This window comes from Oryza sativa, chromosome 12 (assembly GCF_034140825.1).
Source record: "Oryza sativa Japonica Group chromosome 12, ASM3414082v1".
NCBI classification, from domain to species: Eukaryota; Viridiplantae; Streptophyta; class Magnoliopsida; order Poales; family Poaceae; genus Oryza; species Oryza sativa.
In genome coordinates, this window is record NC_089046.1 from 26,910,323 (window position 1) to 26,982,411 (window position 72,089).

Consider the following 72,089-nt stretch of genomic DNA (forward strand, 5'->3'; position numbering starts at 1 on the left):
ATATACCTTCAAGGAGCGCATTGAAATTTCTTCGTACTTGTGCGTAAGATCACGAGGACAAGATCTTGTCGTCGTCATAACTCATAAGTACTGCAGATCGATCGAATAAGAAGCTGTACACTGTTCTGATGGCAAAATCGTTCGAGCAGTGCATCTTCAGTTAATAAGTTAATACAAAAAAAGATCAGTCTCTGAATTCTTGATTTGAGCTTTAATTTATGTTTCTCTAGAGGAAACCAGTTGTACGTGTGAATTTAGTTTTGTTTTACAAGACTCCACATGGATGATACACCCTCATTTTTCATGTCAAAAATCAGACTTGCGTTTTAGAAATACAGGGAGAAAAATGTTGCAACTCTGAATTTTTCGAGACATCTTATATGTTTATTTCGACATGTTTAACCTAACTATATTTGTTACAGTTTTCCTATGAGGTGGGTCCCACTCCCAAAACATTTCTACAGTGAAAAATCTTGGTGCCAGAAGTACAGTAGAGAGGACACTTGTATCATGGCAGCCATAATTAATTAAACAAGCCATATATACACTTCATCTCTCTTGCCATAGAGATCTCTGTTATTATTAGTTATTACTATATCCCCATGCATGCAAAATCTAATCCTCATCAGTAGTACAACAACTACTACTAGTGCTATAATATATTACTCCATCTCTTGGATTGTTCTGATCTGATCTCTTGATGATGTACACAAATACAAAATACAAATTATATGATCCCTCATGAGAATATAGCTCCTCTCATCTCACTCTCCTGCATCTATGGATGCAGAAGACTACCAAGAGGAACCAAGCAAGAAGAAGCTACTAGCTAACTACTTAGCTATAGCTACTGCTGGCTCTTTGAAACGTAGGAATTTTACAAAATTTTCACAGAAAATAGCTTGGTTTCTTAAAAACTCCTGCAAAATTCCTCCGATCTGAATAGGCCTAGAGGAATTTTGTGGGAGTTTTTAAAAAACCGACCTATTTTCTGTGACATGGAGCTTATGCCTAGCTAGCTAGCTCCATGTCCAAAAGCTCAACCTAATTAACAAACTCGCATCAACATCTACATGGACATGGACATGACATGGAGCTAGCTAGAGCCTTTGAGCTTTGAGCTTGAACTTGATCGATTTTGTACATGGCCATGGCGGATTCTTGCATATGTCAAGCAGCTGCAGCTTGTTCTTGTTCCTTCTCGAGCTGCAGCCTGATCTCCATGTTGAACCTGGCGATGAACTCCTCCACGCGCCGGTTCAGCTCCTCGTCGGAGAGCCGCGAGTACTCGCTGCTGCTCGTCGTTGTCATCTCCTCCTCCGGCTCCGGCGGCCGCTCCGTTGCAGTTCGCCGGAGCTTCTCCTCCCTCACGACAACGATGCTCTTCTCCTGCACCACCGGCGGCGTCATCATCAGCGCGTGGTGCGACGAGTGCGACCTGCTTCGACGACGGCGACGCGCCATCGTCGTCGTCCTCTCCGCCTCACTGCTCGCCGTCAGCCTTGTCGGCCTTGCTGCTGCCTGCACCACCTCGCCGCCGTAGTACGGCACCAACATCATCGTCGACTCCTCCTCCGCCGGCTCGCCGGCGACGACAACACCGTCATCGTCTTCTTGGCCACCTCTCGGCGGCGCCACCACCAATGCATGGCTGAGGCTGACATCGGTGACAACCATGGCTTGAAGCTCGCCGGAGCTTGAGGCGGGCCTAGCGGCGAAGAAGAGCATGCCGGAGTCGGCGGCGATGACGATGATGATGGAGTTGGACATGAGGAACCAGAAGGTGGTGTCCCGGAAGAGCGTCGCCGGCGGGATGCGGAGGAAGGAGACGTAGAGCACCGGCAGCGACATCACCAGAATGGAGATGGACACCTTCGCCGCCACCATCATCTGCTTGTTGTTGCCACTCTTCTTCTCTGCATCACCACCATCGCCACCAGCAGCTTCAGCTTGCATGTTCAGCAGAGGCAGCATCTATGATCTATCTAGCTATAGATTTCTGAAATTATTTCTGCTGGATTATCTTGGCTTCTTCTCTCTTCTTGATCTAGTTCTTGCTTTGGCTTTGGTGAATTGGGTTTTGTGATTTCTATGGAGTTGTGGTGTGAGATGTCCCTTTTATAGGAGGGATATGTGTGTGTGTGTGTGGTTGCATTGCATGCTACTAAATGCTAATTGTTGTGTAGGTGTAGGCTTGTGGTTGTACACAAATGTGAGAGAGGGAATGAATGATTGGTGTGTGTTGTGTGTGTGTTTGTGAGTGTCTAGAGAGTGCAAGTGAATGGAGGGAGTGTGGCATCACAAGTAGCTCTCCTCCTAATTAATACTAATGTTTTTTTAATGAATGGGTGAATAATTTAATAGTTAATAGTAATGTTGTGGCTGGATGGCAATGGCATGGTGGTTTTTGCATGCCTGAATGGAGAGGGCATGTAAAGCAAAGGGAGCTGCTGGATTTGGTGTTGAATTTAGCCATGTAATGCAGTGCAATTTGCAGAGGTGAGACCAGATTGGGTCTCTATAGTACAAGTTGGCCGGCAGGCCAGGACAAGCAATATGGCCTCTCTCTTTGGGATATATATGCATGAGAAAAACAACCATGCTTTTGGTTTGAAAAGTAAGTTAGGAGCATACTCCCTCCTCTCATATCCACACAACCTAACATCCATGAAAGGATTGATCATACTTTGGCCCTCAACCATATTAATCTCAAATATATATTTTTTGGTTGAACCATTATATTTATGTGTTAGTTTTGTTTCAAAATAAGACCTTTTTATATGTATTTTTCCTTAAATATAAGTATATAACATAGCGCAATCGAATTTTGCAACGTAACGTACATATCTTTCTCTATCATGTGATTTATTTTTACACTCAGGATATATATTATGGCAGGAAAACAGATTAAAGATTTTCTAGAAAGTAGATCATATTGGTCCGGCTTTTTAGAAAAAGCAAAAAGAAAAGACCATGATTAAATATTTAATAAGTACTCCTTTCGTCTATCCTATAATATAGTAATTTCTAGGTAGTGACATGAGTATTAAGGAGAAGAGAGTAAAAATACATGTTTGCCTCTCAGGGTCGGTGGGTGTGAGTCCAGGGCAGGGGTGATTTTTAGATAATGGAATGAAACATCCCGACCTTTACTCAAAGAGCTACATCCAATTATTACAGAACTCACACAAAAAGTTCACGATAGTAGAAACAAAGCTAAGCAAACACAAACCATCATGAAGCCAAGGATACTATGAATAGTTAGGGGTAAAAAAGTTGTTATATTTGGGATAAAATATTAATTCTAAAGGTCACTATATTTTTGTTTTGGGATAGAGAGACTAGAAACCATGATGGCCACCTCACATAATTCAGAGCAACTAACTAGCTAGCTATACCACCTATGGACAGTGAACACAGAGGGGTAACTCCAATACATCCAATCTGAATGAGATGGTTCAAAAGGCCATTAGCACACTCCTGGCAAATTAAAACTAGATTAAATTGGTTAGTAGCTAGCTAGTGCTTAACAACTCGTTTCTGAACATATATAGGAGTACATATCTGCAGTAACATGGTGATGGTTGAAATGACTTAGCCGCTGGACTCTTGTGAATGAATGATTGCAAAGCAGCTGGGTCCAATTCAAGAAGACACACAACCAAATCATTATAGCCGAAAGACTTGGCACAAATTCCATGCAAATATGCAGTTGATATCACATCAAATCGATCGCCCTTTGATTTGTTCTCTTGTGTGCCCTGGCTGCCTGATATGATGGAACGTACATACGCATCTGGTGATCATCATTCTAGAATGCTAGCTATCCATCGATGATCAATAATTGGGGAAAAGGGAGAAATATCAAGAACTACTAGTTATTAATGTGTTTCCTCCATGGCCACGTACATATGTGTGCCAATCGTGTCCTAGGTGCTACCAAACCCTATTCGATCTCTCATGCAACTCATGTCGATTACACAGTTTCGATCAAAGTTTGTCTGAATTGTGATCCATCCATACGCATCTGTATATAAGTATATAAGTTGGTTGGAAATTTTCGAACTTCAGTTTGTTTTTGCTTCTTCATCTCAACCAATTTCAGCATCGACTTAGGACTTAATTAATAATTAGGCGTAGTTTAGATTCAGAATTTTTTTTCAGAAATATTGCTGCAGAAACTGAATTCTATATCTGTATATAAGTTGGTTGAAGTTTTTGGAACATTGGTTTATATTTGTTTCTTCATGTCAATCAAGTTTTCAGCATCATATAGATCGACTTAATTAAGGACTTTTGGGTCATTGAGATTCAGAAATATTTTCTGAACATTGTTGCAGAAACTGAACTGTTCACTAATTTAGAACTGTATTTGGTGCTAAGCACAATTGTGGCATAAGAAAAGGGACTATGACAAAACATGTAGCTGATCAATTGGAATCAATGAACTAATTCATGTTCCATATATAGATGCAAAATGGCATATGCTTGCTGAACCAAAAGGACACATATTTTTTGTTGGAATGTCCAGGACATATTGGAACAAATTAAATTATGCAGATGTGAAGTAGCAGCTGCAGCTATCAAGCCCTTTGGTACTAAGATATATTACTAAGCTAGCTATGAGCTGATGAACCTGAGACCACATATGAGACTAGGACGTGTCCTGGTACGTACTGCAAGGGCCATATTAATTGATTGGTTTTTCGCTAATCATGGAGTACAGGTGGCACTAAGTTGGTACAGATATTTAGGTCAAATCCAACCCTTGCAATTAGCATGTATAGATAGATTCATGCATGCAATCAATCAATTGGTACTAAATTTCTTGGCTAGGGATCACTAAATTTGCAGGGTCCTACGTACGTGTATTATGTGACCAATTAACCAACCAACAGACAATACTACACAACGTCAAATAGGTACTGGTATAAAGGTGTTGGTTATTCGGAACAAACCTGCACCTATTATCAATTATAAGTACCGGTTATGCGTAAAAACCAACAACAATACTTTAGGGTAGCGGTTATTAATGAAAATCTGACACCTATAGTTAATCCGGTCACCATGAAACGCAGTAACACATCTAAGTCTTGTTCAGATTGATGCCATTTCAAATCATATTATTTTTTTTAGAGTTGTCAAATATGTGCATCCGTTTAGTTTCTTACCAAACTTCCAAACTTTGGTAATTACATAATAAATCTTGCCAAAATTTTGGCAATATTACCAAATTGCCAAAATTTTGGTATTGGTAATTTTTATTTTGACTATAATCTGAACAGCCCCATTTATGTACGGTATGTGATCAATTAATTAACACCATTAGAGGTTTCTACTTTCTAGAATCTTCTTATATTCTCCTTTCATACTCATCACTATGTACACGGCCAGGGATTATATGAAACAAGAGAGAAGAAACTAGAAGTAAGCTAACTTTTGATGAACTCTAGTAAGTGTCAGGACCCACCTGCTGGTTTGTTTGGAACTGTATGAGTAAGATATGAACAGTGTATAATTTAGCTCAGAATCTTAATTTACTACTTAAAAATAACATAGTAGTGACAGTGAAACTGAGTCTATATATTGCTAAAATAATACACTTTTGCCTGCCCCTAATTAAGCCATACATTGGCGGAAAAATCGTCCTACTTCTCAACGGGTAGTTCGATCGGATTTTTGTTTAAGGGCTCCATGATAAATTGATAAGAGCTAAAAAAATTAATGAGATGTGTGTTTATCCTTGTAAAGCATGGGCATATTAGCTAGTAAGTGAAAAAGAAACTGGGGTAGATATAAAATGAGCATTAATCAATCGGTGATAGGTCTGGATGTACACCTCTAATTACCTGATTTAAATCTTCTTTACTACAATTTGCATTGGATGACTATTTCTTCTCCATTAAATGGCTCTTCTTGTTGCACATTTGTGTTCTTCATAACTCTATTTATGTCACATATGACTATCATCTCAAAAGAAGTATTTCTCTCTAAAGAAAGAAATCAGAATAAAGCCCATATATATAATGGTCGTAGAAGCAAAGGAAGGCCTTGTTAATTGGGCCTTAATGGATCGGCCCAAAGAAAGCAAACCAGGTCCATCAAAAACCAGCAAAGCCCGTCGATGCAACCGAGGCTCCCACTCTCCCTGCACCCGGTCCATGCACCCATCCCCCGTGAACCGGCACCCTCCATGTGGGCCCCACCTCTCCTCGGTCCATAGACCGGGTCCACGACAAAAAACTCCCTCCTCCTCCTCGCCTCGTGCTCTCCGCCGCCTCGTTTCCATCTCCGCCGCGCTCGCCGCGTTCACACTATAAAACACCCCCTCCCCGCGCCGCCGCCGCCGCAGCAGCCGCCACCGCCGCCGGAATCCGAGACCTCTCGCCGTCCCGCCACGCGCGCGCGCGAGCGAGCAAAGAGAGAGAGAGAAATGGCCACCGCTGCCGCCGCCTCGCTGCAGTACGCGCTGCACGGCGCCGCCTCCGCCTCCGCCAAGCCCAGATCCGCCGCGCCAGGCAGGAGCGTGCGCGTGGTCGCGGCGAGGAGGTCGGTGCGGGCGCGCGGAGGGGCGGTGGTAGCGCGCGCCGCGGTTACAGTTACGTGCCGGGTTCTTTGTTCTTGTTCTTTGTTCTTCGTCCTCTGCTCAGAATTCCTTAACTGAATTCTGAATTCTTTGTGTGTTTGCAGGCGAGTGCGGATGCGACGGCGGAATCCAAGTCCGGCGGGTAAGTTGTTTCTCTCCTTTTTTCCATTTTATTTTCAAAATGGTTGTGTTGCTCTTCACGAAGAGAAGAGATCAGGAGAACGCCTGGAATTCTGGATTGATTCAGACTGGGGAAACGATTCGGTTTGTTCTAGATGCAATCGTATAAGTGGAGTAGCTTTCCTGCCATTTTTGACGATTACTACTGTCTTGTGTGTGGATTGTATAGCTCATATGAACAGAATTACTGGCTTTTTGTGGCTTGTAAAGTTGTAATCCGAAGCTTTATTGCTTTGCTGTGCACCTATGCTTTTAACTTTGGTGGAAATGAGATTTATTGATTTAGTTTCTCTAATTAGTGGTGTTAACTGGGAGGCATGAACAAAGCAGCCTGAGTTTTTTTTCCCCTAGTTAATTTATACACACATGTTTTCAATTATCTCCAGACTTGGAGGAAAAGAACAGTAGCAGTTTAATTATCTCCAAACTTGGTGACCAGTTTAATGTTTGAACAATGTAGCCAAGTGTAGCACATGTCCTGAATGATATGGTCTTCGAAATAGAGAACTAGTCCCTGGGATCCCAGTAATGGAACAATTATGGCAATGGCATTGCATCATTTGCCATTTTATGTTAATAGCCAGTTGTGTTACATTTAGCTTGAATCACATCACACAAGACATATTTACGCTGCCCTGTGTATGGTAGATAAACTACTTGATCTTGAACTAGTTTGCAGAGGACATAAAATGCTTGGGTAGCTGGTTCCTTGGACAATTCTGTTCATTCTCGTATTTTAGTACTTTAGTTGAATATGTATCCTGCATCAGCAGGTCTGGCACTTGCACTTAGGGGGTCCTGTTTTTGCTTGGACTTGGTTTGGTTTACAACATTTGCTTAGCTTGTGCAAATTGGATATATGTGATTGTGAAGAACAACAGCTACTCATTGAAATTAAAACTTATGTGCATAAAGTTATAGGTGTGAATGTGGCAATAATAAGATATCTCGTTGAAGTAGTCTATAAGGAGTCACTTCCATGCAACTGGACTTGTTCTTGCCTTCTTCATTTACCAGTCAGGATCCATTTTGACAGACAGGAGACTATTTGTTGGTTTCACACTACAGTAAGGCCTCATTTGCAGCTGTCTAAAATCCTGGACCACTCACATGGATGGGCTAGGGATTTAGCCCATCCAAATGAGGCCAGGGAAGTGCAAATTAGTGACAGCCAGAACTTGTCCAGGAACGTTTGGGTACTGCTAAAAAAAAGATGACTGTTTCGAGCTTGTAACTAGCAAAAAACAATCCAAAGTACCCTTTATTTTCTCCATATACATTATTTGTTAATTTACGAGTAAAGCACTGTTGTAGATGAAATCATATAAATATTACATGATCATTGGTTTCTTTTAGATATGCTGAACACAATCTAATCTTGCCAGGATAATCCAATCAGTAATGCCAACGACGAACACTGACCAACTGTAGTTTGTTTAAATTTTGTTACAATAATTACAGCTGATATACTGCTTGAAGAGTTGAGTGAATAATGTATATTCTTCTTGAATGCCATTATGCTACCTTCAAAGTATAAAGAAATCTTCAGAATGATTTGCGACAAATATCATTTGCATGTAGTTGATCTGAAAAGTCGCCTGACTGCATTAACATTTTGTTCCGCAGTCATGAGGTCCTGTTGTTTGAGGCCCTTCGAGAAGCATTGATAGAAGAGATGAAAGAAGATCCTACAGTTTGTGTATTTGGTGAAGATGTTGGTCACTATGGAGGTTCATATAAGGTGACCAAGGGCTTGGCTGAGATGTTTGGAGACCTTCGGGTTCTTGATACCCCTATTGCTGAGAATTCTTTCGCTGGCATGGGAGTTGGAGCAGCAATGAAGGGGCTAAGGCCAATTGTTGAAGGCATGAACATGGGTTTCCTTCTCCTTGCTTACAATCAGATCTCAAACAATTGTGGTATGCTTCATTATACCTCAGGTGGCCAGTTCAAGATCCCGATTGTGATTCGAGGCCCTGGTGGTGTTGGTCGCCAGCTTGGTGCTGAGCATTCACAACGTCTCGAATCGTACTTCCAGTCCATTCCTGGACTTCAAATGGTTGCTTGCTCTACTCCTTACAATGCTAAGGGCCTGATGAAGGCTGCCATAAGGAGTGAGAACCCTGTGGTGCTGTTCGAGCATGTCCTTCTGTACAACCTGAAGGAGAAGATCCCTGATGAGGAATACATTTGCTGCTTGGAGGAGGCCGAGATGGTACGTCCAGGTGAGCATGTGACCATCCTCACGTACTCTCGCATGAGGTACCATGTGATGCAGGCAGCCAAGACACTGGTGAACAAAGGGTACGATCCGGAGGTCATTGATATCAGGTCGCTGAAACCATTCGATCTGCACACGATAGGGAACTCCATTAAGAAGACCCACCGCGTTCTGATTGTGGAGGAGTGCATGCGAACGGGTGGTATCGGCGCCAGCCTGAGGTCGGCCATCATTGATAACTTCTGGGACTACCTTGATGCCCCCATCATGTGCTTGTCATCACAGGATGTACCGACGCCATATGCTGCAACTCTGGAGGACGCAACCGTCGTGCAGCCTGCCCAAATTGTGGCCGCTGTCGAGCAGATCTGCCAATAATTCAATTCTTAATGACATTGTTGAACATCATGATTTGTGGATTCAGAACCACTGTCCTTTGTTCGTCTTGTCACGTAGTGACCTCCATTGTGGCGTAGACACTGTATTCTATTTCCCCAACACTAAAGTTATACCCTTACCCATGCATTATTGGTCTCTCTGTTCTTCCTGCTACATTTGGTGCTCCATGTTCAATTTCTGTACTATATGTTTGGTGCTCCATGTTAAACTTTTGCACTACCATATGTTTGGGAAGCCAAGTGTTACCACAAGCTGGTTACATGGACATGGCTCCAGCTTCTCTTCTGTTGCTGGTACCCCCTGAGCTGATGCCATTTGCCAGCATCTTGGATGATATTTTTCTTGTGTTTAATCACCTGTAGCTGCCTTCTGTTAAATCATCATGATATGCCTGACCTGTTCTCCCTTGCATGGTGGACGTGGCATTTGTTCCCGCCATCGGATCGCCGATCCGACGGTCGTCATCGAGGCGATTGCATTGTTCATCATGGACATCTGTCCAGAATCCAGATGTGTTGCTGCTGCTGCTGCTGCATATCCCATCCATGGCCATGAGGCCATGATCACAATTCACAGGCCTACAGGAAGATGTAGGGAGCAGCTTCCCTCTGTTGGAGATGATGGGCATCAGTGGGGCAGTAGTAGTTCCTGGCGACAGGAGGCAGTGGAGGACAGGGCAAAGATCTCATGCAGATGCAGAGATATGCCTGCCCAGCTGATGCTGATGCTGATGCTGCTAATGGCCATGGCGTCAAATGGACATGAAGGGTTCACTCATGAGGAAGAAGGCCAAAGGAAGAAGACGATCAACCTGGTGAGTGATCTCCATGGCATCATCCTCTGAACATTTATACACGCAGTTTCCTTTTCGGTTTTGATCCTTGCCCAAAAAAAAAAAATCTGTGTCAAGGTACGCGATGAGACATCTGAATCATCCATCAGCTTGGTGGTAGCTTGTTGGGAAAAGAAAAGAAAATAAAAGAAAAACAGTTCTTGCGGCAATAATTTTTCCCATCTGGAATGTCATGTGGGGATCTGATGCTTACTGCACGCTATCGCTTTTCTCCCCTTTGTCATGGAGCATTAGAGCATCTCTTACAAAGTGGCTATTTTTGACTCTCCAAATACCTGTTTGACCAGCCTACCTTCTTCTATTCCAACAGACTCTCCACATTCCAATGGACCCCACCTGCCATTCTCTTCCTTTTCTTCTTCCTCCCCTTCTCTCCAATCCTCTCTCTTGCCGAAGGAGGCTGCTACGGGCGACGAGGCCGAAGGCGGACGGAGTGACGCGGCGAGGCGAGGTTGGTGGCGGAGACGCGGACGGCATCAACGGCAAAGGGTCAAACCGGCGGCGACGTTGCTATTGCTCATGCCAGTGGGGTCAGCGGCGGCGATGTTGTGGAGGCGGTGGCGAAGGCATCGAGCCACCCTGCCGCCGCTCCCTCCCTCCCTCGCCGCACTAGGAGAAGAAGCCGTCGGCGCTGGGCGGGCAGACCAAGGAGGAGGAGCCGCTGCAGGGAAAGGGAGGGGAGGGCAGAGCGGCGGTCGGCATCGTCTGTGCCGCCGTCGGTGGGTAGGCCATCCTCACCGAGTGGGGGCGGAGATCACGTGGAGGCGGTGGAGGTCGCGCGGCTGGCTGAATCCGGCAGCTATCGACGATGCGGACGACGGTGGCGATCGCGCACGGCTGGAGACGGCGGTGGTCGCGGCTGGACAGAGGACGGCGGCAATGGGGGGTATGCAAACGGAGGGAGGCAGCTCCGGCGCCTCTCTCCTTCGTGTCGTCGTCGATGCTGGGCCAGCAGCGAGCTAGCCGATGCAAGAGAGGAGATGGGAGGAGGGATGTAGGTGGGGCCTACGGTTGGCCAGTGATTTTTGGCTGACCAAATTTGGCTAGAAGAGGGAGGGTTTCGGCCAACCGGATGGCTTAACCATCTAGTTGGAGAGGCTGTTGGAGCACATTTTTTGGTTGGAATGATTAAAATTTAGCTTAGAGAGTCACTTGGAGAGGCTATTGGAGATGCTCTTATGTTGCCGTTTTAATTCTATCACATCATGCAGCAGTTTGTTTGTTTGTAAATACGTATTTTGCCGATAATGATCTAAATAGAAGTAGGATAATGATCCATGAATTTCTCCCTAATTGCTTTACTATAGTGAAAAGTGAAAGAACAGAAAAAAAAACACTATTATTATAGTAGGGCCTGTTCAGATTATAATCAAAATAAACCTTACTAAAGTAATTTGGCAATGCCAAAATTTTGACAAGTTAACAATTTTAGCAGAATTTCTTATGCATTTACTAAAAATTTAGTAACAAACTAAACGTAGACATATTTTTGATAACTATATAAAAAATGTATGGTTAAAACTAGCATCAATCTGAACAGCCTTCTTAGTAACAAACAAGTTAGCTGTGGAAAGCAGACAATGCCAACTCAGCTGCCGTACGAAAGTAACTGGAGCAACAGAAAATGGTCTTTACCAGAATAGGAACGGTCCGTATGTTGCACTGTTGTAGCATATAGATGCCTGCGTGGACAGATTATTCGCCATATAGCACCTAATTTAATACTATTGCCGACAAACAACAAGTGGCAACAGATACTGTCACTGTGATGTGGAGCCCTCTCTAGTTAATGAGAGTGGCACTGCCAACAAAAATTCCTGTAACATCATTTTCTTGGAAAAAAGAAAAGGTTTTCTCCGGTCATTAATACATGAAGGCTCTTTGATTCGTAAGAAAAATGTAGTAGATTTAGAGGATTTTAATCCTATGAAAAAAAAAAATTTTATGAAAGCCTTTGAAACAAATGATTGAATCATATTATATCCTTTAAAATTCCTACGGATTACGTAATCTTATAGAGATTTTGGAGGAAAGTTAACAAGAGGCACTGGTGGAGAAACCATCTTTGGTCGGTCGACCAAATTCCACAATAGTCCTAGTTGCAATAAAAACCGGGACTAAAGATGATCTTATCTTTAGTCCTGGTTAAAAAAATTTTGATTACACCAACCGGGACGAAAGATCATTTTAGTCCCGGTTCAAAGAAGTTGGTGGGTACAGTTAAGCTCCAATTATCTTGAGTCCCGGTTGGTATAAGATCTATTTTTAGTCCCGGTTGTTTATACCAACCGGGACCAAAATAAACTGCCGATATCTCCTCGGTATCACCTCCCTTTTTTATCTCCTTCGTTAAAAACCACCGAGACTAAGTCTCGGTATCCGCCTTCATCCCTTCTTCCTTCTTCCTCTCCCCTCCCTCCCCCTTCCGGCCTTCCCCTCTCCTCCGATCCCCCTCCCCGCCTCCTCCTCCTCCTTCCCCTCTCTGCTGCGGCCGGGCGGCGGCGACGAAGCGAGCTGGCCGCGCGGCGGTTGTGCGGCGGACGGTGGCGGCGGCCGTGCGACAGCGGCGGAGCGAGGCGGCCGCGCGGTCGGGCGGCGGCAGCGGAGCGAGGCCGCCGTGTGGCGGAAGGGTGGTGGTGGCGGCCGGTGGGGCCGCGCCCGGCGGCAGCAGAACGAGGCGGCCGCGCGGTCGGGCGGCGGCGGCTGGTGGGGCCGCGCCCGGCGGCGGCTAGCAGGCGGCCGGCGGCAGCCCATTTGCACATTTGTATAGATAATTTTGTGATTCATTGCACATTTGTATGGATCTGTGATGTATTTGATATGTTTGTAATTTTTGTAGGATTTGTGATGTATTTGATTTATGTGTATAAGTAATTTTAAGATTTGGGATGTAGATTTGGGATGTTACTTTGATTTGAGGATTTGGGGTTTGATTTAGGATATATATCCCACTCAATTCGGGAGAAAATAAAAAAGAAAAAAAAAGAAAAGAGGACCATCTCACTGCCGCTTCCCTCTTTTTAGTCCCGGTTGGTGATCGATCTTTAGTCCCGGGTATTTGAATCGGGACTAAAGATAGCGATCTTTATAAACCGGGACTAAAAAGCACTTCTCCACCAGTGAGGTCTAACCTTAAATATTCTTTCGAGTATATCTCTCTCATCCGGCTGTGTTTTTCCTATGCTCCAATCAAATAAGTATTCTTATGTTATTTCTGTATTCAATTCTCTGTTTTACATTTATATTCTTATTTGAATCCTTCGTATTTTCTATTCCTTCTTTTTTTTTTCATTCTTGCGATTTAAATGGGCCCGAAGAGTATGACTGTATTCTTTGTTAAAAAGTTACTTATTAGATAAATAATACATGAAAAGTACATCTATAAAGTTTCTGCCATGCAACCATGCCACTACGGAGCTCTAGAACTCCATCATCAGCCAAAGTGCACTATAGATAATTGCTTAATGATTGTAAGTTAGCCAATTATAGTCATAAAAAGTTAACGGCTACAAAGTTTATAATACACGTTGAAAATATATGATTTATGTTCATGGTATTAGCCATGTGAATTTTTTTTATCACAATTTAGTACTTGTCAAGATAAATTTATACATGTCAAATGTAAAACTATAAGTACTTAAAAAGTTGTCACTGGTCAAGAGTTTGATATAATCTTGTTCGTAACATCAAATTTTTATCACAGAACACTACTTCCTCCGTTTCGTAATATAAGAATTTATAGCATTACCCATATTCATATGTGTGTTAATAAATCTAGTCATATACTACCTCTATTTTTTAATAGATGACGCCGTTGACTTTTTCTCACATGTTTGACCATTCGTCTTATTCAAAAAATTTATGTAATTATAATTTATTTTGTTATGAGTTGTTTTATCACTCATAGTACTTAAAGTATGATTTATATCTTATACATTTGCATAAAATTTTTAAATAAGACGAATGGTCAAACATGTGAGAAAAAGTCAACGGCGTCATCTATTAAAAAATAGAGGGAGTATATGTATAGATTCATTAACACTCATATGAATATGAGCAATGCTAGAAAATCTTACAATATGAAACGGAGGAAGTACATTTCTGTGCCTTTTTTTTGGATCAGAGGAATTTTGCAGGTGATTTGGATAATTTTATTCCATGAGAACCTTTTTCTTCCCTTTTTAGATGATAGCATTTTTCTTCTTTTTACAGCTGCTTGGTTGTAGCAACATACCAACAACAGTGACTTGCAGCACATCATATGTGGCACAGTGACAGCAGCAGCAGGAGCCACAGACACAGTGGCTGGGGCCGAAACTGGGAGATGCTGCTGCCTCCATATGTGCATGCCAACTGGCCGAGGAGACAATGCTTTATTTGGAACATAATTTTTTTTTCATAGAAAAAAACAAGATATCTGTTCCTAGCCAGGTCCAACCCCTCTCACATTCCTTAATTGGCATGCCGGAGGAAATCAGAGTAGAAAATTCTTTAATCTTTGTGAGATTTAATCAAGTTTGGATTTATAGTAGTTATTTCTTGGGTGGTTGGCTAACATCTATGCCTGTGAGGGACAGTGCATCAAATTGATGTCTGGATGCAGATCATTGCAGGTTGTAACTTTGAAGAAATGTGCACCATATGTAACTAGAGCATTTATCAACGATAAATTGAAATTTGATTAGGCCTAATCTGGAACAAAAAAATTGTAAAGGAGATTTTTTTAAGAAAATGAATTTATTCTTGCAAATTCTATAAACTTCCTGTGCTTGGAACGAGCCTTAGGTGGGGTTCTTTTCTCCTTAAGATAAAGATAAAGATAAAGCTTAAGTTTTTTACGCAAAATGAGGTGGTATTAATGTATGATTGATTGAGTTTTAATTATTACAAACTTAAAAAATAGATAAATATGATATTTTAGAGCAACTTTCATATAGAAAGTTTTCACACGAAACGCACCGTTTAGCAATTTGAAAAACATGTCACGAAAATCTTTATTTTTATCCAACTCTTACTGGAGAAATGGACGGGACCTTAATTTAGTAATATGCTTCTAGGCCATTTGGGAGCCCCATTGAGTACCCATGAAGAGATCGGAATACTTCTTTTTTAATTACTAACAAACATCTCATAGTACACATGAACAGAAATTAAATAATGCAACTACATATAATTGGTGCTGTGACAAGTGACTACTGCCAAAGTACTGCTTTTGTCTCCTTTTTTTTTTCAATTCAAATGCAGCTTCTGTTCCCCTCGTGATACAAATCGATTAATTCTTGCCTATGTCCAGAAAGATTGATACGGTCATTAGAAAAACATAAATCGAAGAGTATTAGAAGAGTTCTTTTTAGTATTGTCATCTTAATCGACACACTTATCATATATCCTACATTATATAATAAGAACCCTTTTCTCCCATACACACAAACTCACAAAGCAAGGTGGCCATTAGTATATGATTAATTAAATATTAGCTATAAAAACTTTAAAAATAAATTAATATGATTTTTAAATCAACTTTATTATGTACTCCCTCCGTCCCAAAATAAGTACAGTTTTGTACTATTAACGTTCAACGTTTGACCGTTCGTCTTATTTAAAAAATTTTTATGATTAACATTTTTATTGCTATTAGATGATAAAACATGAATAGTACTTTATGTGTGACTAAATATTTTTAATTTTTTCACAAATTTTTCAAATAAGACGGACGGTCAAACGTTAGGCACGGATATACACGGCTGCACTTATTTAGGGACGGAGGTAGTATTTTTTAAGAAAAAAATACATCGTTTAATAATCCAGGAATTGTTAATAATCCAGGAATTGTGCGCACATAAAACAAGAGAGCACAAGTTAAGAACTTGTAGTTCCGAACACACCCTAACACAGCCTCAGCACCCTTCTAACATAGTTCTGTAACATGTATAATAACTTTGCAAGAAACATTGTAGGCTATCCCTTTCTTCAGCAGAGAAGAAAGACAAAAAGACCAATGGAATCTATCATGGGTAGGACCTTTATGTTACCGAAAAAATGGGGCTTTATGACATATCTATTGAGTTTCATATTGAAACTCAATTAAATTAAGTCTCCAATACTCAACTGAAAAGAATATGAAGCGCATGTGTTCATGTACAGGCACACTTGAATTATTGTTACTCTGTTTATGAAAGTAAACATGACTTGAGACATGAAAAACATTAAAAGGGATTTGTCACGTCAAAATAATTGATGTTGGGTTCACAACTACTAGTAGCAAGCATGGATCGATCTCAGCGCACAACTCGAATAAATCGGGCCCTACATATGGGATTATTTGGATCTCGTGAGGCAAATGGCAACAGAGGCTTATAGAATGTTTTATGCATATATTTCTTCATCCCTTTTGCAGTTAGAGCTAATTCATCCATGATAATCCTTGTTATTAGTCTCATTAAGTCATCAGCAAATTAAACCTTTTGTCGTTCATCAGTTCTCACCAGAAAACATTCTTCAGGGATATATATACGAATCTTCTTGAAACTCTGGCTAATCATCTCCAGATGCATATATTTGGATATAAGAGTGCATCTTAACAGAAACTGCATCATCCCTGTATGATCTAAGCTTAGAAAAAAAATTATGAGTAATTCAAGAAACAGCTAACATCAAATCAGAGGGGGTTAATTAGGAACACAACAAAGGCATATGCATTTGTGTGCAAAGAGTGCAACACTTTTGATCAAGGCAACAGCATAATTAATTAATTTACAATGGCCACGGATTTATTCTTAATTGTACACCCCAGTAGAAAATACTTGCGTGGCACTACGCACACTAGCTCTCAAAGGAAGACGACGAAGAAGAAATAACCAAGGAAAGAAAGGAAAGAAAAGAAAGAAGAATCTCTGAAGAAACAAACCAAAAGCACAGCACCTACCTCGATCATCGTCTCAGCACAGATCAGCATGATGAGCAACAACTTAAGCTACTAGCTAGAGCTTCAGGTTGAGATCAACCTGCCTCTGCTTCTCGCCGCCGGCCTCCCTTTGCCTTTGGCGCCACCCCACCGAGCTGTCACCACCGCCGCTGGCGATGCCGGCAACGCCATGGTCGACGGTGTAATGTGGCGGCGCAGCCAGCGTGGCGATGTCGGCGGCGGTGACATGGGAGCCCTGGTGAGGCCGGCAGGAGTGCAACGCCATGGAGGACATCTGGTGGGTGGGCATGCCGACCATGTCAGGGACGGCCATCGCCGTCGTCGTCGTCGTCGTCGTCGTGGCGGCGGCGACGCCGGCCGGGAGGTAGAGGTGGGTGTTCCACCCGACGCTCCTCTCCTTCTTGTGTGCATTCTGGTGTCCCCCTAGCGCCTGCGACTTGAGAAACTTCTTGTTGCAGAAGAGGCAAGGGAAGAGCCTCACACCACCACCACCACCACCATTGCCACCACCTCTGCTGCCTCTGTTGTTGTCACCACCACTCGTGCCGCCGCCGCCGCCTCTTCCCGGAGGAATGGAAGGAGACGCGCCGCCTGGAGAGGGCGGAGGCGATGTCAGGCCCAGCGTCAGCGAGAGGTCGATGACGAAGCCGTCTTCGTCGACGATGGAAAGAGAAGGGGGAGCCTCCATTGGAGATAACCAGAGAAGGAAAAAAAAGACAAGCCTTGAGGATGATTTGATCACCTTGTTCTGCTTGTGTTGGAAGTTGTCAAATGAAGCCAAGAAGGAGATATACTTCCATGAACTGAACTGAACTGAGCTCAGCTCAGTGATGAGAAATGGATGATGAGCGGGTGGGTGATCAAGTGAGGAAGGAGGCTGTTTATAGGTGGATAGTTGGGGGAGGAGCTTTTGGCAAAAAAAAGAGAAGCCACAATGTCTAAATCTGGAGTTGCATAATTGCAAATGTGTACTAGGACGTCCAGACCCACTGGGGGCCCGGACCATAGCCACAGCCACGGAGGAAGACGACAGGAGAGTTTGGTGCTTACTACACTCTCACCAAAAAGGAGCTAGCTACTAGTAGTAGTTCTCTAGATCATTGCTACAGAGAAGTCAGAGATTATAGTTGGTGACCTGATTCAATGTCATGTGTCATGTTGTATGTACCTAGCTAGGCATGTGTTTTGCATCTGATGCGTTCCATGTGTTTGCAGAAAATTAGGGGGCAATTAATAGCATGCCTTGGCCACACAAGACACTTAAGGGACACACCATTGAAAGCATGTATATGGGGCTCTCTCATAGTCTCATGTTGCCCAATTATAGCCTTCTAGATGACATGGACAATCACATTTCACCTTAAGAAATACTCCTGCTATTGCTAACAACAGCAAGTATAGTGCGGAGTTTCTTTTTTTCGCCGGGAAGGCCGAAGGAGGCCATCCGAATATATTAAGGAGAAAAGTTACAAGAAAGAACACGATAGAAGTTGTCGAGGTCGGGCGTGCACCAAGCACCTCCAAGAACCACACGCTAACCACACAAGCACAAACCACTGCAAGTGGAACCGAGCACCAAAACGACCCCCGCTAAGCGTGGCCGATCGCTGCCCGGCCTACAACAACACCACAAAGGCAAGACTGCAAAAACGATGCCCCAGGGAGGTCATGACATCAAGGACCTACCTCAAGACATCAAGGACATCACAACATCAAGGACATCGCCCATCGAAGAAAGATGTGGTTTTCACCCAGAGAAAACTTGCTAAGAAAGGGAGAGAGGGTTTAGATACCCTCGACAGCGCCCCCAAGAGGGTTACGACACCCGAAGGCTTACGCCTGGATCCGCTACCGGCCCGAAGGCTGCCGGCCCGGAGATCCACTGAGCAAGGCTTACGCCTAGATCCGCTACAACCTTTCAAGTAGTTTGTCGCCCACCAGCTCAGCAACCACCACACCGGCATTGACAGCGTGTGGCCTCCACCAAACCGAAGTATAGTGCAGAGTTTCAGCTAAAGGAATTTAGAATGTTGCCCAATTCTGTGATTTTTAAGGAGGCATAGTGTTATAGTATTATACTAAGACTTGAAGGAGGACGGTCCACGTCATTCTAGATCATGGTGCCATGGGAACATCTCACAAGAGTTTATACAGTAGTAGATATTTGGGCAAATTTAAAACTGCAGTTCGTGCATGGTGTGGATCCCATGCATGTTTGTGTGATGTGAACAACTTGCCTTAAAATATTACGCTAAAGCTAGCATACTCCTCACTAGTAATGCCAGTGCGTTAAGTAAGAGTGAACAGTGGCAGTAACAAGACAAAAGGATCGACAGAAGAATGCAGTGCCAGTAACCAGAAAGATTGATGGGGGAAATTGAAAGGTGATCGTCGTATGCGAAAAAGGAAGGAAGCTAGTAGAACACCAGCAGCTCTCCTCCCAGTCCCAGCTGCTAGTAGCCAGTAGTAGCATGTATAATCTTTTCCCTTCCTCCTTTCATGTCCATGTCCATGTTCATGTTTATGTCCATGTCCATGTGGAGCCAAGATAGGAAAGAGGGTGTCTCTGAATCTCTGATTGGTCAGGGGGCAAATACCAAGGAACACGTGCAAGCGTGCAAGACAGGAGTATGTTGGTACATAATAAGGAACCTAAACAGGAGCAGAAGAGGAGAGGAGGCCTCACTAACAAAACCTTGTGAAAACCTTACTATTAGTCTGCTAGTACCACTCACTATTGGTTCCTCTTGCATTTGGTACCCTCTTGGCCACTCGCATTTGTGACAGGGCCCCCCTTGCATATGCTCCTCTCAACATCACCCATGATATGATATGCTATGCTACGGTTTTGAGCTAGTTAAAAAAACATACCTGATCAAGAATATGGAGACAATGACAGAGTAATTAATATTTTTACCTTCCAAGCCGAGATTGCTGCAACAAGTCACTTTCTGAGGATTTCTCTTATTTTTCCGCACTACAGGAGTTTTAGGATTTACAGCTATCAGGCGACGAATTGATCCACAATTTCTCCACTAAACAAGGCCTGCAGTTAGGCAAGGAGTTCTCTAAATAGTATATCAAAGTTCTGGTGAGGATTTTGGAGTGATAGGTAGGACTCTCCAAAAAGGATTTCTAGTGATGGAGAAAGAGGGTACGTGGATGGATAAATGCAAGCTGAAGATATAAAGATGATGAAATATTTCGTACACCATATGCATGAGGTAGTACAATGTTTTGGATTATCCCTAATTTGTCTGCCCGTCCTTTTGTCCAGGGCGTCTATCTCTATCTATCTTTATTCCATTAGGCAGTTGTTCATGTGTCAACTACTTCTACTAGTGGAGTTTGTCATACTGTTGTTTGAGCATCCACATGATACGCAGTGTGTGTATGTGCCTAGATGCCCTGGAGCTACCAGTTAAAAAAAGGACGACCTGTAAGTACTATCAACATGGCTAACCCAGCTTTGGAGGAGAGAAGAAAAGTAATACAGATCATGTGGCTTGCCTTGTCATCTCTATGCCCCCCAAGCAGTACCCAAACAAAAAAGGGATGGTGATTGATTTCCTTCAAAAGAGAAAAAAGAGAGCTTTCAAGAACTCTTTCTAGTTGGGCATCCCCACCTCACCTATCATTTTTTTTCATTGGCGCCAACTAATTCTGGGTAGCCTCTCAATTCCTGGATTTTGACCGGATCTAATAAATGGTGCAAACAACATATTTGACATGGAACTAACTCTGGGTAGCTATTTTGCTATGGTAGCAACCTATTTGACATTGATCGATCAAGCCCCTTTTACTGGGTAATGTGCAGTATGAATTAAAGGAAATGAATGGAGTCAAAATGTTTGTTTACTCATACCTGTCGTAGCAGCCAGGAACAGAACTGTGGCAGTCCTTGTACCCAAGAACTTTGGCAGACATGGACACCAATATGACCTTGAATTGACAATGATAGTTGCCCAACTGGACAAGCGTGGGAGATTAATATATGTGCAAGCCGGTGAAAAACTCCCCAAAACAATCATGTCGTCGTCTATTCATGCTGATACAGCTGAAGATCCTGTCTGAGCAAGCCAACACCAAGCCAAAACACAACCCAGACCTGCTACAGTACCTACTGCACTCTTACGCTGAGCAATTCAATCTGCCATCACGTTTTCAGACAGTTGATCAACTGGTGCCTTGCCAGGGACCGTCGCTGTAAACAGGTCTTGATCAGCATAAATATAGGCAGCAACAACAATGTTGGGGCAGGTCTGAGCTAGCTGAAAAATAGGCAGTAGCATTAGCAGGCTTAAAGGAAAGCAATGAACCCCACCAAAAGATGCCCATTAGTGTGTACTGAGAACTCATTAGGTCCGCAGTAATGATCCACCGAGTGTGGAGCAACAGTAATTCACCAGGCCATCCACCACCTGGTGCCACTTAAAACTTGAGCCCTTGATTTGATGAGCTTTCAATGACCAAAGTGACATAGATCTAACTCAGATGCATGATTTATTTGTAGGGTCCATTCTTGTAGACTGACAACAAGCTGTTCAAATGACTACTGATGAACATCCCTTGCTGGTGGCAGGACTAGCGTTCATGTGCGCATTGGACCAAGGGTGACCACACAACTCAAACGATGATGCTGATAGACAGTACCTGCAGAAAACATATGTGGGCTCTGAAGCCATTGAGTTTTATAGGGGGTAGCAAAACAACAGAAACATATAAATAAAATGGACAAAAGTAACACCATTTTTACCAGCAAGGTACATCAACAATTAACAAGAAAAACGCAGTTAATATTAAGTTCAAAAAGACCCAGGGCGCTTGATGAAGTAGAAAAGCGGTGTTAACTGATGTGCCATTGAAATTCATGTCTGGTCACCTCAGTACAGGATAACAAGTCTGTGTACTAATCAACAGTCACATTTAGTATGAATACAAATACTGAAGATAACAAGCGAGCTAGAAATCCTTGGATCTAGCATCTGTTCACATGTGAGACTTTTCCTGCATGACCCGTCCTATCTACATCCAAAACTGCATTCCTTGTTGGCTGGTTGTTTGCTCTCGCCTAAATGATTAAGTATTCCAATTGTCAGTGCAAGTTATAGATGAACCTACAAAACTACAACAAAAATTAAAAGATTTAAAAGCACTTTTAGATGAAATGAGGCAAATCATGATTAACAAAGATTACAAATATGCTCTTCTATCACATTTATCATGTTCTAGTCTGACTAGATTTGGGATCATGTGAACTCCTCTGCATTAGACCTTGTAAGTTTGCATAGCATATTTTACTTCATGTAGGGTCCTCATGTACCAATCTACTATAAAGAACACCCCATGAGTTAATCAAACGTGAGAAGATTTATTTACATAACAAGGAATAAACAGTGATATATACCTAATGAAGAAGGGTGGAATCATCGGCACATTATCCATACTTAGCAATGGTGATTGAAGTTTTTTATTTGGATTACTTCAGCTTAATTAAAGAAACTACATGAGATAACACACCTTTCAAGGTTGAGAAAATAAAAAAAAGATGTTTTGGTCTTTTTTTAAAGCATAATCAGGTGTCCACAAGACCGCAACACCATGCCAAGGCAGCACACCATATTCAAATTATCATACCTCATATTAAAAATCCAACTCATTAAATCATCAAGGAAAATATCATTCGTTCTATATCCATATGTGCTCCCTGCGGTACTCTCTCACAATGACTGGCACACTAGTAGGTGGGAGCTGCGACAGCAGGACAAAACATCAATTCAATGGACCAAATGAGACAGCCATCTTAAATGATGAACAAAACAGTAGGGGAGTGGTAGAGAAATATAAGACTAACAAAAGCAGAAATTTGAGTATAGCGTGTATTAATATCAGACTGGTTATGCAGACAAAACAAACAGTATGCACAAGAAATATAATGGGAAGTAACTGCAAGCAAAACTGCTTGTTTTCATCCATGAGACCATGACTATCATCGAGAATCACCAACTAGTAAAAAAGACTAACTGAAATTTCAGAAATAACTATTTGTGTCATAGAACTCTTAATAGCACTGATGTAGGATCAAGTTATGCAGCCAATGCACGAGTATTTTCACTATGAAACTATGAAAGGTGAAGGTCACGTCCTCATATTAATCAATAAAACTATGACTTTTGAAGACACCAGACTAGTATCAAACAAAAGATATATAAATCAATGAGAAAGCAATTAGTGTAAAGAACTAAAGACTAGATGGCATAGAGATATTCCAAACTAGATTAAGAACAATTAAACCTGCACTCATGAGAGAAGTACAGTTCAAATTAGACATAGTCAACAATTATTGAACTATTAAGGACCATGTTATATTTTGTCTCTTTTTCTTTTCTGTATGCCATTCTTATTGCAATCAGGTATGTGACTCATAAAGTTTACATCACATGTGTAAAATAACGCATCAGTTTGAAGACAGCTCGCATATCTGCCGAGGCATATGGTACGGCTGTCCAAATCCAAGGCCAGTTGGGGGCAGACAGATCTGACTATTAGACCAAATAAGGCAGCTTTCTGAAAGATAATTTTGTTAGGACATATACAAAAACAACAATATTGTGCCAATACTGGTCCTACTATTTTTAAGATGACAGCGACTACTTATATATGTGGCTTAGTTATATTTTTAGAAAAAAAGTTGTGGGTATAGACATAATTGAAAGTGTGTACAAGAGATGTACTGCGCAATTGTAATTGCCATATTGAACCTTGATGAGTAGGTTTTGGACCTTAAGCAATCCCTGAGAGATAAGATGGAAGCTAATCCTATCCTACCATAACAACCGGATCCTATCAATCCTAACCAGTAACCATATACTCTAACAATAATCAAATGAAAGAATATCTCTGTATCAGAGATTATCTGGTGCTCACTGACTGTGAGACCCAGTATACCTAGCAGATTCCTTCTTGCAACAAAGATAAAAATAAATAATAGCAAAACATATTCAGCTAAGTGTTCCCTGCCATAGATAAGTGCAACCGTTATACTGCTAGATATAAGTATTGCCTTTTTCTAGAGCAATATTTAGTCAAAACCTAACAGAAAAAAAGTTTTCATTATTGACTTGGCTGAAGTTAAAGTTATGGGGTTGTGGTTACTCATTAGCAAGAAAGGGAGACAAATTTGCAGCTCAAGGTCGATGAATCCAAGTGGTACTGTACTAACAATTTTAAAACTCGGTCAGCATATGATAGCATTATATTGAACTATTACAAGCACAAAAAACAGCAGCAAAAAGAAACGAAGTTAACATGGGTATAATATGATTTGAATATAAGCATGAGGAATTGATTTAGAAGTAGAAAGGAACACATCTTACCATTCCATATTCTGTTATGATCATAGAAACATAGTCGGAAGGCATAGTGTCATACCTATCAGGTGAACGAAATTCGATTGATTATCCAACATGAGAAACATAATGACCAGCTATAACATCTATGGAATTCAGGCACGTACTTAAGATTCAGAAGTTGTAGATTTTCATTATAAGTACAGTTTTTAAGGTGGCACAAATCTTCCCTCTCAGGAACTCTTGAAATAACATCTGGATCACCTGAGTAAACATGTCATGAGTTAAGTCTTGAGGAAAGCTTAATCAATAACTTAATTTACAAGCAAGAATGATATAGTACCAAGTTCATTAGAGCATATAGAATCAAGTTGAACCCTCTCATGCAATTTATACGCCTCACAGCACACTAAAACAGGCACTCCAAAGGCATGAGCAACCATTGCTACAGCTGCTGTCCCAACGCTGGAGTAAACTGCTCCATTTGACAATATCGAAGAGGCACCCAAAAAAACCCTTGTGACCTCATGCATGATGTATGAGATGGCATTAATGTGCGTATATGTGCAACTGATGCCCTTTGCAACTAATCTGTGCAATAGTGCTTGTCCCTCGTTGTTCGGACGAGAATCTACCACAACAACACGAAACTTCTTTCCAAGCTCATTAGCATGATCAAAAATCATTTCAACAACAGAGGATGATGCGTATGTCAGTAATACATCATCATCTCTGACTTTGGCTATTGCATGGCTAACAATGACATGGTCTGCAATTATTATCTTCTCATTTATAAACCGATCAATGTCAGACTGTAGGCTAGCTTTAGCTTCTGACTCAGACAATGTAAGCAATAGCTTGGCAATTCTGTTCTTCAAAAACCTAATAGCATTGCCCATGCTGATTGAAAGAGGCTTGCACTCGATGAGAAATGACACGTAGCTACTGATTTTAGCAGTAAGATCTCGGTTGAGAGTTTTGGTGGAAGGTGTAGAGTAATCTTTTATGGCCTCTCTGAAAGCAAGAAGCATTGCTACGCAACAAGCATTGCCACCTGATATAACACCAGACAAAAATTGAAGTCCAACCTGAAACGTAGAACAGTCACATAAGATATTTACAGAGGTCAAATAAGATAATTGCTATTCACCTAATTTAGCAGTAACCAGTCCTATTAGAAAACAAGAAAATGAAAAGCTTTTTTCGCCTGTTTTTTTTTTATGTTAACTTTAACCACCAGAGAAGCAGTAATGCAAGACAGAACAAATCAACATTCTCCTACAAATATATTCATCTTATACAATAGTTTAGGCAACCCAAATCCCCAAGGAAAAACATCGGCATGTGTCGTTACTGCTTACTGCATATCTGAATTGCAGTATTTGATAAGTACCTTGTAGACAGAAGGATGCATTAGATCAAGATGAAAAAATTTTGACTCGAGGTCAGGAAGCTGAGTTCCATGTACATATTGAGGCAGATGCCTGAACAATTCGACTCTGTTTTGTGCTTCTGCTTGGTTGACCAGTGAATGCTTCTTTGTTTTCTCCACCCGATGTACATTATCAAACTGCATACGAGGGGGAGGAACATCTTTCTTTCTATCTCTGTCAGGAGGGTGCTCACTAGTCTTCTTTTCAGAAGCAACTGGAGGTGTAAGTTGGGGCAGATCTTTCTTGGGAGGTGTCTTTACAGTTTTGAGTTGTTTTGACATTGCAGCATTAGAAGTAGAAACTGTGGCTACAGATTTTCTTGATAACCCTGAAATTTGAATAAGACAGATGGTGCATGTCAGTGAAAGGTGTGGCACAGAAGACTTTATCTGATTGATACAGAACTATATATACCCCCACCCAGCCAAAAAAGCAAAAACTTGTCCTTCATTCCAGCAGGTAAAATACTATCATAATTTAACCACAAACCAACCTAGAATAATGAAATCTAGATTGAGTAAAAAGCAGGCAAACTACCTGCCTCCTTTGCAGAAGCTTTGGCTGCACGCTGAGCTTCCTGAATAGCACGTCTCTCTGCTTTAGAAAGCTTCTGTTTTTGTTGAACTGGGGCTGGAGCTGGAGCACCTTCATTCTGTGTATCAGGAAGACCTTCCTTTGATTCTAAAATAAAGAGCAGAAGAAAAATATGTACAGCTTGTATATGGTCATTCTTTAAAATAGTTTTTAAAGGAATGCTGATCGGTAATTCTCAGCCATTTGCATCTAACTAGCTTGTGAATACTTAACATAAATATACAGTGAAAGCCACATGGACATAGTGCAATAATGCAATACCCATAGATATAAACAACATGAATGACAATCTCAATCTCCTCTTTGTGGCCAGCGTTGTATGATAATTCATCCATCATGAATACCGAATTCTTTGCTAACAAGTTAACATTGATTTGGCATCAATTTCGCTGCCTGAATTACAATATTTAGTCTCCAGAGATAAATTATATGTTTCAACACTCTGCCGTCGACTCCAAGCCACTGTGAAAAATGATCAGGTCATGCAGTAGGGTCCCCGGAAAGTGAGCTATAGTAGGCTAGCAGATTGTGGTCCGGTACCAATAAGTTTTGTCCTAAAAGACTTGGAATCAGTGGTCAAGCGATATGCCATTTTTTACTGCCTTGTCAACTGTATTGGCAATAGCAAAACTGCAAAGGTAACATTAAAAGCAATATACTTATGCAAACTAACTAATGTTGCAAATACCGCTTGATGTTATGCAGTCTTATCAGTAAAATTAAACCAAAACCTATCCATCTCTAACCATTGCAGAAATCATAGGAATGGTTTGTTAGAAAAATTAGAGCTAACACTATCCATCTCTAACCGTTGCAGAAATCATAGGAATGATTAGTTAGAAAAAGTATAGCTAAAACAATCATCTCTAACAGTTGCAAAAATCGCAGGAATGATTTGTTATAGAGGGGTCAGATTTGGAGGCCGCGAATCGCATACCGAGAAGGGCAGGTGGAGGTGGCCGCGCCCACGAGACGTCAACGTCGTCGTCGTCGTCGTCGTCGAGGTCGGATTCTGCGGCGTCGAGGCGGGATGACGAAGGCGGCGGCGGGGAGGAGGGCAGGAGCGAGACGGGGGCGGGAGAAAGGGCGGTGAGGTGGTCGGGGATGCGCGGGGGCGGGATCATCACGGGGGAGAGCGACCCCGGGTAGACGTCGGAGCCACGCGGGGAGGAGGAAGACGACGCCGCCGCCGCGGCGGGCTCGGCAGTGGTGGTGACGAAGCCGACCTGCCGGTACCTCGGCTCCACTCCCCCCGACGAGGAGCGCGTCGTCGGCCGCCGCAGATCCATCCCGGCGTCCACGGCGGCGGCGGAGGCGGTGGTGGAGGTGGCGCGAGGAATTGGTCTTCTTCTGCGCGGAAGCAGCAGAAGCCGAAGCGGAGGGGACGTGGCGTGCGGAATTTTTTTTATTTATAATTTTTTTTATTAAAAGTTTTACAAAAATAATTTTCCATTTTGAAAATTGACGGAAATAGTCGCCTACCGCCCTCTGGGAGGGCGATTTTTAAAAATCGCCCTCCCAGAGGGCGGCGAAAATGACGTGGCAGACGACCGTTCGCTCTCGGGCGACGGCCGTCAACGAAATTTGCAGGCGGCCCCCTTGCCGCCCTCCGCGAGGGCGATTTTGTACTGTGCGGGGGGCCGCCTGCAAATGGGCGGCGAGGGGGGGCATGGAAATTTGCAGGCGGCCCCCTTGCCGCCCTCCGCGAGGGCGATTTTGCACTGTGCGGGGGCCCGCCTGCAAATGGGCGGCGAGGGGGCATGGAATTTTGCAGGCGGCCCCCTTGCCGCCCTGGGGGAGGGCGATTTTGTACTGTGCTCTATATTTTTTTTATATAAATATCAATAGTTATCAAATCTTTTTATATTGAAAACTATACAAGATTAAAATCTCCAAGATTGGTAAAATACAATTTTATTATTTTTTAGGGCATATTTGGAATGTTACCGTACAAATATTTTGTTAATGCCAAAATATAAGCAAGTTTTGGCACTACCAAATATTTGGTAAGGTAAAATTGCATTTGATCATATTTGGTTTGCTGCCAAAATGTAAAATTGTAGTGAAGAATGTTGTACATAATCTCAATTCTAGATTACGTATTACCAATTAATAGGCTTCCATTTTCGTGTGTGGTGTGGTAGTGGGAAAGAAGATATGAAGAGGTTGCCTTCAGATTGTCAATTATATAGCGTCGTTTTCACTGCAATATATGTGAACTCAATGAGATACATTATTCATTAGATGTGACAAGACGATCACGCGTGGGCGTGATTCACTTTATGTCAACAGGCAGCGCCGAAAGTTGATAGTGATAACTCGAGCTGCCGCTTTTCATGTGTGCTGTTGTGGACTGTGCGCGCTACTGGATATGGCACTACCGTGAAGCGCCGAAAGTGTGTTGTTGTGAGCATAAGTTGTTCAAGCACCATACGAATGAAAAGAACTACGTAGACGAGACAAACACAAGTAGTACTGCAGTAGTAATAGCAAAAGTAGTACTGCTTTACAAGTTTGTAAGCCAAAAGAAACGGTCACATAAGGACTGAAGAGGTAGAACACTACTGACGAGGCCTCTTACCCCTGTCCCTCCTACCCTGCGCCCTAATGTGCCCCTGGGAGTACGTGAGTCGGTCCGGGGGTACGGCACGGCCAACCCGTCCTGCCTGTACAGGTGTGACCTCTGGCTGCTCCTGAGTGTGCGCCTCTGGAGCTCCTCCAAGCTGAGAGGAGCCTAGTACGTCCTGGTGGTCTGCACTGTGCAAGTCGTCGTCGTAGAACTGGCTAGTAGGACCAGTCCTACCGGCGTGAGACGAAGAGGCCCCAGTACCGAAGATCCCGGCTGCAAATCCTGCTGGACAAGGACCATCAGTTTCGTATAGGTATTTAACAGTATTAATAAAAAGTAAAGTACCGTGTGGGCGAGGGATCGACGCTCCGTGAGAGGAAGAGCTGGCGAACGCGCCTGAAGAGGTGGCGAACGCCCCTGCGGAGCTCGCGGAAGCGCCGGTCGTGCCTGCGAACGCGCTCGAAGGCATACGAGGTCCTGCGATGAGGAAACGTGCAGTTAAAACATGGTGACACATTCGTGCAAAAGCTGAAACAAAAATGAACTAATATCTGGGCTGAACTGTACCGTGCGAAACCGGTGCTGTAGGTCGCACTGCTCCGAAGCTAGGGGCGCTCGAAGACAAACGAGGTCCTGCTCCGACGGTAGGACCGCGAGGCCGTGGGTGTACCGGACCAGCTGGAGGTACGACGTCCACGGCGCTGCGACAGGAGAAGACGCGCATGACCGCACGCATCTTCTCCTGCATCCGGTCGAAGGTCGACCTCTGCTCAACGTCAGTCAAGTGCAAACCTCTGTTCAACCTCACCTGGACTGCGGTGATATCGGCACTGATATCCCGTGCCGCATCAGCCTATGCAAGATGGAAATAAAAAATTCAGTAGTTGTCCTATATTATGCAAGATAAATGACATAATTGTTGGAAGTAATACAAATTGGACGTACCGCCACGAAGTAGTCTCGGTCACGGTGCGTGGGATACGCGTCCGTGACAGCGGCAACGTGCGGCTCTGGGGCGTCTGGAGTGAAGGTCACACGCGCACGAGTGCGAGGAAGGTACCAGCGAAGGTAGTCACGGTAGTTCTCCTCCGTGTGTGGGAAGAGCTCGTTGATCACCTCCTCTGTAGCTAACAACCAGTCGTCAACGTACTGCTGTACACGTGGAGCCCAAAGTGCGCCTGCTAGCTGTCCCCGTCGAGTCAACCTGTGAAGAGAGGTAAATTGTATGGCTCGATGATGTAATTATCATAAAAATTTAGAAATGAACAATCCGAACTCACGAGTGGTCGGCAGGGGGGACGGTCGGCTGCACGTTGCCGGGAAACACCTGCCTAAGTCCGAACTGTCTCATCACACGCTGCGGCCAGTGAGGCTCAACGAAAATGTCGAACACCATCGGCAGGATGGTGAGCCAGTAAGCCTGGTCGCGTGTGCACAAGGACGAAAGTCCTAGCGGTGCTCTCGCAGCGACGGCCTCTTCTGTGTACGGCTCCCAGATGACGTCGCTCGGCTGGAGACGGTCAAACTCGAACACGAAGTCCGGGTAACCACGTCTCACCTGGACGTGAGCGTAACGACGCTGCAATAAACATGATCGGAATTAGACATGTTATGTGAAGGAAAAAAAAAAGAAGAGGACTGATAAACTTATAACGCAGCGAAGTTGCACTAACCCCACGTCGACACCAGTAAGTCCCCATCGTGGGACCGTCCTCTAGCCACTGCGCGCTGCGACCAACCCCGTAGGGTGCGCTGTCCACCACTGGTCGCCCTATGGCAAACCTCTCGGCTGCCCAAAGCTGAAGCAACATAGGACAACCAGCGATGATCGCTCCCGCGTCAGTCTTCGTGCACGCCTCACAGAGGGCACGGTACGTGGCTGCTAGCACGGCAGAACCCCAGCTCCACTGCGGCACGTCCTGTGGCTGAGCATCCGCGATGGACCGTGCGTAGTGGACCAGCCGGAAGTCCACAGCGTGCCCGTGGGTGCTAGTGAACATCACCCACCCGAACAACCACAACAGGTACGCCTCAAGGGAGCGTCGGACCGAGTAATCATCAGCGTCAGGGTGCAGAAGGTCCGCCTACAGTTAAGAATGAAATGTTAGTACAAAACACTGATCCGGTCGCAAATAAGCACGTATGATAATAACAACTTATTTACTTACAGTGAACTGGAGCAACCAAGCCTTGCTAGGCCCGACTGTAGAGTACGGAGGAAGGGTGGTGGTCGGTCCTAGGTGTGGAAGGCGCATCACCTGCTCGAAGCGCGCAGTGATATCCTCCTTCCACCCAAAAACACCGTCGACGGGACCAACTGGTGCTCCCGCCAGCGGTAGCCCGAGCAGGTACGACACGTCCTGCAGTGTCGGAGCCATCTCCCCACAGGGAAGGTGGAACGTGTGCGTCTCAGGTCTCCAGCGGTCTACAAGAGCGGCAAGGAGTGACCGGTCTGCATCCCACCGCTTCGCTGGGTCACGGTCGTCCGCCGCCGCCTCAACAAGCCTACAAAGTGGTAGAAGGCCTGCCGCACGCAACCTGTATAGAGCAAACTTCAAACATAAGTATAAAACAAAGCAAAGTTGAGTTGAAATGTGAACATACGCGTACCAAGGAACGTGACGGGGGTCGACACGCAACCACTCGCGCGACGTGCGTGGACGGAAGGTGCCGAGCTGTGCACCCTCGACTGCTGACAGGAACGAGCGGTGGTTCCTGTCAATCCCACGGTTCAACAGCGCCGGTGTGTCGTACGCCATACCTGCATCAAATAGGTTGATCAGAAACATATAAATAATTAGTTCAACATAAGTAATAAATGTTCATAAGCGAATTACTAACACATATTAAACAAGAGTACAAACAAACAAAAGTGTTTAGTCCGAACACTCATCACGATAACATTATGATACAACACCGAATAGTTCGCAATACTACTAGTACAACAATAGTCGGAGGTACTCATTACAACAAGATTGAATTGAAATTACACGATAGAAGTATTTAGTCCGAACACTCATTACATCATTTTATTTCCTAAATCGAAAGCATTGTTACACCATGGAATCGCCTGCTGCGCGACGACGCCTTGGCCTTGCGCGCCTGCTTGTTGTTCCTTCACCAGGTGGTCGCCTACCATCACTTGCCTGTCCAGATGGACTAGCATCTGCGCCGCTTGGAACTTCTGCATTCTTCGGGCATGTCTTGTAAGTATGGCCGCGCAGATCACACTTGCTGCAGCGTAAAGTCCTCCCACCTGCTTCTGACTCATCCATATCATTTCTGATGCGTCTAGTTTGGCGTCGACCCTTTTTCACCCTAAACTTAGATGGATCTGGAATATAAAAAACTTGGGCACTCAGCGTTGTGTAAGATCCTGAGATCCCGAACCCATATATCTCCTCACTCCATGTATGAAAGATTGCTTCTTTCCTGAAATAATTTGAGACGTACACATTGGGAGATATGCCACAATCACCGGCAGCAGCAAGAACGTGTGAGCAAGGAAGGTGATGAAGCTTCGGCTTCATACAACTGCAGGTACATCCACCATCCGCCTTCAAGACACATTCCTGCACGGCTTGCTTGCGATAGATACCACGCCTGCTCCTATCAACACACATTATTTCATACCGATGCACTTGTGTGCCTTGAGCAACAACTCTATGTCTCCGTGCCTTTTTGATTTTATCTTCCATGAACTTTGTCACTACGTTGCCAAACACTATGTTGTTATCGGCCATGGACGGACCAATTTTCTTGTATCGATCCCTAAAGTAGGCTTGCGTGCCGTGAAGGATGAATTCAACAATAGCAACCAATGGAAGTACCCGAACTCCTCGCATTACCCAGTTGTACACCTCTGCCAAATTGGTTGTCATTATGCCATACCGAGATCCATCGGTGTCGAACAATAGAGCCCACTTCTCCTTAGGCTCATTCTCAATCCACTGAGAGAAATTTCTGATGGCCGACCCTGACCTCCTTCTCATTGTTGGTGGGTCATCATGTAATGCACCAAGAGGTATGGGAGGCTCGTCACCTTCAACTTGTGGTCTGCGAGATTGCTCATCTGTTTGCTTCGTTGTCAACTCATCCAACTTGTCCCACAACTCATTAAATTTCTTCTCTTGGTTCTGTGCACAGAGCCTCTTAAAGAGCTCCATAAGATGCTTGTTCTTGAATTGCTTGTAGAAATTTGCACCCATGTGACGCATGCACCACCGACTCCGAACATCAGGCCACTTAGCTGGAAGTCCCTTCTCATCCCAACCGTTCTGCAAGTAGTCAATAGCCCGCAACATACCCGCATGACGATCATGTATAAGGCAAACGTTGGGCCTCATACGCACCACTGCAATGTGCACTCTCTCTAGGAACCAGTACCAGCTTTCAGTGTTCTCACTCTCTACAAATGCAAAAGCCATAGGTAGAACCTGGTTGTTCCCATCACACCCAATTGCTGTCAATATCTGACCTCGGTATTTACCTGTCATAAAAGTTCCATCTATGCATAGAACAGGTCGACAATGCACAAAAGCATTGATGCAAGCACCCAATGAGAAAAAGGCTCTTTGCAGCACACTCTTTGTTCTATCTTCAACCGATGTAAATGTATGTAGGTCATAGTAAGTATTATTATTCCTCTGGGCAATGGTGGCTAACAAACGAGGCAAATTATCATAAGAAGCTTCAAATGTGCCATACCTCATCTCAATGATCTTTTGTTTGGCTCTCCAGGCCTTTGCATAGCTTATGGTGTACTTAAATTTGTTCTCGATGTGCCTAATAATTGATTTTGGTTCAAAGCCAATGTTACCAACAACACTGCTGTACATCTCACTTGCCACAAAAGCTGAAGTGATGTTTCGGTGATACTTCTCCACCCCTTGTAAGTAGCACTTGTGCTCGGTCACAATGCTAACTTTCCAATAATCATTCCATTTACCCTTATATGCATGGACACGCCACGGACAATCTTCCTTCATGCACCTCACTTCATACACATAATTTGTTGACTTGACCACCCTAAACTCTCTCTGCAATGAAACTGCCCAATGCTTCACCGCCTCCTTCATCTCATCCTTATGAGCATACCTTGCACCCTCAATTACCTCGTACTCCTTATACTCCCAGGGTACATGATCACCCTCTGATATAACAAGACCAGAGAAGTCCTCATTTGCCCAATCAGTGGCCATTACATCACCTTCCTCATCGGATGATGCGTCGTCCTCCGCTTGCTCATTATCCGAATCTTCCCTCTCCATTTCATCAACAATTATACCGACTCTCTCCCCCTCATCTGCCATGCCCATGGCCTGCTCCTCCCTTGGTTGATTTTCCTCATTTTGCATCGATGGTCCAACAACATCCCCTGCATTGCTAGGACCCTCCACATCTTCGGTTTGCATTGAAACATTTGTATCTTTCTCTTGTACCGACACAAATATAACGAGGGGCCATGACCGTTCAAAAGCCATTTCCACATACCGTCTCCAAGCAGCAGTGCTGTCCATCGGCATTAGTTCCCAAAAATAACCTTCTATTGCACGACTCACTACAACAGATACTGACATTGTGTAGACTTCTTGGTCTATTCTAAATCCTCTCAACAACCAACTATAAATTGACTGAAATGTTCTCTCCGCAGGCCTATCGATGCCCTTAGATGTCATTACAAAATCTGACAGATCAACACCATCTGGACCAAATCTAATATTTCCTTCACCGTGAACTATCTGAAATGTGACCTTACTTGACATTGTGCCTGATGAAAACAATAACTGCGTTAACCTCGCATTTCTGTACTACGCCCTAAGTTACATTCTCTACAATATTGTTCTCTAAATTTCTAAAAGTAGGTTACATTCTCCAGACCCAACTAACGTGGCAGCCCGGTTCCGGCCCAAATAGTTTGGGCCGCACGTAGGTAGCACTCTCGTTGAGGCCCGTCAAAATATGGGCCTCATGTATGTAGGTAGCAATCCCGTCTCGGCCTAATATGTATGGGCCGCATGTGAGTGGCATTACCGTTCCGGCTCAACAGGACGCACTCCAGCGAAATTTCTTCTAGGCCGAATTTATATGGGCCCGGCCCATGTATATATGGTCCGAATCCGGTCCATATAAAAAGGTGACACAATTGAGCAGTTGGGCATGGAACTGACTTTCCTGGACTTTCATGGTATATATGCTCGTACATGCCTGTAAATATCAGATTTTACATCCCATGTAAAAAGGAAATCTGTGCCATTTGGCTCATGTATCACTCTTTTTTTCCTTTTTTTTGAGGGGTGATATATATGTGGATTGCATTGTTTGCTTCGAAAAATAGGCTGGTTGCTCTGCTTGATAAGGCTAACTAGGGATGGTAGCTTTTCACCTGTTATTTCAACTTAGCCGTCATGGTGAAATTAGTAGACACAATGCTCTTAAAAAGAAGTGCTAAAGTATCTCGAAAAAATATATAATAGATTGTAAAATAAAATAGATTTAAATCAAATTTTCTAATTTTGTAATAGGTAATGGTTATCCATACCCGTTATATGCCCGCGACTATAATATAAGTATATATACCACTTATTACCACAAATTAAGCCACATTGATGCATGAGAGTCAAGGGTGATCCCAATTCCCAAAAGAACATATAATTGGTGCCGCCAACAAGGTTGCTATTATATACTCCATCCCTGTTTCAAAATGTTTGACACCGTTGACCTTTTAGTACGTGTTTGACCATTCGTCTTATTCAAAAAATTTAAATAATTATTTATTCTTTTCATATCATTTGATTCATTGTTAAATATACTTTCACATGCACATATAGTTTTACATATTTCACAATTTTTTTTAATAAGACGAACAGTCAATCATGTGCTAAAAAGTCAACGGTGTCAAACATTTTGAAATGGAGGGAGTAATATATGAGTGCTCCTATATAGATATGGGACGAATATACATATAGCTCAAATTATTGGTAAGAAACGTAGCTACGTACAAACTGATGACGTAAAGTGAACGAACTTATCATCATCTACGTACTATAGTGTCTCTCAACTTTTGAACCACTTGCATTGGTCTGGTCCTATTGTCACTGCAGGGCAAAGTATACGTAGTACCAAAAGAGATAAGTTGCAGGTACGCCCCTGCACGCCGGCCATCATCCGTCAGCTATAGCTTTTGCAACCATCCGTGATCGAGATATGATCGATCATATAGAGCACTGATCAATGGTATATTTTTTTTTTTAATAAATGATGACACTGCTCTGACTTTTGAATACACGCTTAACCATTCGTTTTATTTGAAAATTTTGTGCAAATACGAAAAATATAAATCATTTTTAAAATACTTTTAGTAATAAAACAACTCACAACAAAATAAATAATAATTACATAAAAAAATTTTCATAAGTCGAATGATCTGTCTCAAAATGAACGCGGTTTTATCTATTAAAAAAGAGAGCTTAGAATATACTGCTACCAGCTGGTAAAAGTGCCTAGCTACTCCTAGCTTGTACAACTTGTTGAACATGACATATATAATTGCAACTCTTGCAATGTCGATCAGAATCCATATATGCTCTGCTGCTATATCTTAGTGCAGTGCAGTAGTGCCACTGAATGAACTCACTATAGCAAGCTAGAACAATCGAGTTGATCAGTAAGTACGTGCGTGCACGTGCTTATATATCAGCGATGTATATATCAAAGTCAAGCCACGTATGATGGTATGATGCACGCTAGTTATCGACATCACGCAATAGGATCTCTGAATATATATCCTCCATCCGTCCCAAAATAACTCAATCTGTTACCCTACTAGAGCAATAAAAAAAAACTACTCTTGAGATTTCAAGAAATAGCTAGTGAATAACGTGTTGGTAAAAATCTGAAAAAACTGGGTTTTCTAGCTTTTGGAGTAGTTGCTCCAGCTAGCTACTCCCTCCGTATTTTGATGTATGACGCCGTTGACTTTTCAATCAACGTTTGACTATTTATTTTATTTAATATTTTTGTGCAAATATAAAAATATTTATGTCATGCTTAAAGAATATTTGATAATGAATCAAGTCATAATAAAATAAATGATAATTACATAATTTTTTTAAATAAGACGAATGATCAAACGTTGGATAAAAAGTCAACGGTGTCATACATTAAAATATACTATAGTGGATATATATACATATACGCATATGCATGGCTGATGGCTGGATATATAGATCATACCTATCAATATGATATATATGATGCAAAAACTAGCTAGCTAGAGCTTAGCAAATGGTACACATGATCGATGCACATATACTCCCTCCATTTCGAAATGTTTGACGCCGTTGACTTTTTATCACATGTTTGACCATTCGCCTTATTCAAAAAATTTAAGTAATTATTAATTCTTTTCCTATCATTTGATTCGTTGTTAAATATATTTTTATGTAGGCATATAATTTTACATATCTCACAAAATTTTTTGAATAAGACGAACGATCAAACATGTGCTAAAAAGTCAACGGTGTCAAACATTTCGAAATGGTGGGAGTAGTATATTGTATGCAGATCGATTGAAGTTATTGCAAATTATTAACATTTGCCCGCATACGAACATATGCCGCCGTACGTGCAACAGGAGTTGTACACCACTCCTATGTCCTTATCTATATATCGTTTGTTCAAAAAAGTTCTAACGATCGATCGATCTATCCATTTGCATGATCAATGATGCATGCAATTATTTGGAGCACCAGCACCAGTACTCCGAGCGAGCTAGGGATGCAAGTGGAACATGGGCAAATAGCTAAGATTTTTTTTGGTTTAATTTATCACTAATTCTAGATAATTCTCTTATAAATTTTGTATTAGCAAGTAAGAAATGAAGTAATTTTATATGAAATGGGTTCTCATATGGGTAGAGGATTACCCCACTTGTATTCATACTCGGAGCTTGTACAACAATTAAATTATCAGTGCATGCATGCTAGCGGCAAGGAAGAGAAAATGCATCGAGTCGTTTATCAAGAAAGTGGACGAGCGTGGCTGCCCGTGGACACATGAGCAATCCAACCCGTAGAATTTCCTTTTCCTCTTTCTATTCAAACTTCCGCGGGTTCGTGCGGGTTCGTGCATCATGGTAGGGGATTGGAAACTATACCAATAGTAGCTCGGCATCGGGAATCTATGAGTTTCAACACCAACACCTGATGGTAGCCGCACAAAGACATTGTGGGGGGCTGGCCACTCTTCATCAATCCCTATAGATCGATCTAGCAATTATAGAATCCATACTCTCAGGAACTCCATACCTTGTACACATGTTTTTTTCTTCTTTTGAAGCTTGCTTGTATATATATGTTACTACAGTACATATGTACGTACGTATACCTGTACATACATGCGCACCCGAATTTCGCGAAATTTATTTAATTTCTGACTAACACATAATGTTTGCGTGCTTAATTCGATTAATTATGTTGTCGTCGAGAGCGTAATCGCCTTCATCATCATGAATTCTACTCGTCTCTCTCTTTCTTACGCGGCAACATGCATTGATTATTATCCATTTATCCAAAGCTAATCAATTAACAACTAACAACGTGTGCCTCTTCGATCAACTTAGTATATAGGAGTATCATGCATCACGTTCTTTTCCATTTTAATATGGGACAAAGCTATAAAGAGAATATACACAGCGTGCAGCTTAATCTAATTCATTTGAATTCTTTAGTTAGGCGAAGATCTCGACTAGCAGTCTACTAATTACAAAATTAATAATGACCTTGCTAAGAAAGTTATAAGCAAGTTTTCCCATGGACTATATATATAATTATCCCTCAGGTCACAGTGTCACACTTAAGATTCGATTCAAACTAACATTCATATGAACACGAAGAAGATCTGGGCGACGCCCAGATGCTGTCCAAACGAATTACTCCCTCCATCCCAAAATATTTGACGCCGTTAACTTTTTTAAAAATATTTGACCATTCGTCTTATTTAAAAAATTTAAGTAGTTATTAATTCTTTTTCTATTATTTAATTTATTGTTAAATATACTTTTATGTATACATATAGTTTTACATATTTCACAAAAGTTTTTGAATAAGATGAATGGTCAAACATATTTAAAAAAATCAACGTCGTTAAATATTTAGGGTAGGAGGGAGTATATATGTTGAAGCTGCCAACTGAGATCATTATCGGTTGCTAATTAGTGACTAATTAATTATCAGATACATATCCGATCCAATGCTTGGGAATGGTGTGAAAATGTGGTCATGGACCGAAAGTACAAAGCAAAAAAAAAAGAACATGTAGTATGTAACAAAGCTACCCACATGTTGTAATTAATTAAGTTTAGGTTAATTCCTTGTGCATATTTGCGTGTGCTCTGACATCACAATAATATGTACGGATCATGTAGTAGATATCTTTTGAACTTCATTCTTTCCTTGTAAAGTCATGCATGCTTAAGTCATGCCCTCTTTATAAAGCTGCATGCTTTTTTGACTGATTAATTAAGCAGTCAAATAAATCCCCTGAAGATGCCGATATGGATGCCTCGTCCTCCGTTCTTTTTCTTTCTTTTTTTTTGTGTGTGTATCTATCATCATTGTGTCCAATGCAAATGGTTTATCATTATTACTATACTTCAAGTTACAAATTCATAAATATAATTTAAAATATAAAAATATAGCCTTATAAAGGTGTTTTTGTGATATACTTACCTTAATTTTGTTAGATACTCATTTTTTTAACGAATAGTTAGATACTCATCAACTGTGTTAAAGTAATTTGTGCATATATCGATCAAATTAATCTAGAAATGTTTGCATAGATCGATCAGCGAGTTGAGATCGATCTTGAGGGTTGATTCATGTACTGCACGCATTTTACAAGGTCATTCATGCGTCTCTATCTATTTGAGCAGTAATACAGTTTCTTTAACTAACTAAGATGAAAATATGGACCAAACGACGACCTGATCTTGAATATATATAACTCGAGAATATCGTTGTGTGCGTACGTGAAGAACGAGTCATCAGTTGGGCAATTAATTATATATATTAATTAAAGACACGAGAGACAAGAGAGCCAAAGCTAGCTAAGCTCAGTCGCTGGAAATTAAAGGCAAACATATATGGTTTAATTAAGTAGTAAAAGTCACCATTCTCACGTGAAAGAAATGCATATTATGTACTCCCTCCGTATTTTAATGTATGACGCCGTTGACTTTTTAACCAACATTTGACCACTTGTCTTATTCAAAATTTTTATGCAAATATAAAAATACTTATATCATGCTTAAAAAATATTTGATGATAAATCAAGTCACAATAAAATAAATTATAATTACATAAATTTTTTGAATAAGACGAAAGTTCAAACATTTGTCAAAAAGTCAACGGCGTCATATATTAAAATATGGAGGAAGTATTATATATTTCATATTTGTGAGACATCAATCGAACATTAGGTGCATGAAGTAGTAAAAAAAATTCAAGTGTTCTGCAAGAGTCAATTACTTATACAGAGAGCATATGTATAGTCTAATTGTGGCAATATTGGTCGTCGTCGTTGTCGATGCAAAAGGCAACTATTTGCATAGATTGGGAAGCAAGCAAGCTACTCTAATTGGTTTTGTCGTGCAGCAATGCGACTTGGTATGTATCGTTGGTCACTTGGTCTACACGAAACCAGCTAGCTGGAAGTTATAAGAGCACTCCTAGCAAATAGTACTACTTTGTCTTAAAAGAAAAAGGCCAATCCTAATTACGAATTTATACACACATGTATCCAAATTCATAGTTAGCTAGGATTGGGTTTTTTAGGATGAAGGGGTATGTAATATGGTTTTCTACGAAGATAGAAATTAGTGTCAACAAACAATTACCACATATTGCGTACCACCGTCGTAAAACATGAGGGATTTTGGCTATGGGTGTGTTTAGTTCACGCTAAAATTGAAAGTTTGGTTGAAATTAGAACGATGTGATGGAAAAGTTGGAAGTTTATGTGTGTAAAAATGTTTTGATGTGATGGAAAAGTTTGGAACTAAACAAGGTCTATGTATCTGATTAATACACCCTCCATGCATATGTTAAAGAGAATCAACTTTTGAGAATGAAGTATATGGCAAGATTCGTTATCAGAAGTTGGTTTTTCCTATACAAAGGGAGTACATGGCTGATACATAGGGGCGGATCCAGGAACGAAAAGTTCGGGGAACTCAACATACCGAGTACACCGATATAAACACATAATCTCAGTATTAAACTATGCAAAAAATACTATTAAAAGACTGTTAGCACCTCCTATCTTATCAATCATGACGAAAAAATTGAAGGGGTGACTCAGGGGGTCACTACAGCAGAAACAGCCCCTAGAGACGGTTTTTATGTGATGTAGAGACGGCTATACCCGTAGCCGTCTCTAGTATAGGTAGAGATGGTTTTAGCACCCGTCTCATAGGCGTTGCCATTGCTCCTGTGTCAAACAATTAGAGACGGTTCAAATAGCCGTGTGTACATCTAGAGACGGTCAATAGATACGGTTGGGACCGTCTCTACACGCATGACTACAAATTCAAATCAAATTTGTAGACACACCGAAAACCGTCTCTACTTTAAATTTGACCGTCTCTAATATAAATTACGAACACGCCAAATTTGAAATACAAATTTTCAGATTAAACATGTAGAGACACTTGATGATCTTAGCCACGGTTGTGTCCGTCTCTATCATATAGTAGAGACGGTTTATGTATTGTCTAGGCACGGTCCTAACCGTCTCTATTAATAGTTAATATACTACTTATTTCTCTCCTAGAGACAATATCCATTTATATAGACACGGCTGCACCCGTCTCTACATAGTGTCTAATTAACAAATAATACCCGCATCTAGCACTATTAGTCACATATGCCAAACATTTCATTCAGAAAATCCATAAACACAATAATATCAGCAGACCGAGTTACCATCATAACACATTGATAATATTTTCAACACTAGTAGCTTAGCATTAAAGAAAAAGCAATATCCATACATTGTTCCAAACGAGAAAACTTAAATATGTTTCCGGCAGCAGCAAGTGCTAACTCTAATGCAGCAAGTAGTACAAAATGATTCAGTTGCCATTGTAAATCAGTCCTCTTCTCTTCAAGTCTGAGATGATGCTGTAGTACTAGATGATGGAGCAGTATTTGGTGGCTGGCTTCCTTGGTTAAATTCGGACCAAACTGAAGAGTGGATGGAGGATTATTTGGTGACTAACTTCCTTGGTTCTGATCAACCTAAATATACATCCATGAATATGTTATTTTGTCAGCTTATGGCTATATAAGTTGCAACATTAAAAATAGTAATCTTGTGCCCATACCTCTTGTCTTGGAATGAGCCTAGCAAGTGAAGGTGGCAGCCTAGACATCAAATTATCTTCTGGATATTTCTCAGCGAGATATGATACCATAAAACTAACGAAACCATTTACATTATTGGAGCTACTCCCTTGTTCACTTCTTCCTGACATATTCGAAAATCTTCCACCATAATAGTTTGTTGGAGTAATGGTTGGACCCATGCCTCTAACTCTACCACTATTATCCTTTCACAATATTCCAATTTAAAAAAGATACTTCTCTTCTTCCAGCAGTCCATAGGATTCTTTGACTAGCTCCTTCAGAACTACTTTTATTTGAACTCTCACCTTCAGTTACCCTCTTTCTTTTATTTTTCTTCTTTTTGTCAGCTACCTCGCTCGATTGGTTATTTGATTTTCCCATAGTGAAATTTCTGCCTTCCAGCTTACTAAGGATTGATCGTCCGCTTAGTGCTTGAGGAGTAGTTGTATGTTCCACGTTACTATAATATGGCTGCCTTTGATTGCGGAACTCATGATCATTGGGCAACCATCGATGATGGCCCATATAACTATATTTGCGCCCCTTTTTTAGCCACCTCGATGATGTGTGTTCACTGCAATTCGGACATCCATATTTTCCGCTAGTAGTATACCCAGACAAATAGGCATATGCAGGAAAATCATGGATAGTCCATAACAATGCGGCATGTAAACTGAACTTCTGTTTAGAAAGAGCATCGTATGTCTCAACCCTGTTGAGGTATATTAGAGAATGCAAATTCTAGGAATTGAGATACTCCTGTTTTATATTCAGCACTTGTTCTGGGCTTATTAATCCAGTCCCTATTCATTTATCCAGTACTCAATTACTGAAAAACATAAAGAAAATAATATTGAGGAATTAGAGCGTTAGAAGAGACAATGTTTGATGTTTTGTTGATTGTTAATAAGTTACTATGCGTCGTATTAGGTGCTATCAATTTAATGGACAGAGAAGCAACAATCCAATTATATAAATTACTGTAAATAACAGTAGTAGATATGATGTGGAGCATTATTTGATTATAAATCTTTCGAGATCACAACAATATACTACTGCTACATTATAGGTAATTTATCTTTTCCACTTACCAAATTAAATTGACCAAAGTATAAATTCTAATGTTTGCTGAAATACTAAGTAGGTCTACATCTTACAAGCCTAGAGTTCAAGAGAGAATCAAAAAGTTTAGATAATTCTGTGTTCCCAATCAATTTTGGTACAAACATGATTATAAATTGGAAGATTCATACTAGAATGATACGCATTCGAATTAGTTGACCACACATAATTAAATATTGTACTCAACAAGTTCTGCAAATTATACTGATGTCTCCCTTAGCTGCTAGCTGCTGTAAATATCCTCTACGATGGCCAAATTACAGTTGCACAAATATGCAAAGTTGCGTGCCAGTCACCTATACATTATAAAATAATTAGATGCAAGCAGGAAAAACAAACCATCTGTGCATTAAAATTTTTCCTCCATATACTTGGGTTGCAATAACAGATAATTAAGAATTAAATACTTTGTCTGTAAGCAGAACACATATCAAACATCAGGTGTGCAAGTGTGCAGAAACAGTATTGCAATTAGGATCACTACTGTTGCCAGGATTCGATGGCTAAGGAATTTGGGCAATACCAGGAAGAAACTCACCGATGAATCTACGCGTGTCGATGCTGCTGCTGTGGGGCAAACGATGGGCGTGTGGCTGGCTGATGACGCGGGGGGGGGGGGGGGCACGCAGCTCTGGCGGCGCTCACACTACGCCGGACCAGGTCATCTCTGACGGGCCCAAACCCTCACCTTTGACGGGTTTGGTCTTGGTCAGTGATTAGTGGTCACTGATGGCAAAATCACTTGTGACGGGTGAAACACTCGTCACAGATAACCCATCTTTGACCGGTATATAAGTCATCTCTGATGGGTTAAAACTTGTCACCCGTCACAGATGAGTTATCAGTGACGTGTCGTAACTACCTGACCGTCACTAATGACTCATCTCTGACGGGTTGTAACTTACGACCCTTCACTGATGACAAAGCAAGAAATACAATTTTTGAAGTTTAAACGCAACAAAAAAACCTCAAAAAAATATTTTGGATTTTACTAGCCATCCTATACATGGTTACACATCACTAACTACAAATTCACAATTTTTCACGCAATATAACTTGCATGCTACACGTGAGATTCAAACTCAAGACCTCAACCTCCATATAGAGCTCCCTTACCAACTCACCTACTCAACACATATTGACTACTCACCCAATGTTATTATTTTGTCTATGCTTGTCTGAATCATTTAACATATATTTAACACCCTAAATGACTTCAAATGAAAATATTATCAACTAAATAGTTATAGATCTCATCGTGTTTTATAACTTTTACATAGAAAATATCTTCATCCGATATTGTTTGAAGAATTCAAAATTTCATTTTTCAAAATATATCTCACTTTATAACATGTATTTTGAACATGTAAACTTTGTGAAATGAAAATATTTTCAATTATAATGTTGTAGATCTGGTTGAGTTCTATGACTTTGATACGGGGCATGTATCCATCCATGTCATTTGAAAAAAACTCAAAATTGTGTTTTTAAAAGTAGATCTGATCACTTGTAATGCATGTTCGGGGATGTAAACTATCTCTAATAGAAATGTTGTTAGTTATAAAGTTGTGGATATCATCGAGAGCTACAACTTTTATATAGGACATGTCTCAATCCGAGGTTTTTTGCAAAATTTAAAATTTTGAATTTTCACTCATCACTGACGGGTCATAACTACCACCCGTCAGAGATAACGTTATCTGTGACGTGTGTTAGTTAAAAACCCGTCAGAGATGAGTGGTCTCTTTTGTGATGGTTCATAATACTACACCCGTCACAGATAACATCACAAATGACATGCCATCTGTGACGAGCCATGGTTGTGACCTGTAACAGACGATCTGTGATGGGTTACAAGTGCAAGCCGTCACAGATGACCTCACATCTGTGACGGGTCCTCCCTGGTAGCCATATATTGAAGAGGATATTTTTTCGGCCCATCAGAGATGACTCATCTTTGACGAGTTGCGTTGGCCCGTCACAGATGACCCATCACTGAAGCCCGGATCTGTAGTAGTGTCAGCCTGGAAGGCACAGGCGGCGATGGGTGAACGTGGGTGCTAGGCGGCACAGGCGGCGCTCACCCCGGACGGCGCAGGCGGCGATGTCATGGGCAGTAGGTGCGCAGCCCAGGCGGGGCCGGCGGCGCTGAGCCAGACGGCACAGGCGGCGGCTGCGGGGCTTGTACGCAAGAGGCCGCCGTCTTCACGGTGGAGCTAATGGAAAGATTGGAACAGATCGTACAGGGGAAGGAGATGGGTTTGTTCTCTTAGATAATATCGTAAGTTTGTAACTATTTCCGAGTTCCAAGGGAGATAAAAAAAATTCCGCGGGAGTGAGGTAAAAATGTGGGAAAGATTGATCTTTTTGGAGGGAACGAGCAAAAAAATAAATTCCCACCAAATTGTTTGGCGCTTATACGTGGATTTGTTTGCGCGTCCGGACGACCGTGTCTAGCATTTTTTTTCCTCTCGATCAACTTCAAAATTTACCAAATAGATTAATGTGATTGTAGAGACAGTCTATTATCCTGTCTCTAATTAGCGTATCTAAGTAAGAGGTAATGTGGGAGATGGGATTTAATAGGGATGACATGCTTAGCCGTCTCTTACGGGATGTCTCTACATGCCCTTTTTGCAGTAATGGGTATCCATGAGTCCGATGGGTGCAGGGGGACTCACACTTTCGATCCATCCATGCTGATATATAGCTGTGATCTCTTACATTTTAGTATGATGGGTATAGTAGGTAGTTTCTACTTGCATGCATGTGTAGTACTCCTACATGACTTGCATAAGAGAATTAATATACATATACCATCATCGATCTCTTACGTCAGTAATTCACATGCCACGTAGGCGCTTACGCCATTTCTCATTCTACATGTTAGCTGATTAATTATTTGCATAGACATTACCACTGAAAATGCTAGGGTTAATTAATTAAGCTTGGTTTGACCATCCAATATAAATAATCTACTCCAGCAAGAGAAAAACATACACATTACATATATGCATTGCTGTCGTATTAATACGATAATAATATTACTCTAAACCGTCGACAAAATATAATTTGTGCAGTAGTACGTCCATATGTAGTACCGTATATAAAGTAATGTAGGCGGTGACGTACGCATGCATGCACAAATTAAACTAACATAGGACAAGTTGGTGATGACTTTTTACTAGCTACTCCCTCTGTTAAAAAAAAGACAAACCCTGATTTCCATGTCCAACGTTTTGACCATCCGTCTTATTTGAAAAAAATTATAAAAAAAATAAAAAGACAAGTCACGCATAAAATATTAATCATATTTTATCATCTAACAACAATGAAAATATGAATTATAAAAAAATTTTATATAAGACGGACCGTCAAGGTTGGACAACAAACCTAGAGTTTGACCTTTTTTTTTTTTTTTTGACGGAGCGAGTACGTACGTGTGACGTGACGTGTCGTGATCCACGTGGAATAGTCGTAATATTGGGTAGAGACGTGTACACTGCATGGCAGGTGTAGAGTGTGTAGACCCGGTCGTCGGTCCTTGTGTGGGGCCGGTCGCTCGGTAGTGTTGCGTGCATGGGTCGCCGATCGACGGCGACCGTACGGAATTAGAGCAAGTTTAATAGTATAACTAACTATAGACTAGCTCTAAATCATCTATTATCAATGTAATAGCTAATTTATACAATAGTTGCTTACTATACTATTAATATCTAGTTCTACATGTCATATACACAATATACGTCTTGAAGTCCGTGCTGCAACTGGCTACAGATTTGTAGCCCGCTACTCTTCTTTCTCTTATTTTCTATCTTTAAAATATGTTTATAGCTGGCTTATAGAGGTACCCGCTGCTCTTATGCGTGTTGTTTTGCGGCGGGCCGGCCGGCAATCCGCCGGCGGAGAATGAAATTAAAGAAGGTCCGACCGAGGCGGCGACCGACCGACAACGCGCCGGGCGGGCGGACCCATATATTGGACGGCGCACACAACGACGACACACACGGTGGTTGCCCCTCGCACGCATCTCAGATGATTTGCGTGTGTGTGTTTAATTAATTTGCGACTCCAGCAAATGCACGTACTATACGTGTGGGACCTGACTTGATATCAGTATCGATTTAGCTATAGCTAAGCTAAAGTTGAAATTAAAGCCACTAACATCCTAATTAACATGAGAGAAATGGAGAGACCTGTACGAGCAATGCAAGGCGCGTGTGTCTCCTGCACCACCTCTTACGTACGTGTGGGTGGCTGTCACGTTAATTAGTCTAACAGCGGAGCCACTTCGATCGGGGCACCTAGCTAGGTAGGCTAGGCGGGCGATGGTGTAGTCTTTATCGCTGTCATCTTTACTACTATCGATAGCTCTCTTAATGTTCTTATAGAATAATTAAGAGTAAAATCCATAACCGGTCTCTAAACTTGTACTGTTGTGTCATTCCGGTCTCTAAACTCGCAAATCGACCGTTCATGTCCTCAAACTTGTTCGACTGTGTCATCACGGTCCCTAAACTTGCAGATCACTCGTTTAGGTCCTCCAACTTGTCCAGTTGTGTCACCCCGGTCCCTAAACTTGGATTTGAATATCATCTGGGTCAAATAGGACAGTCTAAAGACTTTATATTTAAAAATAATTCATAACTTTTTCATGTGAACTCTAATGAAGACAAACTTTATATCAAACTTGTAGCCCTCGACGCGATCTACAATTTTGATATAAAGTTTGTCTTCATTAGAGTTCACATGAAAAAGTTATGAATATAAAGTTTTTAGACCGTCCTGTTTAGGGACCGGGGTGACACAATTGAACAAGTTGGAGGATTTAAACGAGTGATCTGCAAGTTTAGAGACCGGGATGACACAGTCGAACAAGTTTGAGGACCTGAACGGTCGATTTGCCAGTTTAGGGACCGGGATGACACAACGGTACAAGTTTAGGGACTGGTGATGGACTTTACTCAATAATTATATAATTAATCCATCAGTTAAGAGAATATATTCTCTTCGTTCAAGAATATAGCAACCTAAAACCGGATAACACATATCTTATTATCTGTCCAGATTCATAATATTAGAATGCATCCCATCCGGCCCTAGATTAATATATTGTGGGACGGAGAGAGTACTCCCTCGTCCCATAAAAAGAATATTCTAGTACAATGAATCAGACATATGTATGTCCAGAATAGTAATATTAAAATGTGTCATATCCGGTACTAGCTTGGTTTCTATGGGACGGAGGGAGTAGTTATTAAGGGGTGTTTGGGGGAGAGGTCCCTCTCTTAAAAAAATAAATCCCTACTCTATAGACTTTTTTTTTTTTTGAGAGGACTCCCAAACACCCCCTGAGAGAGGAACGGTATGATATATCTGATTGACCGACGTGGCATGGGTGGATGCACGCATGCAAACATATATATACGCCTTTTATTTTCTTTTGCCTGCCTACGTGGCATGATTTGACGACGGTTGGGCCGGTTGGTCGGGTGCCTCTGTCGTGTGGGCCCAGCAGAGCGCTGTGTGTGCGCACTGGACGTACGTGCGTGCGTGAAATCGACTTGCAATTGCATACGTACGCCGGCCTTCAGATCTGGCACGAGAACAACGGTGAATAATAAATAGTGTGTAGTAAATTTTGTTGCATATAGGTCAAAAAAGATCAACTAGACGACGACGATCATCGACGGGAGAAGGGTCCTACATCTACATGCAAGCGTGTGTTATTCATGTCACAAGTTTTAACCCTACATACGTCATCGTGTTATCGTTGGATTAAGACCACGTTCATCTGGATATTCATTACCACTAATAATTAGCTTGGTACCAGTTACTCTCTCCGTCCAGATGCAGATCCAGAAAATCGATCGATTCGTTGGTGTCATAACGTGTCTATCAATGTCATAGTATGCTAATTATACTTAGATCAAGTTGTTATAATATATGGATAAGCAATTTTGCCATAAATTTTGCCGAAAGTCATCGGTGTCGCCTGACGGTGGCCCTTATACTGTATATTTGCCCCTGTCTCCATCCTAAAATATAACAATCTTTAAACGGGTATGAGGATGTTTTACGAATCTAGATAGATAGTTGCCAGAAGTAAAATAATTATGGGATGGAGGGAGTACGTCAAAAGTAACACATGCCATGGTAGCTAGCAATACTTCTACAATTACTTATACATGCTACTTCCTCCGTTCCAAAATATAACACTACCTTTCTATAGCATAGATCCTAAAATATAGCTACTTAATTTTATAGTATAAATATTAACTAGAAGGATAGCACTAGAGGAATAGTAGTACACTAGAAATCGGTCAACGTGTACACATGCATATGTACACCCCACTAGTCAAAAAGTATACATATATACCCACTGAAACTGATATACATAGTTAAGCTAGTTGTAATAAAGTTAGTAATCTATGGCAAACACTAGTAATTAGTTGACCGATCGACTTGAGAAAGTCTTGAGTAATATTTTGTATATATAAACAAAGAATACAACTCGATCTATGGTTATCTGCTTGAAAATATATACATACAGCAACTTGGCTGATCGTCGGTTGGCCGGTATCATGCATGCCGGGGCGGCGCCGGCCGGCACAATAAAATCACTAGTTGCAGACGTGCATGCATCATGCATATGTAGAATCTGGGTTCGTTTGTCTGGGTTAAGAACCCATTTGCCGCACACGGAAAACGGGATGGTCTATTAGCACGTGATTAATTAAATATTAGCTATTTTTTTAAGAAAAAAGGATCAATAAGATTTTTTTAATCAACTTTCGTATAGAAACTTTTTACAAAAAATGCACCGTTTAGCAGTTTGAAAAGCGTGCGCGCGGAATACGAGGGAAAGTTGGGGAAAGAACTCAGCTTACTCGTAAAAAAAAAGTCTCACTCGGTTAGGGAGGAATATAATATAATGCACGCATGTAATTGGAAAAATCAATATATATTTGTAATTTTTTGATATAGCAAATAATAATATGTTAGCAGCGACGGAGCCACCTCCCGATATGTCAGGTGGCCGCCTGGGCTCTACCGCTGGGTATCCACTGCCAACTAGAAAAAATGTGTTAGCTACTGACTATATCCTTATTAATATTGTCTTGGAAAAAGAAACATAGTCGGCTGTCGGAAAACACTCACAACATTAATATCCTAGATTTGGTGGTGCCGCTAGCTCTAATTAACACTATGCCATTACGAGTGTGTTACAGTTGGATCTATATAAATTTCGTTTTATATATGTAATAATTTCCGTAGTTGTTGATGATATATTGTGAAAGAAAGGTAGCGGTGATCGAAGTTTAACATTGGAGACTATAAATAATTTTTCTGAACGAGCACCTTAATAAATTACAGAAGGGACCATAAGTAACCGTGCCTGCAAAAACCGGGCCTAGATAGATCTCCTTATCCGGGGGTATGAAGAGCGGGATGCATGGCGCCCATCGATCGATCAAGCATATATATGTACATGTATATATGTCAATCACATCGGCTAGCTGATGATGATCAGTGACATACTATATACTCCTTCCGTTTCGAAATGTTTGACGCTGTTGACTTTTTAGCACATGTTTGACCGTTCGTCTTATTCAAAAAATTTAATTAATTATTAATTCTTTTCCTATCATTTGATTCATTGTTATATATATTTTTATGTAGGTATATAATTTTACATATTTCACAAAAATTTTTAAATAAGACGAACGGTTAAACATATGTTAAAAGGTCAACAGTGTTAAATATTTCGAAATGAAGGAGGGAGTATATATTGCCAGTGGCAGATTTGTTTAGTGATAATCTCCAAGCTCAAGACTTCAAGAGTATGTGTACATGCATGGGCCGGTGGCAAAGCTCGATCATGCATGTTACTGCATTGCATGTGTATATATATATGCTCGTCTTAATTTGCTTGCCGACTTGCAGTAGCTACCATGCACACACATACTCCTACATATATATTCTCAGTTGATCAGCCATTTTATTGTTCTTTAATTATCTCATATAGATAGATAGATACTTCCTCCGTCCCATAATATAAGAGATTTTGAGTTTCTACTTGCATTGTTTGACCACTCGTCTTATTCAAAAAATTTTAAAATTATTATTTATTTTTTTTGACTTACTTTATTATCCATAGTATTTTAAGCACAACTTTTCGTTTTTTATATTTGCACAAATTTTTTGAATAAGACGAGTGGTCAAACAATACAAACAAAAACTCAAAATCCCTTATATTATAGGATAGAGGGAGTAGATACTTTATATATTTGCGAGACCCCAGGGTAGTATGGTATTAGTACAATTGAAAAAGAAATAACATGTGCAATGCAAGTTGCATGGATTTTTTTTAGAGAAGGGCATTTTTTACCCGGCCTCTACATCCAACCGGATATATACGGCCATTGAAATAGGGAACTTAGCCCTGCAAACAACCCAATCTGAAATTCGCTCCATAGCAGATTTGAACTCAGGATCTTGGGGTACTACTCAGGTCACTATAACCACTAGGCTACATGCCCTTTCGTCATGATGCTCTCACATAATCATCATCTTTGTAGCTATTGATCAGTTAACTGCATATATATGCATGCTAGGTTGCAACTTGTGTGGTTAGTTTATGTTTATCTACTCAGGCATCCATGTGTGTCTGTTTTCTAGTCCATGTTCTGGATCCCCTTGCTTCTTGATTTCTTTCTTCTTCGATCTCTTCACTTTGTCAGTACTACTATACATACTGTGCATGATCAGTCAACTTAATAACTTTTGTCTCTAGTACCTGTATATATGGCTAGGTCTGCAGATAAGATATCTGAAAAATCACAGCAGTTATCACACACTTTTTAATTGATCCACACTGATGCTAGTGTATATATTGTACTGTACACACACTGTTGAAGCATCTACTAACTAAATACTGGTAGCTACACATGCAGAGTGTTGATCTTACGTAGTATTATGGTTGATGATTAAATGCTGTTTGATCTACTCTGACTGACCTGATTGTTCTAGTAGTACGTGTTCTCTCTGATGAATGTCACATGTAAACATCAGATACAACAGTAGCTAGTGTTTCCTAATTATATAATACCAGTGACAGTAGCCAGTATAGTATTAATATATTAATTAAGTGTAGTAAGCAGGTGAGATCGGACCGGTAGGTACCGGCAGTTGGTAGTTTTTTCTGGTGTAGAGAGAGAAAGAGGAAGAGTGTCAGAGCAGCAAGCAGGTTAGGTAGTGTGTGCATGATTAATTGATCATCAGCTGCATGCAGGGTAGCATATGCTGATCAATGGAAAGATTCCAAAATCCTTGATTTCTGTAGGGTCATATGCCAATGTGCAGAGAGATCATAATACGAGAGAGATCTATAGAGAGAGAGAGTGTGTGTGTGGGCCACTGCACATGAATACATCATGATCAGGTAGCTGCATTAACATGATCCTGGACATATATAATGTTATAATCAACTGCTAAAGTGCTAATTGATGGGTTAAATAAGCTATAGGGCACATCATCTAAGTAAGCTTCTAGTTTTGGACTGGCTCTCGAATTCATTAATTAATTAGCAATAGAGTATTGTGATGTGATGAGATCGATGTATGGATGGATCAGACATGCTCACAAACTGAGGAATCTTGATGAGTTCAATTGATGAACATTAATATAAACTATTGCTAGTACTGGAGTATGGTCGTCTATGATTAATTAGCTAGGTGATGATTAGAAAGATTAACTAGCGGCGATCTGCTGCATGAATTAATGCATGCATGCATGGTTTCTGATCGATCGATCGATCATATGAGAGACCACTGATCATATCATTGCCATGCATGCATGTGATGGATCGATCGATGGAGTCGCAGGATGATGAAATGAATGCGTGAGATTCTCGCAGGTTAATTGGCACAAATTATGACCAAATCTATCTTCCATGGATCGAGATCATATCGATCGCTTTGATTTTGCATCTCGCGGTTTCAGTCGTTGCAGCTGCGTGCGTGCATGCATGCGCATGCGCCGACATGTGGCGCCATGTGCGTGCCGGCGCGCTGTCTCCGCGCCACGCGCGCGTCCATGCACGAACGCGCACGCCGCGGCGCGGCGGGACCCCCGGCCCGCGCGCCGCCCCCAGTAGCCGCCCGCCGCGCGCGCGCCCACCGCTCCAGTTCCCATGTCTCTCGCCGCGCGCGCGCGCGCGCCCACGGTTCCCGTCCATGTCACGCCGCGCGCGCCCGCGCGCACGAGGCCAAAACGGTAGTAGCACATAAAGCACGCGGCGCGGCGCGCCCGCGCCAGGGCATGCATGCATGCATCTGTGCGTGTTCTGCTTAGTGCTCGATCGATCGATCAATCTAGCAGGTCAACATTTGGATCAATTAGTAGATCCTGGTCAACACACAACAGCATGTTTGTGTACAGATTGATATGATATACTCCCTCTGTCCCTAAATATTTGACGCCATTGATTTTTTTAGGTCCCCTTTAAATCATAGGAATAAAAAAACCGGAGAAATAGAAAAAACACAGGATTCTAACAGGAATACAAGTGTAAAACAAAGGATTGCAAAACACAAGAAAAACATAGGAATGACCGTTTGATTGAGCCACAGGAAAAACACAGGAATTTGATGAGAGATAAAGACTCAAAGGATTCTTAACATGAGGTTCTACCTCATGTTAAATTTTCTCCAAAACTTGCATGGGAAGAGATATTGCATAGGAATTTCATAGGATTCCATTGGATTCATAAAATTCCTATACGAATAAAATCCTTTAAAATTCCTATGAAATTCCTTTGAGTCAAAGGGGGCCTTAAAGATGTTTGACCGTTCGTCTTATTAAAAAAATTAGTGTAATATGTAAAACTATATGTATACATATAAAAGTATATTTAACAATGAATCAAATGATAGGAAAAGAATTAATAATTACTTATTTTTTTAATACGACGGTCAAACATATTTAAAAAAGTCAACGGCGATAAATATTTAGGTAGGGAGGGAGTACGAATTAATCAATCCTCGTCGTGTGAAAATTTTGCATCAATCAATTTTAATTTTCCATGGGATGCCCAGCAGCATCAGCCACTGCATGTGATCGAGTTGATGTACAGTTAGCGACAAGTGAAGTGACAAGGGCATATACAGGACAAAATGTCGGTTGCATGTATACTGTAGATAGCTAGGTCGAGTCATAATAACACTCTTAATTATAATATCACAATTCAAAGCAACTCTCTTCAGCTAATTGTTGCTTAATTAGAGAGCTACGTAATATATATTAGCTTGTGTTAGGTATTAACCACTGATTAAACACAACCTAATCACATTTAGTAGTAGTGTCTACTAATTAATTAAATTGGTTTCGAGTAGAACTGACCGTTAGTGGTTTGTTCCGACAAAAAACGAACATGTCGTGGTTGATATTTGATAATTGCAAAAGCAGAATCAGAATGTCATGTGAAGTAGCCCAATTGATTCGATCAAGAAACTAGCTAGTATACTAATTTAATCAAGTAGTTCCAATCAGTCTCAAATTGATCATGTATTCATTTGAATATGTAGTAGTAGTTGCTGATCCCATATGATCATCTAGCTCGTCAATCACTTTATCAAACTGAGCTCCTAATTATGATTTAATCATTCAATTTGTCTCTAATTAATTGGTCTTGCGCACGGCGAACCGTTACAAGTTTATTCCAACCGGCCGGCTTGAATTTTGAATTGACCGGTTGGTCGATCGATCGATCGATCTCAACCACCAAATTTTAGATGGATGCCTTGGTAATTAATAAATTAGTTGTTAATAGTTTAAGCCAAACAAAAGACTAATGCATGTTCTTTAATTAATTTATGTGAGCACAAGAGAACACCTTCCGGAGTTGTAACCTACACTACACGTTACTAATCCAAGTCCATGATCTAGTGGTAATTTGGATCACATGGTTGCTAGTAAGTTGTCACAAAACAACTTCTCTTAGCACTCTAGGCGAGATGGTTTTAGATCATGTTGATAAATTATAACCGATCTAGTCTTTTTTAAAAGGCGTAATTGATGATTTTCTACTCCCAACACTACACCCTCTATTCTGAAATAGACGACGACGTAGATCAAGTGACGTCAAACCTAAAAATCTCAACTTTTACTTAGAGCAAGTTTAATAGTAGCCAATAACTATTAGCTACAAATCATTTATAATCAATTTAATAGCTAATTCATAGATAGTTACCTATAAACATATACTACGCTAATAATATATGGTTTCACCTGTCATACACACATTGCGTCTTGGAGTCAGTGCTGCAGCTAGCTACAAATCTGTATCTCGCTGCTTTTCTCTTTGCCCTTTTATTTTCTCGAAATGTGTTTATAATTGGCTTGTAGTTTGCTATATATTGTACTTGCTCTTATAAATTAAAATGAGTTCTTGAAAAAAAAGCTTATAAATTAAAAATAAGTAAATACCTACATAATTTGTGCTTAAACTGATATTGGTATATGATGATGAATCGTAGTAACAATTTAACAAATTATCTGTAGAGAGCATGGACAAATATATTTTGTCAATTTTATATATGGCCACCACCAATAAGCAAATTAAAGTGGGTAGCTAGGACTCAGATGATCGATCAGATCATATGGATGATCAAAACATGCACATATATATACATGATCGAATACTAATCATGCATGCATATGCATGCTGCCCCCACTAAATAATTATTACTAACATGCCAATTAACTAAACTAGTACTACTAATTAGCAACGCTCAAGTTGATCATTAGAGGAAGGTTAATAGTATAGCCAACTACCAGATCCAATTCATCTATAACCAATCCAATAGCTAATTCATACAATAGTTGTTTACTATACTATTAGTATATGGTTCCACTGTCATACATACATTGCGTCTTAAAATCCGTGCTACAGCTAGTTACAGATCTGTGGCTCGCTGCTCTTCTCTCTCATCTTTTATCTTATTAAAATATGTTTGTAGCTGGCTAATGGTCTGTTATTGTACCTGCTCTTAATAAGTTATAATTAAAATATAATTAACTAATAATTAATCACGTCGTCGTCGTCCTGGTGACCGGTATACCGATCGAGAGAGAGAGAGAGAGAGATAATAGGGCTCCGTGCTCCCCTCGCCGGCGCCATGTGCCCTAACCGCCCAAAATTAAGATGGATCGATTCGGATTCGCCAACCGCCGCCGCGCCGGCCGCCGGCCGCCGCGCGCGACGACGACGCGTGACGCGCACGCGCGGCCGCGCACACGGTTTCTAGGGTTTCCTGTGGATTATTAGTCCTATGAAATGGTATTAATTAGTACGGAATAATATAATTAGTAGTGTTTAACCTCTTCTGGGTTGTTGATTTGATTAGTTTATTATTAGCGCTAATCTGATTCTGATGATATGCCTCGAGCCCCGTGCTAACGTAACCATGTGTACTAATTAGTTTATTTGGAGGGAGTTGACTGTGTGTTCTACATTTCATTAATTTGCACACCACCGTTCACCACATAGATCGATTTAATTTGGCTTATTTATATATGACGTACGGTTCGATTTCGTCACAAATCTACGAATATTTGTTATTTTCGTTCAAAAATAGTTTGACGTATTTCAACTAAATCTCTATCTCTTCTCTACTAATATAAGAATTAAAGATTTTGTGTTGTCGAAATTTCTGTGTTATCCTTATTTAAGTTGGTTATATGTCGTCTGTATCTAATTCGATGTGATAAGTCTAAATTAACTATATACACCGCTATCCCAACCTAACCCGTAGAGGAGAGGCACTACTAGAATCCTAAGATTTGCCAAGCGTCCAAGCAAAAAATCCTACAGACCGTCAGGAAGATTTAGGTGGCCGACCATTTGAAATTTTAACGAGGGTAGTTACGAGAACATTCGGCTATTTAGCATGTGGCCGACGGGATATATCAGTGAGTGAGAGTTAGATACCACTCGGAAATGGTTATAAGTGGCCGACGGGGTATATTAGTAACTGAGAGGTTTAATTTAACTCTCGCAAATTATTATTAGTGGCCGACGGGTTATATTAATAACCGAGGGGTTTAATTTAACTCTCGGAAATTATTATTAGTGGCCGACTGGGTATATTATTAACCGAGGGGTTTAATATAACTCTCGGAAATTATTATTAGTGACCGACAGGGTATATTATTAGTCTACGAGATGAGATATAAGGATACACTTCAAAAGCGCTACAAACAGAAAAGTAAATTATTAGTATATCCACGAATTCGTTCATCCATATATATTGGCTCTGTTTTGTAATAAAGCTTTTTGTTAAGCATACACTTGAAGAAGTCAAAATGAAATTTATTTAAAACTTACTCACCAACTGGGACTATTCTAGGACGATCAGCCTCCTCCATTAGCAGGTTGCCTGAGAGTGTCATTCAAAATTTTATATACTATATTCCAGAAGTTAAAAAATGAGTATATATGGGAGTTTTCTTGATTCAACAGCCATGGGCATGATTGTGCAGCGAAGAATGACTGTATAGATTCCGAACAGAAAAAAATGGATAATCTGCAGGGGAAGTAAACTAAATGAAAAAAAGTACATGTCTTGAAGAATTCTACAGTGTACCAACCAGTGTGCAAGTAATATGGGGATACTGTGAAGTGAAGAGGAAGTTCGCTATATCCCTATAAAAGGGAGAAGTGGATTGGGAGATTTGAGAAGAGGAGTAAATTCAGAAATTTTAGGATAGAGCCAGCACTGGGCCACCTAGGCGAAGAGCAGAGGCCACAGGACAGCAGCATCCACTATAGATCTTTGCTAATTATCTTAATTTAACACATAGTTGTTCATCCACTACAGATCGTTGCTAGGAAAATGCACTTAACAAAAATCGAAAATCAGATTAATGTAGAGAATAAAGCCATTGCAAGAAGAAAACTTTGAGGAAGGGAGAGCAGGAGGGAGGGATGACCATCCCTTGACGTGGAGTGGTGCCCTCGCGTGTGCCCGGCGAACAAATTCCGCCGGTGGGGGAGAGGAGAGGCACCGGCGATGACGTACGGAGAGGAAGGGAATTCACAGATTCAATCTAATGAATCAGTTTTGCGTCCAACTATTTCGAAGGAGAAAAGGCGCAAGAGTAGGAGTATATACTTATCGCGTGGGCGGCCAATTTGCGCGCGTATTATTTTAGGAGATCGGAAGTGGGCGCGAATAAGGAAACTGTCGGCCACACTGCAAATTGGAAATTTTTAGGTCACTAACACGTACTTTAATATTTTGGTGCCTCTTTGTTCAGTGTACAAGGTTGAGCTCAGCTGGTTTGGAACCATTATTTATGTGTTGGAGGTCTTGAGTTCAAACCCAACATTTGACATATATTTTTTAAAATTTCGGATTGTATATATACATCATGCTTACAAAATAGTAGATAATATTAATAAAATATGGCCACATTTTTATGCTGTTGATTTTTTTTGGCACAATTTTAACACTATTGAATAATGTTCTCTTCAGTTTGACGTATATGCATGCCATTTCATAAACTAGTCATCTGGTCAAAGTTATAAACTCTTTTAATGCAAACATACATGAGCATACATGGTTTAATCATGTGAAAAATAATCTTATACATTGCATTTGTAAATAAATGAGATAATAATTTATGAGATTGGGACGCAACTACAAAGGTGCCATGAAGCGGGTACATACAGTGGGCAAGGGGCTGAGAAGAATGAAATGAAAAAGGGGAAAATTGGCTATGAGAATAACTCGCACAAAAAGGATATATGAGAATAAAATGGATAAGCATATATACTATCTTTGATGCTAAGCACAAGATGTCTTATATATGAAACCAATCAAATTGAAGATAACAACTATGTGGTTAATATGGTAAAGACTAGAGAGTCCATTAATATACCCCTCGGATACTAATATACCCCGTCGGTCACTAATAATAATTTTCGAGAGTTATATTAAACCTCTCGGTTAATAATATACCCAGTCGGCCACTAATAATCATTTCTGAGAGTTAAATTAAACCCCTCGGTTACTAATATATCCTGTCGGCCACTAATAATAATTTCCGAGAGTTAAATTAAACCCCTCGGTTATTAATATACCCCGTCGGCCACTAATAATAATTTGCGAGAGTTAAATTAAACCTCTAGGTTACTAATATACCCCGTCGGCCACTTATAACCATTTCCGAGTGGTATCTTATAACTCTCACTCACTGATATATCCCGTCGGCCACATGCTAAATAGCCGAATGTTCTTGTAACTACCCTCATTAAAATTTCAAACGGTCGGCCACCTAAATCTTCCTGACGGTCTGTAGGATTTTTTGCTTGGACGCTTGGCGCCGGGTTTAATGTTATGTATATGATTTCTGACCTTATTTTGTTTGTCTTATTTTATTTTGTAGTTCAAATTGACATAGTTTTTATCAATCATGATAATTGTCTTCACATGTTACAACGCACATGCATTTTTACTAGTATATATATTTTTTAAGCTTTGACTAATGATTAATTCAATTATATCCTGGGTTTACAAAATTAAATGGTCTTTTTCGAGGGATAAAGCTAACTCGGATCTTAGGGGGATATTCTCTGTCCTGACCATCCCATCCTAACTTGACGTTATAGTTTTTAACGGGGAGTTTATGTTTTCTATATACAAATATTAATTTGAACGAATTTCTTGACATTATATACGACAAACAAATTAAACATCCATCATGTTATTGGAGTACTGATGACACAGTTTGAATTGGTTGTACCGTTTGTGAGCTATGACACAGTTGAATTGATATACGTCAACTCGACCATATATATGTGTGGTCATTCAATTAATCATCTTACTGTCCAGCCTATATGTAAACCTTTACAGACTTTTCTCCGTATTTTTTGATGTGAAATATAGTCGCTAGCTAGCTGTTGGATCTCACTCTTACACAACACCATATATAAAACCATAAAGGCATAAACATAGTACTCTCTCCGTTTCAAAATATTTAACACCATTAACTTTTTAGCATATATTTGACTGTTCGTCTTATTAAAAAAGTTCGTGAAATATGTAAAACTATATGTGTACATGAAAGTATATTTAACAATAAATCAAATGATATGAAAAGAATAAATAATTACTTAAAATTTTTGAATAAGACGAATGATCAAATACACACTTAAAAAGTCAACGGTGTCAAACATTTTGAAACGGAGGGAGTACCATACAATAGATGTGGATAGATATGACGGAACAGACTTGGATGGAGTTCGCTTGTTTATTATTATAATATAATAAACAAAATTAAAGCTCCTAGCAGCTAGTTGTACAATAATGAAATATTTCTTCTCTTTTCCATGAAAAAGAAAATATTGCGCTTCCTTTGATGTTTATTTTTCACTTGTCCGAAGACTATTTTTACATGCAGACGACTAAATCGATATTTACACACGCGTTTAGCCAACTGCCTTTTAGCGAACGCGTGTAGAAATGTTGTGGGTCCATATATATCGGACCTTCGTGTTGTATCAGTATGGGCATGTACTCTAACGGTAGACATCATATCTTATCCATAGCTGATAATTCACAATTTTTACATAATTAATGATGCAAATCTATAAATAAAGAGTAGAGATTTCTATAAAATCGTCATTAATTTATAATTAACAAAATGCATTAATTTGTCGTTGTCTTTGTACACCTCTTCTTTTCCTTGTCACTTCAAATCTTACGTAGTGATCCTCCCAAACGGCTAACGTCACGCTATTTAATTACACTGTTGGTCTCACTCGCAACATATATTTTTGTCATAGACCTATATAATCAATCTGACCACTAAATCCATCTCTGTCCACTAAAACTCGCCGTCTATCATTATCATACATCAATCAAACAACACTAGGTGTAAAAATTTCCTGGCATAAGGGAAGTAAAAATTATATTGTGTTGTAGATATATATAGCCAGCTAAGCAAGATGTAGAAGTTCTAATAATAATCCAAAAAAAACAAACAAACAAACAAACACGAGAATTACAATTGATCGAGTATATATTTACCACTCATGTATCTTTACGGTTGTACGTAATTTTCAAATTCTCATATTGCCTTGACCAATTTCATGTCCATGTGTTCTAAGCAGTTCGTAGCCACTCAAAATACAATGCAACAAATTCATCATCAGGTGGTGCGGTTTGAATTTGCTCTAGTTTTTGCTTAATTGTGCACTCAGTCATTTTAGAACTTTCGAGAATGCAAGCCTGCTGACACAGGTACTAGACGCGATGGGGTGAAACAAACTGGTAAAGAAGCATGTGCCACATACATATAACCCACCACACCACACACTCCACTTTACTCACCATGATGGATACAATCTACTCCATCTTTCATATAGGGTGATGGTTTGAAGCGACATGTCCTTTAAAAGTGTGGCACACCCAAATTAATATTGTGGTATACTTTTTGCAAAAAAAAAATCAAGATAACCGTAACACCCTGTCTCCAATAACAACATTAGTCCGGCCGCTAGCTCTACATGTTGAGTTGGCCCACGCATACATAGTATTATTTTACACTTTCATCTCTACTTCGTATAAAAAATTATAACCTGTGATGACATGGTTGGAGCACCGAGATTTATAAGCTAATTATGTCATCCACCCTAACTTCCAAAAGTACAATTAACTAAACCGCCTACCATTGTAACCACTCAAGGCCACATGGACCTAGACCACACCATTATTACGGGCTTCAAACAGAGCGAAGTACAATAATAAAAGCATCAAGAAGCGTTGGTAGTCAACTACACCTATGCTGACAACAATAGGTGGTCGTCAACTCATCATTGCCACAGACATGATGAATGCTTATTATAATTGCCACTTGTCATAGTCACTCATGGAATTTATGGTTGCCATGGCTGCTCATCGTCGTTGTTGCTACATTTACTCAAGGTCAATCGAGCATATTCCACCATCACACATGAAAATGATCAAGGTTATTAGATCCATACGATCTTAAAGGTAGCCAAATACACCGCCACACGACTAGGAGGAAGGTCACCAATATTGGTGGCGTCAACTAGCTAGGGAAGGAGGTCGAAGGTGAAGTCAACGTTGAGGTATGTGGTGGTGGCTGAGAGAACAGACAAAGTGAGACATAATATACTACCTAGGAGATGACGGTAATAATTTTGCTAGGCCTAGCACCTAGAAGATCTCTTTCAATGACTTTCTTCCTCTCACCTCCCCCCTCCCTCAAATAAAAATAAACCAGTACGAGATGTGATACATCCTAATACTACGAATCTGGACAGACCTATTTAGATTCGACTAGGATGTGTCGCATCCTGTACTACTTTTATTTTTATGGGACTGAGGGAATTGTGCCTATTATACAAAACTGTGTACACAAGTGTTCTTACAAAGTGAGGAGAAACTAGACGGCAGACAATGATCAAGTGATCAAGATTGTTGATTAAGCCAACTTTGTTAAAATATAAGTGAGTTGTCCATCTCTACTTATAGCTCTTATTTATTTTTATAAAAGAAGTATAAATTTCGGTGTCTACATCAACAAAGGATTTATATAGTTACATTTATGGACACCAGAATTAGCCTTTAGACTAAACTAATGTTTGTGTACAACTCAATATTATTATTAGCTGAGAAAAGGGGGATGGGCAGGACTTTCCTCTATTCTCGCACCTGCAGAACATATATAGATCTCAACGGAGAAAGAGCATTCTGCCTTTTGTAGTACCTTGTAACAAATGTTGGATGCACAAGCACAGAATATGCAGCACCCTACCGTTGCGATCCAATCAGTTTCTGACAAGATCCAGCCGACACAATGTTTTTTACATTTTCTCTGTGGCCTCATTATCTACATGCCTCGTCCACTTTCACAGATTTTTTTTTCTTCAAGGCGTAACCAAGAATCATATATGCTCTGTTTTGGTGGAGACAGCATATATAAAGTTTCCACTCATTTTGTCTTAGGAAATCGATCAGCTTGTTTGATTTGTAGCCAATATGAATATTACCAAAATATTGGTAAGTCAAAGCTTGTGTATCGATATATATTGTTTTTTACAGTTGTGATATTTGCCATTCTGCTAAATTGTAGATAAAATTTTGGTAAAGATTATTTGTGCTACATTTGATTTCAGATCAACTAAAGTAACACAAAGAATTAGTTACCAAAATTTTGGTATGGTTCTATTTTGGGTCCTACCAATTAATACTTTAGTGCCAAACCAACGATGGATGACAAATTCTACTGACCGTGCACAATTTTTGTAAATTTTGTTCAGGCCATCAATGTAAATTCGGTGTGTCCTTTTCCTCATACAAAGAATGGCGTGGATAAATGCACACATTTCTCAAGCTTCTAAACAATACAATCTTCATAAAAAAAATCAACATATGAATTCTTATAAAACTGTTTTAATTTTTTCAAATTTATAATATTAATTAATTAATTAATTAATTTATACACTCGAATGATTATCATACATATACTCCCTCCTTACCTAAATTTTTGACGCCGTTGACTTTTATAAACATGTTTGACCGTTCATCTTATTCAAAAACTTTTGTGAAATGTGTAAAACTATATGTATACATAAAAGTATATTTAACAATAAATCAAATGATAGGAAAAGAATTAATAATTACTTAAATTTTTAGAATAAGATGAACGGTTAAATATTTTTGGAAAAGTCAACGGCGTCAAATATTTTGGAAAGGAGGGAGTATCATTCAGCCCTTCAGCTTTTCCGCGAAATAATTTTTGCCTGTAACCGGCTTGAGTTGCAACTGTCACTCGGAGTGATGGGCCAATCAAAAAGCTTAGAGCACCCGCAATGATAAAGTAAGGTGCTATCTATAAAACATGTACATCTCAGCAATAGACTAGATTAATAGTAAACCACTTCAATGATATGTCTACATGAGTATCTATAGCTCTCTAATCCATTGCCTTGTTTTTCTCTATAGACTATCTCTAGATTAGTAGATAGCTTTGCTCTCTCTCTTCATTTAATCTCTTCTAAGTAAGAAAATATGCTGACATGGATCTCTTATAGAGAACCTATAGATAACCATTGTGGATGCCCTTAGTACTGGAGTACAATGTTTTGGCGTCTACCCACTGTCCTGGGGCCACATTCTAACCAAACAAATTAATATGATCATTAATTCATTCACAATGGCCCACAGAAGACAATGACGTGGCTAGCTTGCTCCATAATCCATTTACAATAATGGCCCCATTCTACTAATTAACACAGACACATTGCATGCACACACAATGACAAACGCCAATAGTGTTACACAAAGTGTTGTGTTGCATAAACCTTTTTTTTTTGTCTAAGATAGATTGTTGCTACTTGGAACGCGTGGAATCCCACAAAATATTTTGTGAAATATGTATCACCTGTCTCAAAAATATAGTGTGTATTTTGTTTAGCTAGAATAAGACCTTGACCAAAATTAATCTAATAGAATATAATTTTGTCGACACAAAATTAAATTTATTATGTTGGTATTCAAACGTAATTACTTATTATTATACCTTTGTATCGTATAAATAATATTCTTATAGTGTAATTATTGGTTAAAGTCATTTTTAACATAACAAAATACGTCATATCTTTTGAACCGAATGGAGTATATCAAATTCTCATCCGAACTTTTTTTTCCTCACAAACAAATAAACAATTCCGGTGTTTCAATTGATAAACATTGTGCATATGCATGTGGAAACAATCACAGTGCACTCACAAAGCTAGGCTAATGTAAGCATGAAGAATTAATTTGGAGGGTCTATATCTGCAATGCTGGAAAGCATCCATTGGTTAGTGATGTTGGTGGTTTCTATCTTGGCTAATGGAAGCTTGCCAAGTGACAAGAGAAATGAAGCAACAAGAAGCTACTATAGAACAAAACCCCTAACTTTGAGATGAGGTAACAGTACTTTAATTAATTTTTAATACTATATATATGGCCAAATTAACCTTTGCTTGTCCTAGTAGCATATATACTAAGAGGAAGAGGTAGCTCATCGGTCGCCACGTGGACAGGGTTCCAGAGAGCGCCACCTAACTACCGCCGGATCCAGCGGTGGTTATGGCACCAATACAGTTCCATCAGTTTCTTAGCTACTGTATAGTACTGTACTACTATATTTGTACGTGCATGATCTGAATTGTGGTTTTTCTTTAAATTTCTTTATTTGCTTACCTTTGATACGTATTGTTACTCCTGTAAAAAAAAAAAGAACTCTCTTGTTTGCTTGTCAGGTGAAGCCTGGATTTGACTAGATCAGGTCAGGGCTCAACGATTTATTTTTCTATGTACTATCATTTACTAAGGAGACGAGTCTAGTAGGGCTCAAGCCCTAACCGCCCTATACATGTCTCCATCCCTAGTGTTATTTTTTTATTTTTTCTTTTGTGAACGCCTAGTGTTAGTATTTATGTATATGTACATTTTGAAATGACAGCTCCATCCATAAACTAAATGCTTGTTTGGGAGTATTGGTTGTTAACTCATTTTTCCCTTAAAAAAGAGGTAGCTAATTAGCATATGATTAATTAAGTATTAGTTTAATAAATTTAAAAATAAACTAATATAATTTTTAAGTTAACTCTTCTATAGATTTTTTTATAAAAAAAGAAATGTGAAACAAATACTATTAACAATTTGAAAATTTTGCGCGTGAAAAATAAGAAATTAAAAGTTGGAAAAGGGAAGTGACGAACACACACCGAGGATTGGTCAGTTGCTTATGTTGTGGTGGAATCTACCCATATAGATTTGATTTATGATAAACTTTATCAATGTAGGATATGTTGATTTAGTTACTCATATCCTTTCAGAGGCTGGGTATACACGTGTGCCTATGAACGTGCCTAACTGGTCGATGGGTGTACTTCGGTCTACCGCTAAAAAAATAATTAGTTGTAAATACGATCAACAGTGTGAGGTCTAGGAATTGAACTCAGGTGAGTTGGTTTCCACCATAAGAAATTTAACCAATTGCTTCGCTAAATGATTTTTTTTCCTCTAATGTAATTTAATTTCTTCTGAAATTACCGCCGGTTGATCGAGTTATAATCAACTTCTTTTTTTCCTCATACACTGATGCATAGTAGTACATGTTAACAAAAGAAAAAAATATATACTTATGATCGAGTCCCTAATTAACCCTTCTGATGATAAAGAGCAAAGGTGAAAAAATATATCAGGACAAAAATCTAGAGTTTTCTTTACCGAACCAAAATCTACTAGTAACGCGTGACTAAGGCTGTGTTCTTTCCTAGGTGATCTGGGTGATTGTTAGTGAGTTTTGCTTCGTTTTCCACGCGCACGCTTTCCGAAATACTAAACGGTGTGTTTTTTTAAAAAAATTCTATAGAAAAGATGCTTTAAAAAATCATATTAATCCATTTTTGAAGTTTAAAATACTTAATAGTCAATTAATCATGTGCTAATGGCTCACCTCGTTTTGCGTATCTTTCCAATCTCCTCTATCTCCTCTTCTCAAACACAGCCTAAGCCTATGCACCTCTCTCATGGATGGCACGCGTAGAGTTATCGTGGCACCATTTCCGAGCTTAATCAGCAGGTAGTTACTCTACCCGGATCACCAATTAATTAGCCACCTGCATGCATACACTAGCTTAACCTGCATGCATATTGTAGTGCTGCTCTCTAGTGAAAGCTAGTAGTATTACCTTTCTATTTTTTTTACTTTCTCCGTCCCATTTTAAATATAACCATAAGTTTTCTTTTCTAACTTTAATCGTTCATCTTATTTAAAACCTTTTTTATAATTATTAATTTTTTATGAGATGATAAAATATGAATAGTACTTTATTTGTTTTATTTGTGACTTATGTTTTTTTTAAATAAGACAGACGATTAAAATTAGACGCGGAAAGTCATGTCTGTACTTAAAATGGGACGGAGGTAGTACTTCTTAATTAGTTGCACCATGGTTCTCCATCGTTAGCAGTAAATAGTCACTTATATATGGATCCCATTTAACTGACGTATGGGTTTATACATATTTTCAATGGACAGATAGATCCACTCACTATGGTACAACAACTTTTTGCTAAATTCTGATCAAATTTCATCCCAATTTACTGCTTCAAATTCAAATTTTCCGAAACTCAATTGAAATTTACCTCAAAATCGAAACCTTGAAATTTCGCTGTTTTTACCGCGGTTTCCTCAAACCCATTAATTATATAGGTGAGAATTATATGCAATTAATATAATCTAGTTTATATTCAAGATGTTAGATATATGGAAAGCACGCGTGCAGGGAGAGTAGTATGTCACGCAGCTTTCGATCGCTGTCTTTACCTCTCCGGTAAGCAAGATACACTTAATTAGTTAGGGTCATTAGTTAATTAACATTTGCTGTCCTTATTACCATTGTATACAAATTTGTGGAAAATGACTTCATTCATTATTAGTGTGGAAATTAATTAAAGTCGCCGACCAAAAGGGCACGAACCAATTAATCAAACCATCCGCGTGTTAATAATTTAATTAGTGCTCATGTAATTAGGAACAAAAAAGGAGCTAGCTAGCAATGCAAGTGGGTGAAACATAATAATTAGTAAAATGACGATATGCTTAATTAGCTTCTGATTACTGTACATGTGACCTATTTGTTGATAATTACACGCTTGATTGATTAGGAGTAACAGTCTAGACATGCATAGTACTAAATCATATCTGTTCAGAGGAAAATGTAAGATTAATTAGCTCATGATGGCCTAATCTTCACCTGCATATAGTAGCATTGTGTCAGTCACTGATTGGCTAATTTTTTTTAAGCTCTAATCTTCCAGAGCAATCTCAGCAAGCTACATATTCATGGGACACGTGTACCGGCAGGTGGGACCCACTTGGAGTATAGAATGTATCGGCGAACGGCAGCAAGACACGTGCCCCCTTGCTCCCCAGAGCGAAGTAACTGAGGTGGCATGCTGCAGTCCACGTCATCATCCAGGGTGATTAGTCTAATCACGCTGTCTAATTAACCGGTAATCTCCACTGGATCATGAGGAGATCTAAGCTTTGGGTTATTAAATTTTAGGACACTGATGACTTGCTTTCCATAATTAGGCAGCTAATTAAGCTGATCTCCATACTAATACATACGTGGACACGGGTCGCTTTTACAGATGAGAAGTAGATGGATACGAAATGATTAATTAACCAGATCAGTTACACTTTTTGTAGCCATATGGAGACGAAATGAGTTGGCTGTTAATTACCATTTGATTATAAATTAATTTGTCTGTTTGTTTCGGAAGATATGGCTTGAATTGAAAGATAAATTAATTAATGTGCGGCTAATTAAATTAAGTTCTTAACTTGCACGCTTGATCGACCGCGTGCTGTGCTTTTGCTGCTGTACACATGTCACTGACAGTAGATTTAGACTTGAGATTAATTAGTAGCAATAAATTCCAATGAAATGTCCATTATATTTTGAGTACATTATATATTGAAATTCTTAATTTATTATTCTGCTCGATCAAAATGGCGAAAAAAAAATACATTAGGTGTGTAATAACCACAGAAAATAATTTGAAGCAGAGGACACATATAATTGTCTTCTCCAAGCTAATGTTGGAAAAAGAGATTGTTTGTGCGTATCACCAAAGAAAGCGTGGACGGTGCGCCGTCTCTCACATTTTCCTTGATAAAATGATGCACACCATGCTGCTGCCATCTCCATCACCTTCAATTTGATTCTTCATCGGTCTCACGTATAAAAAATATCGGTGTCATTGGATAAAAAAAATCACATAGTCCAGGCAAATACTCCCACCGTTTTTATAATTTTCATATTATAAGTCGTTTAATTTTTTTAGCAAACCTTATTAAGTTTGATCAAGTTTATAGAAAAATTTAACAATATTTGAAATATGAAATTAGTTTTATTGAATTTAATATTGAATATAGTTTGATAATATATTTATTATGCTTTCAAAATAGTATTAGATTTTTCTATAAACTCGATCAGACTTAGAGAAGTTTGACAAAGAATAAAATTAAACGACTTGTAATATAAAACGGTGGCAGTATATATATATATATATATATATATATATATATATATATATATATATATATATATATATATATATATATATCTCGCGTCAGAAGCATCGTGACCCGCTGAGGTCTAAAGTGGCTCGGGTCCTAGGTCTGCCCTCAAGCACATTGCTAAGATATAACATTTTGTTGCTAGCAGAGGTCACAATTTTTCTTCAGTTTCTTTTCTTGGAGGGTACGTATACATGCAATTCATGTCTTGAAAATGTTGTATTGCCATCAGAGAGGGAAAGGTTTTGAGCAAACACGTCTGCAGGCTAATTTACCATCCTTATCACCAGATTAATTAATAATGGCTGATAACTGCCATATTCCACACCTTAATTCCGTTCTAGCATCAGCAGTGTTCATATATATAGGCGGTGCCGGGTATCGATGGGTAACTGCAAGATTTTGGCAAATTGGGTGGAGAAAATGCATATCATCATATCCAATTGGGTATAGTATCATGGGTACATGTTTATCTACTAGTAGAGTTCAAATCCTAGTGTCCACAAATATATCTTAGTGCATTTTTAGTTGAAGTTATATATAGTCTATTAAGAAACAGCACCCCCAACCAGCTAAAATTCCCAATTAAAAATGATAATTGAGTATGGAATGGTTAGTTGTCTATACCCAATTAATCAGCTAGTAATTCCCAAAAATGGAAAAAAAGAAACAGGAATAGGTTTGTTGCCTCTGATCAAGGACTCTAACCTCATATATATAACGAACAACAATGATTAAGCTAAGCACCGGCCTGGAGTAAGTTATCGATTAGTGGAACGCCTTGCCAGCTCAGTGTTAATTTGTCTCTGCATAAATTAGCATATATATAAGCTAGTTAATTAGCTAGATTTTTACTTTTTCTTTTCTCTTATTGGAAGTGTTCTCTGGCGTCCAGGCACAATGCTACCGCGGTTGCCTGGTTCATTCTTGCCCAAGATTGATTAGCCTTTAATTGGATTAGTTTCTTCCAATTTGATAGAGTTAATTGGTCATCTTAAATTATTTTTTTTTCGATTGAATATGACTCTCGTCGTGATGTTTCAGTGTATATTAATTAGTCAGACTGATGAACGGAAAGCGAATGAAGGATATAATCGTGCCGAATTGGAAATGTGCATGCATTTATTTTGTGGAATTTTGGTGAATTTTGTGGGGGCAAAATTGCGACTGATGGATGCATTGTGGATGGGAAAGCAAGGCCAGCTGTTCAAAAATAAATAAATAAAACTGAACATGCAAACAAGTAAATGCAGTTATGTAGGTGTGACGATAACTCGAAACTGTATTAAAGACGAGGCTTATCAAAATCAGCTCGATTTTAACGCGATTGATAATTTGATATATTTAATCAACTGTAAAATTAAAGGTGTTTTTGATTATTATTCTGTGATGAATAATTGGGCATTGGAGATTATTGGTTTTGTTATTTGGAATTTATTTACGAAGTGGTTTTAGAGATGATTGGATTTACAGGTGAATCGCAGGTTCATTATTTCATGTGACCGGTCAGACCGGGCAGTGTGTGCCGGTCAGACCGGCGGTGATCGAGCGGTCGGACCGGCCAGCCCGCGGTCTGACCGGCCAACGCTGTGTCGGTTTCGATTTCTGGTTGTTTGTTTGGATATCCGTGATTATTTCATGATTATGACTTCTAGATGGATACTATACGTATGTAATACTGTTGTTTGCTACTAATGAGTCAAGTTGGAGATAGCTTGGTCTCGGAATATGGTTTCTTTGTTTGTTCCATGTGTAGGTGACTCGATGCCTTGGGAGAGTATTTGCGGTGATGGGCCGGGAGTCGGCTTGGGAATAAGACGACGTCCGTGGTGGTCAGAGATCATGCGGGATACTAAGGCTAGAGTTGATGCACGTGGTTGATGAAGATTCCATATGGCATACAATGGAGGTATTGTGTGCGTATGGGATGCGGAGTCGAATTTGGAAGGAGTCCAATTTTGGTACGATTGGTTATGTAAAGTTTCTTTCTTGTACTAGAGGGTTTCCTAAGGTGTTTAGGACTCTTAGTATGAGTTTGGTTCGTGGCTTTAGGTTGCCTACCTCATGTATAAATAGAGGGGGAACATGAGGCTTCCCGGTATCGCTTTGGAGAGCAATTGAGTTGAATTTTGAATTAGGGTTTCAAGTTTGGTCGAAATTTTTGTGAGTGCTGTTGGTGCACTTTGTAAATACAAAGAGAATCAATAAAGTCGTCATCTATTTTAAGAGTTCTTCGATTTGTGTTTCATCGAGTTTAGGTGGTCCAACTGGCAAT

The 72,089-nt window shown here is 40.2% G+C and overlaps 4 protein-coding genes across 10 annotated transcripts; 1 reads left to right on the top strand and 3 right to left on the bottom strand.

Moving 5' to 3' along the window:
• Positions 1-629: 629 nt before the first annotated feature.
• Positions 630-2,208, bottom strand: LOC4352802 (uncharacterized). Its single transcript, XM_015764569.3, has one exon. The coding sequence runs from the start codon at positions 1,972-1,974 to the stop codon at positions 1,171-1,173; it is 804 nt and encodes a 267-aa protein (XP_015620055.1). The 5' UTR covers positions 1,975-2,208; the 3' UTR covers positions 630-1,170.
• Positions 2,209-6,350: 4,142 nt separating this feature from the next.
• LOC4352803 (pyruvate dehydrogenase E1 component subunit beta-3, chloroplastic-like) lies at positions 6,351-9,738 on the top strand. The gene is made up of 3 exons (NM_001423630.1): positions 6,351-6,598; positions 6,691-6,728; positions 8,393-9,738. Exons 1-3 carry the CDS (start codon positions 6,434-6,436, stop codon positions 9,363-9,365), a joined length of 1,176 nt encoding a protein of 391 aa, NP_001410559.1. The 5' UTR covers positions 6,351-6,433; the 3' UTR covers positions 9,366-9,738.
• A 7,089-nt stretch (positions 9,739-16,827) lies between these two features.
• LOC4352805 (uncharacterized) lies at positions 16,828-27,917 on the bottom strand. 7 transcript variants are annotated; one of them, XM_066306370.1, is made up of 9 exons: positions 27,478-27,917; positions 26,484-26,627; positions 25,907-26,274; positions 24,857-25,601; positions 24,681-24,777; positions 24,541-24,595; positions 21,030-21,817; positions 20,082-20,210; positions 16,828-16,846 (listed from the first exon to the last, which is right to left on the bottom strand). In XM_066306370.1, the coding sequence occupies exons 1-7, from the start codon at positions 27,827-27,829 to the stop codon at positions 21,791-21,793; spliced, it is 1,788 nt and encodes a 595-aa protein (XP_066162467.1). In that variant the 5' UTR covers positions 27,830-27,917; the 3' UTR covers positions 16,828-16,846; positions 20,082-20,210; positions 21,030-21,790. The 7 variants fall into 7 exon arrangements, with proteins under 7 accessions (XP_066162467.1, XP_066162469.1, XP_015620092.1 ...); XM_066306372.1 differs by lacking the exon at positions 16,828-16,846 and adding an exon at positions 22,802-22,915 and having other exon boundaries at positions 20,076-20,210; positions 26,484-26,598; XM_015764606.3 differs by lacking the exon at positions 16,828-16,846 and adding an exon at positions 22,802-22,915 and having other exon boundaries at positions 20,076-20,210.
• On the bottom strand, positions 16,912-20,019 carry LOC136354740 (zinc finger protein GIS3-like). Its single transcript, XM_066306373.1, has one exon. It carries the CDS (start codon positions 18,168-18,170, stop codon positions 17,220-17,222), a length of 951 nt encoding a protein of 316 aa, XP_066162470.1. The 5' UTR covers positions 18,171-20,019; the 3' UTR covers positions 16,912-17,219.
• Positions 27,918-72,089: the final 44,172 nt, after the last annotated feature.

Coding starts and splice junctions, on each gene's coding strand:
- LOC4352802 (XM_015764569.3), bottom strand. CDS start 1,974: ATGCTGCCTCTGCTGAACATGCAAGCTGAAGCTGCTGGTGGCGATGGT.
- LOC136354740 (XM_066306373.1), bottom strand. CDS start 18,170: ATGGTCCGGGCCCCCAGTGGGTCTGGACGTCCTAGTACACATTTGCAA.
- LOC4352803 (NM_001423630.1), top strand. CDS start 6,434: ATGGCCACCGCTGCCGCCGCCTCGCTGCAGTACGCGCTGCACGGCGCC. Junction 6,599..6,690: donor TAGCGCGCGCCGCGGTTACA/GTTACGTGCCGG, acceptor GTGTGTTTGCAG/GCGAGTGCGGATGCGACGGC. Junction 6,729..8,392: donor GCGGAATCCAAGTCCGGCGG/GTAAGTTGTTTC, acceptor TTTGTTCCGCAG/TCATGAGGTCCTGTTGTTTG.
- LOC4352805 (XM_015764606.3), bottom strand. CDS start 27,829: ATGGATCTGCGGCGGCCGACGACGCGCTCCTCGTCGGGGGGAGTGGAG. Junction 25,602..25,906: donor TGCATCCTTCTGTCTACAAG/GTACTTATCAAA, acceptor TCTACGTTTCAG/GTTGGACTTCAATTTTTGTC. Junction 22,916..24,540: donor TCATAACAGAATATGGAATG/GTAAGATGTGTT, acceptor CTGCTGTCGCAG/CTCCCACCTACTAGTGTGCC.